Source organism: Arachis hypogaea, chromosome 3 (assembly GCF_003086295.3).
Source record: "Arachis hypogaea cultivar Tifrunner chromosome 3, arahy.Tifrunner.gnm2.J5K5, whole genome shotgun sequence".
Lineage (NCBI taxonomy): Eukaryota > Viridiplantae > Streptophyta > Magnoliopsida > Fabales > Fabaceae > Arachis > Arachis hypogaea.
In genome coordinates, this window is record NC_092038.1 from 22,613,250 (window position 1) to 22,685,338 (window position 72,089).

The 72,089-nt window shown below is 33.3% G+C and overlaps 2 protein-coding genes and 2 long non-coding RNA genes across 4 annotated transcripts; 3 read left to right on the plus strand and 1 right to left on the minus strand.

Moving 5' to 3' along the window:
* Nucleotides 1-12,940: 12,940 nt before the first annotated feature.
* Nucleotides 12,941-16,873, plus strand: LOC112789858 (OPA3-like protein). The gene is made up of 4 exons (XM_025831952.3): nt 12,941-13,415; nt 13,559-13,693; nt 15,790-15,876; nt 16,370-16,873. Exons 1-4 carry the CDS (start codon nt 13,284-13,286, stop codon nt 16,532-16,534), a joined length of 519 nt encoding a protein of 172 aa, XP_025687737.1. The 5' UTR covers nt 12,941-13,283; the 3' UTR covers nt 16,535-16,873.
* An 11,678-nt stretch (nt 16,874-28,551) lies between these two features.
* LOC112769888 (uncharacterized) lies at nt 28,552-30,840 on the plus strand. The gene is made up of 4 exons (XR_003186560.2): nt 28,552-28,727; nt 28,819-28,873; nt 28,962-29,090; nt 30,562-30,840. It is a non-coding gene; the product is annotated as an uncharacterized lncRNA (long non-coding RNA).
* Nucleotides 30,841-35,109: 4,269 nt separating this feature from the next.
* On the plus strand, nt 35,110-37,399 carry LOC112769895 (uncharacterized). The gene is made up of 4 exons (XR_003186561.3): nt 35,110-35,284; nt 35,376-35,430; nt 35,519-35,647; nt 37,119-37,399. It is a non-coding gene; the product is annotated as an uncharacterized lncRNA (long non-coding RNA).
* Nucleotides 37,400-65,483: 28,084 nt separating this feature from the next.
* On the minus strand, nt 65,484-67,157 carry LOC112789859 (UDP-glycosyltransferase 79B30). Its single transcript, XM_025831953.3, has one exon. It carries the CDS (start codon nt 67,047-67,049, stop codon nt 65,679-65,681), a length of 1,371 nt encoding a protein of 456 aa, XP_025687738.1. The 5' UTR covers nt 67,050-67,157; the 3' UTR covers nt 65,484-65,678.
* Between the last annotated feature and the right edge of the window lie 4,932 nt (nt 67,158-72,089).

Here is a 72,089-nt window from a genome sequence, read left to right on the forward strand (position 1 = left end):
TTTACAACCATATATATACAGCTCTGTCTCCCACCAATTCGAACCATCCTAGTTCGAACTAGGCTTTGTGTAATTCGAACCAGCCTGGTTCGAATTACTTTAATCAGCGTGTCTCTCTATAATTCGAACTGCCTCGGTTCGATTTACTTGCTTTTCAAGTTCGAGCCATATTGGTTCGATTTATTAACTTCTCTCTACTAGTAATTCGAACTGCCTTGGTTCGAATTACTTGCTTATGCAGTTCGAACCACTCTGGTTCGATTTATATTAATATAGGCTTTGGCTCATTCCTGAAACCACTTTGAGTTTGGCTGATATCTGTAATTTCGAGTGAGGCTTGGCTTATTATGGTTTTTTGCCCAAATATTAATTGTAATATTATAATATAATTATAATAAAGATATTTTTTTAAAATAAAATTATTTAGAGAAATATAAATTGGTTATTAATAACCGGTGTCATAATCATATAATTATCATATTATTATTATTATTATTATTATTATTATTATTATTATTATTATTATTATTATTAAAATGATTAAAAATATTTTCGATTGATATGTAGTTTAATAATGCATTAAATATTGATTTTATATAACTATAATAAAGATATTTTCCTAAATTAGTATAATTATGCATTATTACTTAAATTTTAATTATAGTATAATTATAATAAAAATATTTTTATAAAATAAACTTAGAAGAGAAAATAGTGTATTCATTTTGGCGGGAAAATGGATTCATGAGGAATCGACACCTCACTTCCATTAGCTAGGAGAAAACTATGTTTTAGTATATTAAGTAAATTATTATTATTATTATTATTATTATTATTATTATTATTATTATTATTATTATTAAAATGATTAAAAGTATTTTCAATTGATAATTGTTAAGTAGTTTAATAATGCATTAAATATTGATTTGATATAATTATAATAAAGATATATTTTTAAATTAGTATAATTATGTATTATTCATTAAATATTAATTATAATATAATTATAATAAAGATATTTTTTATAAAATAATTTAGAATAGAGAATAGAAAAGTTGATTATTTTGGAGAAAAACGGAGTCAAGAGAGATTGATACCTCACCTTCATTAGTTGGGAAAAATCTAATTTTAGTATATTAAGTAAATTTTGTAAAAGTAATTATATAACAATTTATAAGTTATTGATACACGATGTTGTAGAATATATTTTTAAATAATTTATCTTTCACAAGTTTTTACTGAATTTGATCTAAAACTACCCACATGTATATGTATATAGATATAGTAAGAATTTAAAATTTTCAGTAGATATAATAATTTTTCATTTCTGTTGTGTTTGTGTCGTTCGTCATAAAAAATATCGTGGCTATTATAGTCATATAAAAATAATTGTTTTAATGTAATGCAAATATATTTTATATGATATTTTTATTTTTATTTTTTCATTTTTTTTCATCTACTCGTCTTCACACATAAAAGATTTTTTTTTTTAAATTCTATGTTTTTTGATGTGTCTCATAACATCATGACAACAAAGTAAAAATTGCGACGTACCAATCAAAAAAGTATCTTACCTTCTTAATAGTTGACAGTCCGTTTTACATAAGAATAATAATAATCCATTATATATATCTAATTTTAAAGCAAAAAATTACCACATGGTATCTCCTTAGTGTATCTAAATTAGAAATGTTTCTCACCTTTTTATTCCAACTAATACCTTTTGGCTTTTTTATTTCAATTGCAAAATTTTAATTGCAAATCTATTATCTATCATCTATCATTTATCTATCATATATTATATTTCTAATTTTACAATTAAAATATCTCATATATAATTTTTTTCATTGCAATTAGAATCAAATTTTTCCCTTTAAAATTAAAGAATTTTCCTTTTCTGCTTACTAATTTTACAACCAAAATATGCCACATAGTAATTAAAATTAAACATTTTCTTCCAAAATTAAAGAATTCTTTCTTCCTCCTTACTAATTTTACAACCAAAATATGCTACATGTCCCTCCCTCATTGCAATTGAAATCAAATATTTCCATCCAAAATTAAAGAGTTCTCCTCTCCTCCCTCTTCTTTTCTCTATTTCTCTCATTCCCTCAACCACTCTATCTATTTTATATATCATTATCACTATCAATGACTAATTACTAATTTGATAATCAAAATATGCAATATAACATTCTTTAATTGTATTAAAATTAAAATTAAAATTGAAATATACCTATATTATGTATCATATATACTATCTAATTTAATAATCAGATGTGTCACATGACACTCTCTTATTAAAATTGAAAAAAATATTTTTTTAAAATTAATAAACTCCCTTCCTAAATCTCTCATCTACCTCTCTCAATTTTTCTATTTCTCTCTACTATTTTTGTCATCAGATATTTTTTTACAATTAAAATAAAATTTTTCTTTTAAAATTAACAAACTCTCACTCTCACTTTCATTCTTCATCTTTATCTTTCTCTCTCTTTTCTCTCATTCTCTATTTTTTTTATCTTTCTCTTCTACAGAAAACAAAATTTATAAAATAATATAATTTAAATAAAAATAATATTATTATTGTTATTATATACATAGTATTTTAGTGTTTTATTTAGTTTTAAATTTTCACCACTTATGTTTCTAATCTATATTTTTATTTCTCTTCTTTCAAATATTTATTACATATAATTTGGAGAGAAGACTAATATTATAATTAAAAGTTAGAATCAAGATTCAATTGTTTTAAAAAAATTAATTTTGAGTTAATTTTATAAATATTAGTATAATTTTATATACTAATATCTAATTATATTTTTATATACACAGAGAGAAAAATATTATTTTTAAATAGTAAGTATAAAAAATAATTATTTTTATTTGTACAATAGACTTAACAGTTAACACCTAATTAAATGTAAAGTATACATATTAAATTATTTTAAATTTTAGATAACAAATGTTAAAATTAATTATTAATAAAAAATTATATTTTTTCATATAAAAATAATAATTAAAAATCTTATTATTTAATTTTTTATGTACAGATATATTGGTCTTCTTAGCCAGAGACTTTTGTTAACCTGCGACCTTTTTTTGTAAAAATAATTTGGTTTTATAAATTTTTTGTGCCATGCATAATCTATACTGTCAGAATAAAGTAGACCATAATTTTAAAAAATTTATATTCTTGTAATATTATTACGGATATAATAATAATAATAATAATAATAATAATAATAATAATAATAATAATAATAAGATTTAAATAGATATAATAATAATAATAATAATAATAATAATAATAATAATAATAATAATAATAATAATAATAATAATAATGTAACGATATTAATAATAATTAATGAAAAGTCATCAAAAAATAATAATTAATGAAAAAACATAATACCAAAAAGTAATTAATAATAATAATAAAATAGTTTAGCAATATTGATATTAATAAATAATTGTAAAGCATTAATAAAGTAAATAAATGAAGACATTGAAATGGTAGTAATCTCCACTGGATCGAAATGAGATAATATTAATAATAGTAATAATATTTATCAAGTAAATGGAATTGTGATAATTAATTTGTATTGGATTGAAAAAATAAAGAACAGATAATAAATATAATATATCTATCTTAAATTTTAGTATTACTAACTCTTTTTTTTCTTTCTCTCTCCTCTCTCTTTTTTTCTTCTTTTGTCATCACTTATTTTTTTTCTTTTATTTTTTTATCTCTTCTCACTCTCTTAATTTCTCCGCACTTTCCACTCTCCCCATCACACACACATATATATAAAATGAAGAAGAAAAAGACATAAGCAACACGGTGTGTTATTATTGATCTATTATCTTTTTTTCTATTTTTTAAAACTTTATTTATATTAAAATTATTATATGAATTATTTTTTAAGCAATAGAAGAAGGATGTAGTGGATGTCAAAAGGGTGAAAAATCGGATCATATCTATTAAACTTGTGGTGGAAGGAGATACTTTTTATGTGATTAGCGCTTGTGTACCGCAAATGGATTCGGACGAACAACACAAGATAAAATTTTGGGAAGATCTAGAGAGTTTGATCTAAAACATATCTTCGGGAAATAAGATTTTTTTAAGAGGAGATTTAAATGGTCATGTTGGAAGAGAAGTGACAAGGTGTGAAAGTATTCACGGAGGCCATAATTTCGAGGTGGTCAATACCAATGGTAAAATTATTTTGGACTTTTTCTCAACTTTTGACCTTCTCATCGCAAATATATGTTTTAAAAAGAGAGACGAACATCTTATAGACATAGGAGTGGCATGACAAACTCTCAAATTAACTTTTTCTTGTTGAGGAGAGTCGACCAAAAATTTTGCATTAATTATAAAATTATTCCAGAAGAGAGTTTAACAACATAACATAGGATGCTCGTCATAAATTTTTGCATTGAGTAAAAGTTGAGAAAAATATATCATACAAAGAACCCAAGGATGAGGTGGTGGCGGATGAAAGGTGAGGAACAAGGAAGTTTCCTAAAACAGGTAGGAGAAGAGGCCAAGTGGGAAAGGGATGGAAGCACGGAGAAGATGCAGAGGGAGATGGCAGAAGTTATTAGAAGAACAACAAAAGAAAGTTTTGGTGAATCTAGAGGGATAGGATCAAGAGACAAGGAAATTTGATGGTGGAATGCTAGTGGACAAAAAAAGATAAAAGTAAAAAGAGAGTGTTTTAAAGAGTGGTCTTTGTGCCACAATGCAGATAATTGGAAAAAATATATGGCGGCTAAAAGAGAGACAAAAGTGATTGTAAGTGAAGTAAGAACAAGAGCATATGAGGGTCTCTATCAGTCTTTATACACAATGGAAGGAGAAAAATGTATATATAGAATTGCAAAGAGCCGTAAAAGAAGAACGAGAGACTTGGATCAGGTTTAGTGCATAAAGGATAAAGACGGAGAGGTTTTAACTCAAGATAAGAAGATTAATGAAAGGTGGAAGCACTACTTCTACGAATTATTTATTGAAGGACAAAAGACTCTTCCGAGCCTTGGTTAGTTATGCACGAGAAAAAAAGATCAAAACTTTGACTATTATCGAAGGATTCGAGACTTCGAGGTAAAAGAAACTCTAAAGTGGATGAAAAATGACAGGGCAGTAGGACCCGATAATATTCTGATTGAAATTTGGAAGAGTCTTGGAGAGAAAGACATCAGTTGGTTAACCAAGCTTTTTAATGAGATTTTAAGGTCAAACAAGATGTCAGATGAGTGGAGAAAGAGCATATTGGTACCTATCTACAAGAATAAGGGGGATATATAAAGTTGCAAAAACTATAGAGAGATTAAACTCATAAGTCATACCATGAAGTTATAAGAAAGGGTGATAGAACGGAGGCTGAGACAAGAGATACAAGTAACAGAGAACTAATTTGATTTTATTTCAGGCAGATCCACCATTGGAGCTATATACCTGTTAAGAAGGATGATGGAGAAGTATCATAGTAATAAAAGGAATCTACATATGGTGTTTATTGATTTGGAAAAAGCGTATGATAGGGTGTCAAGGGAGGTCTTATGGAAGGTTTTGGAAAGAAAGAGAGTAAAGATCACATATATCCATGTAATTAAAGACATGTATGATGGGGCCTACAACTAGTGTAAAGATTTAAGGTGGTGTGACAGAGGAATTTTCTATTGGTATAGGATTACACCAGGGATCATCCTTAAGTCTATACCTTTTTCACATTAGTCTTAGAAGTACTCACAAAGCATATCCAAGACCCTGTGCTATGATGCATGCTTTTTGCCAATGATATCGTCCTTATGGAAGAGTCAAGAAAATGCCTAAATAAGAAGTTAGATTTATGAAGAGAAGCTCTAGTATGGCCTGCGCATAAGTTGTAGTAAGACAGAATATATAAAATGTAAGTTTGGCTGCCGAAGAAAAAACCCTAATATAAAGGTGAAGATTGGAGAAAATATCCTATGAAAAGTTAAAAGTTTTAAATATTTTGGGTGCATCATACAGGATAATGGAAAGATTGAACAGGATGTAAATTATAGGATCGAAGTAGGTTGGTCAAAATGGCGGAGTGCATCTGGTTTTATATGTGACAAAAAAGTGTCTTTAAGACTTAAAGGTAAATTCTATCGCACTGCTATCAGACTGACTATGTTTTATGGTACAGAGTGTTGGGTGGCCAAAGGGGAGCACGGACATAAGTTAAGTGTGGTAGAGATGAAGATATTGAGATGGAAGAGTGGTCATACGCGATTGGATATAGAATAAGGATCAAAGATATAAGTGAGAGAATTGGAGTAGCACCTATTGTAGAAAAGATAGTAGAATCGTGTCTCAAGTGATTTGGACATATGAGAAGAAGACCGACAGAGCACTCGGTCAGGAGGGTGGATGAAATGGAAGATGGACAAGGAGTGAAAGACAGAAGAAGACCTTAAAAGACCATCCATGAGGTAGTCAAATAAGATCTACATACAAAAGTTTTTCTGTAGACATGATACATGATAGAGTTTAATAACATCGTTTGATCCATGTATCCGACTCCACCTAATGGGACAAGGCTTTGTTGCTATTGTATAGTTGCTAAAAATAATTTCAACTGTATATTATAATTAGTAAAAATTAATATCTATATTATTATCTTATTTTTATATAAAAAGAAAAGAAAAGAAAATATATTATGTTAAATATTTATTGAAAAAAAAGTTACATTTTTCTCCATCTTTTATGAATTTTGTCTTTAAAATTTACTGACTTGTTTGATAAAATATTTTATCTCATTTTTTAATTTTTATGTTTCTTCTTCTTTTATTAACTCTTTTCATACCACTTTTAAAATTTTTTTTCTTAAATTTTTAACAAATCTATCAATAATTTCTATCAGTATAGTTTCACATGTCAAAGCATTTTTTATTTGCATTGTATCATATTTTATGACATGTAATTGATCAAAATAATACTTTCTGACTTAGAAAATATGGAAGACATTGTGAAAATTTGAAAGATTTAGAGAAAGTGCAATTTGGTAAGTAACGGATCCAATCCTCTTAAAAATTTAGAATAGACCAATGAACTTAGGATTTAATTTTTTAGATTTTAGGATTCTACCAATACTAGTAGTAGGAGTGACTTTAAGAAAAACATTATCTCTTTCTTTAAACTTTAAAAGCCTTCTTCTTTTATTAGTATAACTTTTTTGTCTACTTTGAACTGCGAGCATCTTTTTTTATTAACCTAATCTTTTGTAGTTTGTTGTACAATATTAGGTTTTAATAAACTTTTTTACCAACCTCAACCAACACAAAGGTGATCGACATTTTCTATTATATAGAAATTTAAAAGGAGACATTCCAATGTTAAAATGATAGTTTTGCTGTAGGCAAACTCTATCAAAGGAAGTTGAACATCTCAACTTCTTTGTAACTCAAGTATACAAGTACTAAATATGTCTTCTAAAATTTAGATTGTCTTTTCAGTCTGACCATTTGTATATGGGTAATAAGCTGTATTAAAATGAAATTTAGTACCTAAGACATCCTGTAAAGCCACCCAAAGCTTAAATTTCAATCTAGGATCTCTGTCAAATACAATATTCCTCAGTACTCTATGTAACCTTACAATCTTTTGCATATAAAATTGAGCTGATCTATACAGTGGCCAGCTTATTGGTAGAATATGTGTAGATTTGATCAACCTATCTTCTATTACTAATGTAACATTGTAGCCTGAAGATGTTTAAGGTAATCCTATAACAAAGTCTATAGATATATTATCCCGTTTCTATTCTGAAATCTCTAGAGGGTGAAATAATTCTACAGACTTTTGGTGTTGTATCTTAACCCTTTAAAAAGTGAGACACTTAAAGACAAACCCAGCTATTTTTTTTTAATTTTCATTCCTTTCGATTATAATGTTCTACAATAACAATATCATATTGTTGAATACTATTGCTGTGATGTTCTCCTTCTCATTCTCTTATAAATTTTCAAAGCACATCAATTGGAGAAATCAGTACAAAAACAAAGAATAACAACAAATAAGCTAAATATTCATAATCATAAATGATATAAAACAAGAGTTATTATTATTATCCACTTACATTGAGAATTTCACCAACATTGAAACCAGAAACTTTGACAGACTCAATATAAAAGGACTTGTTCGAAATTTTCAATACAAAAAAATTTGAAACACCCTTTTTAGCATACTTCAAAATTCAAAGAAGTGTATAAATTTAAACAAAAAATGTATAAAAAAAATGTAATTTGTGCTACTGAAAGATGAGAAATGATAAAAATAATTTTATCATACCACCATCAACAATTCAGAATTAGAAAACATCAGCAACTAAAATTAACAACTCAGAATCAGAAAAAGCAGCATAAACAACTCAAAATTAACATAAACAAATCAGAATTAGAAAAAATTCTAGCATTAACAATGTTTATCAACAACGCAGAATTAAAAAAATCAATGATAAGCAACTCAAAAATCAGAATAAATAAATACTCCACAGCCAAGTAGAGAGAGACATCACTTTAAGAGAGAGAGAGAGAGAGAGAGAGAGAGAGAGAGAGAGTTGGGCACCAATAAATCGAGAAGAGATGATGGAGAAGCCTTTCACAGTGGCCTTGCCAACAGTTCCGAGCAAGCACTTGACGTCGAGGAAAAGAGGATCGAGAAGCAAGCAGACCATCCACGAGCGACGACGGCACCCAAGTCTTCTCTGCCGGCGTGACAATACTGTCTATCGAAAGAGAAGAGCTCGGCGATAGGATGTTGCTGGGTTCCTACCGTCGTTAGAATTTGGATTTACCCAGTGTGTGTGTGTGTGTGTGTGAGAGAGCGAGAGCGAGAGAGAGAGAGAGAGAGAGAGAGAGAGAGAGAGAGAGAGAGAGAGAGAGAGAGAGAGAGAGAGAGAGAGAGAGAGAGAGAGAGAGAGGCATGGGTGGGTGAAGGCCTGAGGGGTTTTGAACTTCTGAATTTTTTTTAACATATGTATACACACCACTGAACCGGAAAAAAATCAGACAGTTCTAATAGTTCACCAATTAACTACCAGTTTGATCGATTTTTAAGCCAATTTTTTGTTGGACGTTTCTTCACATCAACCGAATTGGATAGATGGCCGATTTTCAGTTAATCCAGTAGAATTGACTGATTTTCAGTTAATCCAATATAATTGGCTGGTCCAGTTCGATTTTCAAAACAATGGTTGCACTCACTTTTTGAATGAGAATTATGGAAAGCCATACATGTTTTAAAAAGGGGAGGCGGAGGCCATACATTTTTTAAGGGGGAGCCACTCTTTTATTTTTTATTATTTTTGTAAAAGAATTTTTTGGAGGCCACTGCCTCCCCTCCATGATAGGTAATTTCATCCTTGCATTTATTCATAGATATTATAGAATTAATTTTTTTTAATTGTGAACTATTAAGATGTTAATTTCAAATGTGAAACAGATTAATTTGAAATGTAAAAATCAAATTCTCTAATTTTTAAAAAATACAAAAATTAAATCTTTTAATTTTTATGATATAAAAGTTGGACTCTCTAATTTTTAAAATTAAACCCTTTAATTTCTGTTTAAAAAAGTAAAAAAATTACAATTAAAAAATATAAAAAATTACAAGATTGAAATATATCACCTATCTCACTTTCATGAAAAAAATTAGACATCACTTTAAGACTCATTTTTTAATATAGAGAATATGTTGGTGTTTTGAATAAAAATAGGCATTTTTAGTATATTTGTATGTTGGTGGACATGTCAGATATGTAGCATCAACACGCGGGGGACGTGCTGACGCAGCACGTGGAGGGGGTGTTGTTGATGTGGCAATGTGTGATTCGAAGCGCCCACCCTGTGTTGCTGTAGGCATAGTAGATAGAATCTCGATTTAACTCTTAAAATTTTTTGATATTACGATTTTAAATGAGTTTATCAATTTTATGAAATTTTTACTAAATCTGACGATTTTATGATTTAAATCTTGTTAAGATTTTACATTTTACGTTCTTAATTTACTTTTTCGATTTTACGTAAAATCTTGATTCTCTTTACCTTGGCTGCAGGCTCCTCGAAAACACACAGAAACCTTGCAACGCTTGTGGATTCAGAGGCAACATGTCCACCGTATCTTTGTAGGGCACTACCACGCATCTGAGCTAGGATTGGCAATGGGTAGGGTAAACCCTACCCTAACCCTATCCGCGAGTTGAAAATTTCATTAAAACTCTACCTTATCCTATCTGCAGGTTGAGAATCTTTCAACCCTAACGCTACCCACACCTTAAAGTTCTAAACCCTACCCTACGCGCAAAAATATCATTTTTTTCAAAACAAATATAAAATTCAATCATTCCAAATTTCATACATATTAAAAAATAAAAAATAAAAAAACTAATGCTCTAAATTATTAAATTAACTAACTAGTTTAGTGGTTACTCACTTATTATAAGTCATTACATGAGTGAAGTTGTGAGTTTAACTCTCACCTCCTTCAATATATACTTAATTTTTATAAAATATATGTTATATATGAGGTGCGGGTAGGGTAGGGTAGGGTAGGGTACGTTATAAACCCGTACCCTACCCTACCCGTAGACATACCCGGACCGATCTCTACCCTACCTACAGCGGGTCGGTTAGCTTACCCTACCCGAACGGATTGGACTGAGTTGGGTACCCACGGGTAGAGTACGTATTGCCAACTCTAGTCTGAGCTCGCCACATCACCACGTTCCCTACGTCTTGCCGGGAAACTGTTACGCCGCTGATGTGCTCTATCACCACGCCTTCCTCGTGTTGAACCTGCACCTACAAACCGGCAAAACACCATCATCCCCAATATTAGGGGTGTTCAAATCCAAACCGATCCAAATTAAACCGCTCATTCAATCCAACCCAAACCAAAAACCGATTAAAACCGCACTAATTCGGATTTGATTGGATTCTATTTTTTGCAAACCGCTGGATTGGATCGGATTTCGGATCTATTTTTCATAACTGATCCAATCCAATCCAAACCGTGCAATGTGCTATAATATTATTATTTTATTATTATATCTATAATTATACTTATCATATGTTCAATTTGTTATACATTTTTCTATTATTCATGTATTATTATTATTTAATAAATATTTTATGTTCAAAATATTATTTATTTATTTATTTATTTTAACTAACCTATAATTTTATTTCTATTGTTATGTTATCATTGGCTTTTTAAGATATTGTTAAGATTTGTTATGTCATTGCTAGTTATTTAAAATTTGATGTTGAAACTTGTTATATGTATTTAATTTTTGGGAAAAAGACATATAGGTCCTGACTTTTTAAATTTTTGACAAATACATTCCTGACAAAATTTAAATACAAAAAAGTCCCAGACTTTAACAAACGGAGGACAATTTAGTCCTTCCGTCTATTTGCCTCTCATATACCAAACGGAACTAGCTAACGTGGCTGAAACGACATCCAGGTGTCCGTTACGGTGCCACGCTGGAAGGAAAAATAAAGTTCGAAAGACAAATAAGTTCTTGACGTCATTTTACAAATAAAGTTCGAAGGACAAATAGGTCCTTGAAATTTTTTTTTTTCAAAATTAATAAACTCCTTTCCTAAATTCTCTCATTTACCTCTCTCCATTTTTATATTTCTCTCTACTATTTTTACTCTATATATAATTATATTTTATATTAGTAATTTGACAAATCAAAATATGTCATTTGATAACTTTTTACAATTAAAATATTTTAAATGTAAAAGTATACACATTAAATTATTTTAAATTTTAGATAACGAACGTTAAAATTAATTATTAATAAAAAATTAGACTTTTTCATATAAAAATAATAATTAAAAATCTTATTATTTAATTTTTTATCTACGGATATCTTGGTCTTCTTAATCATAAATTTTTGTCAACTTACGACTTTTTTGTAAAAGTAGTTTGATTTTATAAATCTTTTGTGTCATGCATAATTTATACTGTTAGAACAAAGTGAACTATAATTTAAAAAAAATTATTCTCGTAATTTTATTATAGATAAAAATACTAGTTCTAATATAATACACAAATGCATTAATGCTAACTTAATACATGAATGATGCACAAATGAACTAATGCTAACTTGATGCATAAATGAACTGATGATAACTAATGCCACTGATATGATGAAAAATGAACTAATGCAATTTAAAAAATTCTAATATAATACACAAATACACTAAAACTGAACTAATGCAATTTAAGAAAAAAATAGAAACAAAACAAGTCCAATTTTTGTAATTTTAATACAAATAATTTAAATTGCAGAATACAACAAGTTAACTAGATTTCAAAATACAAGCATAATTTTATAAACTAAATTCTCATAATAGAAACATAATAGAAGCATAACGAAAATTTTTTTTTCAAAGACCTATTTGTCCTTCGAACTTTATTTGCAAAATGACGTCAATGACTTATTTGTCCTTCGAACTTTATTCCCCTTCCAGCGTGGCACCGTAACGGACACCTGGACACCGTTTCAGCCACGTCAGCCAGTTCCGTTTGGTGTATGAGAGGCAAATAGACGGAATGACTAAATTGTCTTCCGTTTGTTAAAGTTAGGAACTTTTTTGTATTTAAATTTTGTAAGAGATGTATTTGTCAAAAGTTTAGAAAGTTAGGACCTATCTGTCTTTTTTCCTTAATTTTTTATTTAAAAAATCGCAAATCAAAACCAATCCAAACTGTTTGTAATCGGATTAGATCAGATCGAATTTTCAAAAAAAGTTCATCCAATCCAAACCGCACCGCACATAAATTAAGCATTCGAATCAGATAACTTTTTTTCTTAAAACAGAATTAAACCGCACCGCGAACACCTACCCAATATTAATAAAAAACACCAATGACGGTTCCATATGAAAAATAAATTCTGAAACTACAAAATAATAAAATAAAAAGAAGAAGGAAAAAAGTCGCAGAAAAAAAGAAAAGTCTTTTGCGGAACGCACCGTTGTCCATTCCATGTTCTTGTTGTGCAAGAAAAGATACGAAGATGCTTCCCTCATTACCCACACAATTGCTTCAATCTTCCAATTACCATAACCCACTCTTCATATTCCCAGCTTCTATTGTTGAAATTAATTAATGTTATTTTCATTTATTATTATTACTACTATTACTTTGGGGTTAGTTTTGAATTCAGTGTATTCCGAAAAAGGAAAGAATCGAGGGTAGTGAGTGAGTGAGTGAGAGAGAGAGAGTCATGGTGGTGCTGCCAGTGGTGAAGCTCGGAACTCTTCTTTTAAAAACAGCGTGCAAACCCATTGCCACCAGGCTCAAGAAAGAAGCTAGCTACCACCCTCGGTTCCGTAACCTCATCATCAACATTGCCCAGGTCATCATCGTTCTCTTCCTTTCCCCATTTTCGCATCACTCGCTTTGATGTGGCCGTGTTCCAGTGAATTCGGCGTTAGAACGCATTATTAGTATGATATACTATTGATGATTGTGTTTTCTGTTTTTTGTGTATTATTTCAGGTGAATCATAGGTTTACGACAACAGTGCAGAGGCGCATTTATGGTCATTCAACTGATGTTGCGATCCGGCCACTGGATGAGGAGAAAGCCGTGCAAGCCGCAGCCGATCTTCTTGGCGAGATCTTCGTCTTCTCTGTAATATGATCTTTACTTTTTCTTTGTTCATTGAAATGCCCACTACCTGTTTGTGTTTTTTACTCTGTTGATTTTGTGCTATTTGGTGCAAGTTTTGATTTATGGTTATGATTGTTGTAGTTCATGTTCAGTTCCTTTTAGAATCATTGCATGATCTAGGAATGTTATCTATGTATCAATGAGGGTTGAGGGATTGAGGATTTGAGGGTTTTCCGTCTTTTTCTTTTTGTCAGATACAAAAGTCAACACTATGCTAGCTGAATTTTTTGGTTATGATGTTTGTTTAAAAGACACACTTATCTCCTCTCAAGTCTTGTTTGACTCTCTGCTGAAAAGTCACCACTCATTAATCTCTTATTATTTTCTTTCTTTTCTTTTCTTAGAATTGACATTCACCTTTTTGTGATCGTTAGCTTTGATTGATTTTGTAGGGACTAGAAAGAGGGCTACTGTGAGGCATTAGCTATATTATAGACCGTTTATAGCCAGGTTCCTGTCAAAGTATGGATGGTTTATTTGTAAACATTTATCTGAACACTTGTTGCAGAGGGAACCATAATGATAAGTTCTTTTGCGCATGAACACAGAGTAGTAAAAGTGTAAAACAGGGAGGGGTTAGTTGACTGAACCAGTACTGAGAATAAGCTTAATAATTCTGAGATGAGAATGTTTTAATGAGTGGACACATAAGATAGGATTAGCAAAGAAATTTGGGTAGCATTAGTTGTGGAAAGGATGGTGAAATAATTATTAATTCGTTTGGACACGTGGTTAGAAGTGAATAGAGATCATGAAAAATTATAGACTAAACTATTAAAAAGGATCTAGATTCAAAGTGTCTTGTACTCTTGTCTATATATGTGGTTTAAGAAGATTTAAGCATTATCAATAACTGGGAATATGTCTCTTCCTTATATAACTCTTCTATCCATGATTTTATGTTCTGTGGGATTCCACTTTTGGGACACTTTTCGTAACCTAATTGGTAGAATTCTCTGTAGTGATTCTTCTACATCTCTTTGATAATGTTCTTTTGTCCTTTAACCTGATAAAAGATTGCAGTCTCTTATTCCTTTGATATGTTTAGTTGCAAGTCTTACTTTTAGTTCCAAACTTATTCCTCAAATCTAAATCTTCTCACCTAGATAAACACATATGGCCATATCTGGAAAGTCCAAAGCTCCCTTTAAACTCAAATATTTTATTTGGACAAACGTCCTTAATAGAAAGTAATATCAAGACATTTACAAGTTTGAGGGACATATAAGGCTATTTCCTGTGATGTATGTGTTATGTGTGGGGTAAACTTGGAGTTAGTATCATATTTGTTTTTACGTTGTCTTGTGGCTAATCTCTATAGAATGCTTTCTTTGGTATCTTTTGGCAAGTGTTGGGTGTGCCTTGCAGCATTAGATTAGTTCTTGTTGACTAGATTAGTTGTTTTGGGAGATGGAAGGAGGCTGAACCTGTGTGGCAATGTGCTATCTGGTTGGACTATGATTTCCACACTTAGATTTTTGACAAGCGAGTTCTTTGAGATAGGGTTAGACGGGTGCATCTACACCAAAGCTAATGATCTTTTTAAAGGGATTTTCTCTCTCCAATAAGTGAAGAGATTGGAAATCTACACTTTATTGACAGTTTTTCTATTGTTTGTTTCTGCACTTATAAGGAGCATCTCGGGTCCTCCCGTCTAGGAAAAAGGAAGAGAAAATAATGTAAAGCACAGCATAAGACTTTTGTACAAGTTCAGGATGAAAGGAAGTTTTATGTCAACCAAAGTTGTGGGGATTCAAGAAATGATGTGTAGGCTTTATAATTTATGAACCTGGAGTTATCTGCTTGGGTGTTACATTATGCTTAGCATGTCTCTCTGTTTTGATGACATATCTGAACTTGATTGGGTGCTTAATCCGATTCTACGATTTTATTATTATAAACAGTTTCTTCTTATTAATGGGAAGAAGTGCTTCCTATAATTTTTAGAATTGCTTGGTCTTCTCTCTGTTTCTTTGCACCCCATGTTTTCTGCCTAGTTTAATGGTTTTCCATGTAGAGTTATTGCACATCATGCATTTTAATTCTCTTCTATTTAGGTTGCTGGAGCTGCTGTAATCTTTGAGGTGCAAAGAAGCTCTAGATCAGAAGCCAGAAAGGAAGAATTACGTAGACAGGAGATAGAGGTTGTCTTTTAAACTTTCCTCTCACTTGTAATTTATCCATTCAAAGAAGCAATAAAAAGCTGGTTTCTTGCAATCCATTTATTCTTGGGTAAATTACACTGGGCTATGAGATTCAATGTAATTACATTCAATCCCTCCTCTTCTTTTTAATTTTTTTTTCTCCCTGGTGATTGTCTAAAGTAAGGATTTCACTTTAGAGGAAGAAGTGAAGGGTTTTACCCATGGATCCATAAAATGAAAATGATTTCCATTTTTAATTTTAGTAACCCAGTGGTAAAATCCCTTACTTTTTTACATTCTAAAGTAAAGTCTTCAGAAGATTCAGATTTGACAAGTAAAAAGGGTGAGTATAATTACACTGACACTTAGGAGAGGTCAATGACCGATGTTGTGAATTAATCTGGATGCATCTTCACCCAGTTTGGTAGATGCAGTTGTAGGGGCCAGAAACATTTTAATCTCAAAGGTTGTGCTCTGGTTTTGTTACTTTCAGGCAATAAAAACAAAGAATGAAGAGTTGGCTAGAGAAGTTGAACAACTTGGACACAAGCTTGAAGAGCTAGAACATCTTGCTAGAGGACGAGGTCTTTCGGGAATTCTGCACTTCAGGAACACTCAATCCGGTGCCAGTCCAGACAAAAAACCAAAATCCGATTGATTGTTGCTAATTTGCCAAATGCCAATAGATCTTGATGAAGTATTACTTGAATTCATTAGAGCCATTGCTCTTGAAAATTGTGTAGTTGATATTGAAAATTCGAAAATATGGAGCTTCCAAACACTGAAGAAAGACAAGGATATAAAGCAATTTTTTTAGCACAACACATTCTTACTCTTCATACAATTACAGGCGAATTCTTTAGTTTTATTTATATGTAATTTGTGTAATAATTGCGTGTCATTCTGTGAAACAAATCAGATACAAGTTATCTTCACGCTTCCTTATGTAGAGCCAATTGGTGCATATAAACATTATTGTAATAAATGTCTTCCCATATCTTGATTTTTCATTGACATTGAGATCGTGTCAACATTAGGACATAAGTTTTTATGTATAAAATGTGAGATTCAAGCTAGTTTGTCCAACATTTTATTCAATGAGGTAAAATTTATCGACAAAATGGACGACAGAAAAGGAGTTCAAATACCATAATTCAATTTCCAATCAGGGGAAAGGCATTGCATGTCAACACTTGTTAGGTCTCGTACTCTTATATTTCTCATCATAAAAGCAGCTTCCTCTAAAAACTACATTCTTTGTAAAGGATCAAATTTAAATTGCGGAAATTTCCTTCACACTGTATAATCTAAAAATGGAACGTTTTCCATTTGAGTTGTAAATTAAATACTACGTTGAAGCTCTCCTCTGTATGAACTCTTGATTTATTACTCAATTTGATCCATGAAATTTAAAATTTGATTCAATTTTACTCTTAAAATTTTAATGGACTCAAATTGGATCCTGAAATTTATAATTGTAACTCACATTAACTCTTGGGTTAATTTCCGTTAATGAAATGTTCATTTGATACATTAACTTATTAACTTATTGTGATTTGGATTCCTCACCTAGGTTCCATATGATTGAAATTTATTAGAGCTCCAATACCTTGATTGTTGCTCCCAAAGCAACAAAATTTCCAAATTGAACTTATTATTGTCATCTTCGTGAGGATGTTGGAGAGTCAATTAAGCTTTTAGAAGTCTAGTATTAGGTCCAGTTTGGGTAAACAGTTTAATTAAACTCCTTTTGACAAAATAGTTTAAACAATAAATGACTATATTAAAAATAGCTTATAAATAAGTTATTTCGTATTTAGATTTTTAGCTCTAAAAGTGCTTATTTTATAAAAATGTAATAAAAAGTAATAGTATTATGAAAAAAGTCATTTTTTTAATTTCTCTATAAGCTCTTAAATAGCTTCTTAGAAAGCTGCAATTTGATTTTGAAAATTGCACTAGACATTAATACTACAACTTTTCATAAGTCAAAAGTTTAAAAAAATTACTTTTGAAACTTTTCAAACGGACCCTAAATCTTAGTCATATAAAATCTAGGCGAGGAGTTCAAATCTTAGTAAATTAACGTGCAAAATCAACACGCCATTTACAGACATCAGCTCAGAGACTAACGTGAGCTACTATTGTAAATTTTGGAGCCGAATTGAGTCAATTGTAATTAGATTTGATTTCTCTAAAGTTGTTCTTTTACTTTAGGGAAAAATAAATAAATAAATAGTAAATAAATGCATTAAAAGAAAATCAAAACGTTAAAAAAAATGCGCCACTTTAAAAAGATAATTTCTGCAAAATTAAATGCATACAACAATAAAATCTGATCATAATATATTTTGTTTAATCTTATTATATTTGTTGTTCTACATCAATACAATGATAATAATAAATATAGACTACTTAAATTAGGATTAACAAGTCAAACATTTAAACTACAATTAGTATATATTCCCGTGTCTTATACGGGATAATACATAAAATTATATAAAATTTTATATTAAAATTTAAAAAAAATATACATAGTAATTATTATTATAAATATTTTACAACTTAAAATTATTAAAAATAATTAATATTTATTTTAATCAATTTAAATTTATTAAACGGTCATTTCATTTGTCCGCTTAAACAAGTATTTAGAGTTCAAATCTCGCCTTGTGTATATCACAATCCATTAATTAGCGACAGACCCTTAATAAATAGAGTATCAATATGTGGTAGATTGATTCTCGACTTGTCAAGTTAGGAAATCCATAGAAAAAAAATTGTATTTGTCTTTAAAATAGATTAATTTTTCATTAATAGAAATACTTATGAATTTTTGTCTTTGTTAAAATTTACTTCGGACAATTTTATTTATTGCTATCGTATTCATTCTTGAAATCAAAACAATATGATCAACATTGTTACTTGTTAAAACTTCACATTTTATGAAATAATTTTTAAATTTTCAAATTCATATACTTATGTCATTACAAAAGTTATTAGATCGATTAATATTTTTTGGTAATATGGTGTATCGAAACACCATCGTTGAGTATTAGTTAGTGTGAAAAGAAACCGATAATAACTTTTGTTATTCAATATATAATTTATTCTATTAAAAAATAAATTAATATTTTCTAAACTTGTAAATACATTTTCTTCTAATTTTTTACACCATTTTATTTGACAATATTTATCATTAAAAAATAGTAAATGACCATACTATCTTACAATATATATGATGTACAAAGTAATTTCTTATCTTAAAATTAATTTTGGTTAGTGAGATAAAATTTAAAATATTTTTTTATTTTCTTACTCAAATTTAAATTTAAATTTAGAATTGATTAACAACTCATCATTTTTTTAATTTCAATAAAAAATAAATTGGTTAAATGCAAAATATTTATCATTTAATAATTTCAATCATTTAAATTTTAATTACTAAAAATTAAATTAAAAATTAATTATAAACTTAATAATCGATAATATATATATATATATATATATATATATATATATATATATATATATATATATATATATATATATATATATATTAGTACGTAAATAATAATATCGAATGTATTGATTATTTATTTTTTTTGGGACAGAATTAATGTATAATATATTGAAGATTAATTTATTATCCAAAATTTTTTTTATAAACTTTGTAATATGTGAAAATAGTAATCTTATTTTTTATTATTATTTAAGAAATTCTTCATAATTTTTTAATTATGTAATTAATTTAATTAATAATCTTTATTATTACTTTTATACTAAAAAAATGTCAATTTATACTATTTACATATTTTTTCACTACTAATAAATAAATAAATATTTGCACTATTATACTTATTGTTCTAGATGATAACTTAAGTTATTTATTTTGTATGTTAAAATTATTAAATGTTAAGATGAAAAATTAAAATTGTTCAATAAATTATATAAATAGTCATTACAGAAAAGAAAAAAATTATATATCACATATAATCCTTGATATATATAGTGTCATGTATATATTAAAATTTTCTATTTTAATTATGTGAGTGATTATTGTTATTTTCACTTTTCCGTTACATGAGAAAATAATACTTAAAACTAAAAAAGAGATAATTATTTTTTTTAATTTGAATTAAAAAAATGTCTTGCAAATATATCTAACTTTTACGTATACTAAGTGTTATAATATTAAATAGTATAGTATTTGCTATAACAATGATTCAAAATATTAATTTAAGATATATTTGGGTCTAGTAAGACCTCAAATGCAAGCAAAATCAACTAAAATCTATTGTTTGGTCCTAAATCTGACTTAGGTTCATTACCTTAAAGGCCCAATACAGATAAATTCCATGCGTCCCCTCTTAAATCGGCTCAGATTGGATCTCCGTTGCTAGTTAGATATGGTAATAAGGACTCAGGGGAGCGTGAAAAACCCACTTCCCATCCCTCATTCCTATTTAAAAAAAATATCCCCGTTCTTTCTCCGTCATTGCAAGTTCCTATTTAATTACCCCTCAGAGAACGTAGATCTCTTCGGGTATCTACGAATATTCTTTAAAAATTTTTTAAAAAATTAACACAAAAAGACATAATATAATAAATCATAAAATAATCAATTCAATATAATTCAACACAATTTATAACATATTCGTTATGAAAAATAACATTTCAAAAGGAAAAAATATAAAAAAATCCAATATAATAACATAACATAATTTTTTAGGATGATACTGAGCGACGTAGTGACGGACTTCATGAGAGGTAGAGAAAGTGAGTTAGAGAGAGAGAGGATCAAGGCTGAGAATGAGTCTGGAAGAAGAAGGAAAAATTTGAATTGGAGGCAGAAATTAGGGTTACTAAATTCAAGAAATGGATTTACGTATATATAAATTAGGATAAATTAATAATTTTATATTCGCGTATGTTTAATAAGCTTCATGGGGCTGGTACTTATGTCTGTGCCTCTATTAGGAGTGGCAAACGGAAAAGTCCGCCCTATCTCGCCAAAAGTCCGCCTCGTCTAGTAAGACGGTCCTGAAATTTCCCCCCGCCTGCCTAATGGTAGGTTGGCAAGATCTCCTTTTTTTTAATAAACCATTAAATATTAAACAATATATATAATTTCACAACAATTTCAATAAATTTATAATTTCTAAAAATATAAAAAAATTATAATTTTTAAATTCACGCACATTAACGTCTTTATAATTATAAATATGTAATAAATATAATTATAAATCAATTTTTTTGAAACAAAATAATAAAACCAGCATTGTCCAAAGAAAAAAAATATTATCCAAAATATATAATTAAACATCTTCAAGTTTATAATCAATCAAACATAAATTATAATCCAAAATATAACTTAAAACTTCTTCAATTATCATCTTCATCCTCTTGTAGATCAATAACATCATAGAAATTTATACAAAAATGGCTCTATCAAAATAAAAACTTAGCCCAGCGGGAATGTAACACCCTAACTACCAAAGCTCACGCTTCCGGCTGCGCAACTCTGATAGCTCGGACATTACGACGACACTTATACTATTTAATATTAAAATATGAGCCTGTTTAAAAGTTTAAACTGCAAAACCGCTCCCGAAAATTACTTTCGTTCGATAACGTACATCCATAGATACCATACAACTTACAAAAACTCATAAAGAGTACATCCATATATATACATACATATATATAAGTAATATTACAAGCATAATCCAATACAATTCCTATTCCTCTTACAGATTATATCAAGATAAAGGCGAGGGTACAATAAACCATAACTAAAACAATACAGAGCATCACAAGAACAATTAAATAAGCTCTTCGTAATTTCTGCGCCCATATCCTGAAAGGGGAAAAATGTAGGGGGTGAGAACATCATCCTCGAAAGGGTTCTCAGTAGAGGGTTTTTGGGAATTACTGTAATAGGATACGTGAAGATAAACCGAACCAGTGATTAATAACTGTCTTATGCCTCTTTTCAAAAACAACAGTTTATAATAAAAGTAAAGTCGGAAATTTTTTCTGAAAGAGGAATCGTTCAATTCTCAAAAACATCAAAAGCCTTTCAAAAAGGTTTATCTATGCTAAACCAAAATAGCCTTTCATATTTTATTCCAAACCAGAAACACAAAACCGAAATCAACCATCGGTCCATCTCATTCAACCACGGCCCTAGGCCCAAACAATCCAACCACAACCAATCCACCACAATCCAACAGAGTTCCAGATGCAAACACAAGTAGGAAGAGGCAAACACAAACAAACAGTTATTGCAAGTAGAACAATTAGCAGTTAATCACAGAGGCAAACCAAGTATAATATGCACACCCAAACAATGTCACATAGATGCATATGATGCATGCCTGTCCCTAGTGGCTGATGATATCATCTGTCGGTTATCAAGCCAACCCGACGTGTCCGGTAGCTAACCCGGGCACAGTCTCTCTGTTGCGCATTATTATCATTAGAGGGTATCTGTGCCCTGTCGCCATTAGAGGGTATCTGCGCCCTATCGCCATTAGAGGGTATCTGCGCCCTGTTGCCATTAGAGGGTATCAGTGCCCTGTCACCCTTACAACCAGAGAGAAAACACAAGTATACTCGCTTACAACTTTCATCTCAGCCATTCGGCTTAAATTCACAAATCATTCAATTGTTACATGCATTTATATTCAATCATGGATCACCATCCATCTCAGCCATCCGGCTCACGGTTCAATCCAGAACCAGCCAATTTATCAATAAATACAGCCTTTCGGCTTAAATTCATAATTCATAGCCAGCCATACGTCTTATAACTCATTCGATAATCAGCGATAAATCAATATCACCCACAGCCATTCCGGCTCAGAACAAAAACAGTACTTCCATCATTCAACATCATCAAATTCATAAACCCGGCATTTAAGCCATAACTCACTTTTCTCAAGCCATTTCACTTTGAAATCAAATTTCAACTCTTTTCAGCCTTGGCTTTAAAGATCTCATTTCTCAAATCATCTCAAGCTCATAAGCCAAATTTACTCAAAGTGAGTTCCCTTTTTAAAACAAAGCCACTCTCGGCATTCTCTCTCCAAAACTTCCAAAACCATGGCAAGTTAAGGATTTATTTCAAAGTATTCAAAACCACCCATCCAACAATGGAATTTTATAACAAAAGTTTCTCGGCAGAGTCCCAAGTCTTTAGGGAAGGTCAACTTACATCAATTCTTTAAAATTCATTGAAACTCTTAAAATCATAGATTCTCGGTTCAAGTAAATAAAACTGAATTTATTATGAAACCGACCATACAAAATCACAAGTTCTAACCCGGTCCAAAAATTAACTCATTTGAAATGGAACCGGTTCATTTGAATCAAACCACTTTCAGGTTTCTTTTTGGAACCTTTTTTTTTCTAACACTTCCAAAATGCCTCAAACTCAATTACTCAATCGAAAGTCTAGATTCCTTTAAAATCACTTAAAACTCCCCTTTTTGTATTGAAATCAACATTTGAGCATCATTCTTTCCTTCAGTGATTCAAACTGTAAAAATAGTTCATTTCTAAATGAGCCCAACTCAACGCATAAAGTTCATTAAATAAATTAAGCTTGAAAACATAATTATTCTCTTAATAAATCAAATAATACAATTTCTCAAATCCAACCCTTTTTAAAATAACTTTTCAAACAAGAGTAGGATTTTGTAGAAATTTCGGCAACACCTCCCCTAAAACTTGGACTTTTGCCACCCGGTTTGGGTCCCAACTAAACTGTTTCTCATTCCTTTTCAACAGCTCAAAACCAGAAACCAATTCAAAAGTAAGCTAAATCCAACAGTCGCCTCAGTGGCATATCTCAAGGAAACCATTTCAAAAATCAACTCAATATCAATCGATTTAACTCATTTCTAAAGCTTTAAAGAAACGGCTCAATAACAAATCATTTGCCCAAAACCAAATCAATTAAAGTAAACCAGGCTGAATTCGAAAGTGCATTCGACTTTTCACATCATCAAAATAATTAACTCGATTCAAATCAATCCTCAACGGATTAAACTCAGATATCAAAGTTTTAAAAGAATCAACTCCCAAAGCATTTCGTTTCACAAATCCACACAACAATCCATTCATCAAAATCAAATAATAATTACATTCATTTTGGACAATCAACATCACATAAGGCTTATACAATCACCAAATACATTGTCTCAGTATCCATGTGTAATAATTTCAATAATAAACTATAGTTTTTGGAGAGCGCCCCTACCTCAAAACGCAAATCCATAACCCAAACGCGTCACAAAGTCCTTTCTGCCTCAACTCGAAATCACCGGCAACCAAAACCTCGGCTCCAAGCCACTTTTGCAACAGTCTCAACAACTCTAATCGCAACATACAACAACCAAAACTCAATTGTATAGCAATTAATGCCACAAGCCTCAGTGTATGATAACAGAACAGTAACTAAAGGGCTTTCAAATCGAAACGCTTACCGAACCAAAGAAGGAACGACTGACCGACACAGCATCGGTTTTTGAACCAGTCCGATGGCAACCCGGCCGTTAGCCCCAAGCAGCAGCGGCGATCTGAACCACACGCAGCGACGATGAAGTTCCAGGAAACTCAACAGAAGGGAAACTCAACTTAAAAGCCTTACCGGCAGTGGAGCTCGGTGGCGGCAGCGGCGTTCCCGGCGGTTGAGCCTCGGCCAGAAGCTCCGGCGACCGTGGCGGCAGTTCCGACGGAGACGGTAGTGAGAGACAGAACTGGCGAGCCCTCCTTTTCCAGCGGCGGCGCTGCGGCAAGGAGCACAGCGGCGGCGTGTGAACCGGCGACGGCAGAAACGTGACGGCTCTCCCTCACGGCGCGTCTCCCTCTCACGCGACTGGCGACAGCGCAAGTTAGAGATAACGGCGCGGCGAACAGTGGCAGCGGCGGTGCCAAGCTCTCCTCCGGCGACGCCCTTCCCTCACTGTGCTCTCAGATCTCACTCTCACTTCTGTCAACGGCGGCGGCGACGAAGGAACGGCGATGACGTGAAGAACGGCACAGGGAGGATATAACAGGTGGCTGTGGAACGCAGCTCGTTGTGAGGTGCGGTGAGGACGATTGGTGGCGCGGCGACACGGCTCCCCACGCGCGGCGATCTGGCGACGCGACGTGATGGCAGCTCGCATGGAAGACAGCGACGCGACGGCGGTGGTGAAGCCCGACGCGTTGGTGCAGTTCTCCTTCCTCCCCTTGTCTTCTTTTCCTGACGCGACACAGACTCCCTCTCCCTCCGCTGCTTCTATTTTCGGTTTCTTTCATGGTAATGGGAAGCCATGAGTGTTGCAAGCTGTTGGGGAAAGGGGGAAGATCTGCTGCTGCTGCTGAGTGTGTTGGTTTTGAGGAAGGAGGAAAGCAATTGCGTTGCTGCTGCTAGGTTGGTGAGGAAGAACCCGGGTCATGGGTTAGGGTTTTTTGAGAAAATTAGAGCTAGGGGCATTATCGTAATTTCACATGAAATTGGGAATAGTATAGTAATTAAAACCCAATGTAAATCCAACACTAATTGTATATGGAAAATACTATTTGCTCATCAATTTTACAAACTATTTTCAATAAAATGCCCAAATCTAAAAATTAGAAATAATATAATTAATTTATCTATTTTCCAAAATAGCAACATTAACATTTAAAATATTAATTATTTAATCCAAATCATATAGAAATCCTTATTATTTCATAACTACCAACTTTATAATTTGAATATAGAAAATAATCCAATAATTATAAAATTGGATAATAATCACAACTCATCTCAAATCCAATAAATCAAAACTTGCCTTAATTACCTTTAATAAAATAATTTCTGAAATTAAGACTATAAATAACCATATGATTTGATACTTGATCATAATAAGACTTTTCAAAAGTTCTGGGTCTTACATTCTACCCACCTTATAAAAATTTTTGTCATCGAAAATTGATACAAAACAAAAGAAATTTCATAACAGTTCATTCTTGAACACATTTAGGGAATAAGCAAAAATATATCTCAAAATATAAACATATATTCGATTTTCAATTACTTTGATTGTCATATGTATAACGATGCAAGTGTAGAAGTGTGAGTGCAAAGCAAGCATTACAAGGTAGGCTCAATGCAAAAGGTGACATGGGTCAAACATGTGATAGTAAGGCAAGGCATTGAAGGTTATAAAACAGGATGAGGTTACAACGACGTGCTCACATCTGCACACTAATCTCATCTCAACCTCAAAGTTTCAACCTTCCAACTCCATCAAGCACTTTACAATCTCATAGCCAATCATAAGCCTAACAACCGCAAACCCGTTTGCAAGGAACAAAACACTAACAACTCATAACGTTGCACACCTACCGCTTCAACTTTCGTTTACACATATCATGTCTTAAAGAACTAACGCATCATGTTACTACATCTATAAGTCGCACGTGATATCAAAACAATTCTCGAGTCTACTCAGAAGGATACAAGATTCAGAAAGGAGAGACAATTGTCAAAGATACTACTCATAGGTTTGAAAGAGTGTATGCAATACCAGGTAAGCAAAGATGCTCAGGCAGCGAAGTTTGCTAGAAGTAAATCAATTGACAACTTCAAAGACAACCCTTGGATCAAAGAAATTCAATAGGACCAATAAGCAGAAAAATAAGCGCATTAGTTTGAAACCATTTCAAGCTGAGTCGAAGAAGTATGAGGCTTATAGAAAAGAATATCTCAGGCCCAAGACAAGGCTCACAGAACTCGAGTAATTAAAAGGCTTCCAAATACGCTGTTCACAAAAGAATCAAAAAGTTGCAGAAAAATCACTTCGCAATTCAGAAGAAAAGTTAAGTAACAAACATTCTCCAAGAGAATAACAAAAGCAATAACGTGGCTTTGCTGTAATACAATTTTTATGTTGAAATAGATCATGCAGAATTTTAAAAACAAGGTGCACACAAGTTTGGCTAAAGGCTAAAATATTTCCTCAAATAATTTAGAAGGATAATTAGGTGCACAACTTAATCAAAAGCCATCATGAAGCTCGGAAGAGAAATCAAATGCTTGTTCAAAAATTTCCAAAGTCCATATTCAAACAAGCGTGTATAAAAGTTTCAGCAAGGATGAAGGAGAAAGTTAAACTCTACTTGGAAGAGAAAATCCGAGGTAAAAGTTTGCTTATAAATTGGTAAGGAAACAAGTGGTGCATTACAAACAAACCGGTTTCCAATAAACAAGAAAGCTTTCAAAACTTCATTTAAAATAGCGCATGTCAACTTCAAAACAATTTTGTCAAAAATTGGACAATGGTTCCAATCTCAATCAAACAACAGAAAATAAATTCTGTTTAATATTTCTTCAAAGAGAATTCAAAACTTCCTTAAAAGCTCAAAACAAGACTCCAAAAGTGTTCTTGAAATCACCATCTCAGAAGAACATTCAAGAAGTTTAAGATGTACTAAAAAGAAGTCAAGCCATGCAGGAAAGGATTTTAAACCAAGATAGCTCAAACAAGATCCAGTATGCATGAGACATCAAACAAGCTTTCAATCGATCCAACAAAAAACAAAAGTCATAGAAAAAGATAACTCAATCATTAGTAATTTCTCAAAGGTAAATCTTTGACTAAAAACTCTTGTAAAGACAATGAGAGGATAAACGATGCTCTATTCTGAAACAAATCAAACTGACTCATATGAGAATGAGATTCACAAGATTGGAAAAACCATGATCAATGGTAATGCTCACAAGATGTAAGAGATTAGTTAAAAACAAAGTCAAGCATGACATTCATGGAGATAGAAGACTTAAGAGAGACTTTAGTCCGTTCATAAGAAGAAAGCCGCGAGTCCAACATTTTCAAAAGAACAATAATGGCACAAACAATGTGGCATGCTAGATCAAACTCCAGTCAAAATAAGTTAGGTAAAGTTTATCAAATGAACTCAACCAGGACAAAAGTGAAAAATCCTTCCTTTTCAGAATTTTGAAAAATACCCAAATACATAATCAAATGAAGATGTGCATTGGAACTATAGTAAAATTACTAGAAAGTCAAATTGTAATTCAAGGTAAATACAGTTCCATCAACCAGTAAAAGCACAGGCGAAGTATTAGAAATAAATAGTCGTTAAGCTGTATAAGAAATCTTCAAAGTCCATATATATAAATAAGTATATATCTATCCAACAGCAATTTTCATAAAAATCTCAAAATTAGCTGTAATCACTGTCAAAGAAGAGGAAAACTGAACCAACAAGTTCTCTAATAATAGACTCGGAATCCCGGAGTTAAAATGCACAGCGCATTAGGACAAGTTCAAAGCCATATCAAAGGATACATGAATCAAGAAGAACTCAAACAGAGAAAGGTAGATACAACAAGGATTTTAACCAAGCATATGCACTTAAGATCGAACAAATGTAAACCCCATTAAATTAGTAAATAACTAGTCAATAAATTAGTTTTTAATCAGGAGAATTATAAATGTGAATATTATATTAAATTAGGATAGAGCTCATCGAAACGAGAATTTTGACACTAATTTCGAAGAAAACGGTCCAAGATTGGACCGAACGGGCCAAACCGGTTGAACCAGACCCGAACCGGGCTATCGGTCCAACCGGACCAGCCCTTTTAAATGAACCCACGCATTGCATCTCCCTCATTTCAGCAACGTGACGCTGAAAGCTTGCGTCCAGGGAGAAGAAGAAAAGGGTCCGAACCCTCGTTCCAAGTTCAAGGCGCCGTAACTTTCCGATCCGAGCTCCGATCGCCGCACCGTTTGCGGCCACGCGTCCACCGCGTCGACCTCTACATTTCTACCGGAACAATTTCATAGGTAAGCCCTCAAATATTCTTAGCCACTCTTTTCCCCCAATTTTCGAGTTTTGAGAAGGGGTATTGAATTTCTTTGATTTTTGATGTTTTAGGATCCAATTAGCTTGAGAAAAATATTCACTCTTGCTTATGTGAAGTTTGGGTAAGGTGAGGATACGATAATTCTATTTTATTTTCTTTGAATTTGAGCTTTGAGTATTAAATTGGGTATATATGTGTTATGAATGTGTATTAGGTTGTGAATAAATAATTGGAGCTTGAAATTGTGAATATTGGAACTTGGAGGAAGCTGATTAGTTGAATTTTGAAGGGGTGCCTTGGTTTTAAATAATTTTCTTTGGTCATTACGTGGAAATCGGCCAAGGTATGGTTTAGGTTTCTTGCATTTAATATATAATGTTCTGTGAAAACTTAGGCTAGATGACCATAGGATAAGTTGGAATGCAGGTGTATGTTAAATATTTAGTAATTTGTCGATGAATATAATTGGTTGAAGTTTATTGGATAATTAGTTATTAATTTTGGATGGTGAATGTTGTTATGTTAATTTGGAGAGAATTATAGTTGAATGTTATTGTTGATGAACATGGTTGGTTTGGTGCTTGTTGATTAATTAATGATTCGGTGAATTATTGATTTGAGGTATTTTGTGTTAAAAGCCTAGGATTTGTGAACTATGACTCTTAGTTGAATTTTGGTTGTTGGATTTGAATATTGTATGAGTTTAATTGTTGATCTAAGGTAGATTTTTTTGTGGAGATTGTTATGATAATGAGGAAGGGTATGTTGAATTGAAAAGAAAGCAGGTTTGGACCCGAAAAGGGTGGCAAAGTCCGAGTTTTAGAGGAGATGCTACCGAAATTTTATAAAAAATTAGAGATTTTGTTTATATGATTATTTAAAAAGATTTAGATTCAAAGGTTATATGGTTTGATTTAGAGTTATTAAGAAAATGAGTATGTTTTAAGTTTGATTCATTTAGAAAAGAATGAGTTATGTTTTGAATTGGAACTATTGATGGACGTAATGGGAGGTGTGATAATGAAGGATAAGGATTGAATATGATTGATGTATGATGATGAATGAAATGCGATTGAGAATGATGTTGATGTTGATGAATTATAATTGAATTATTTATATGGCTTATGAATTTGAATAATCTGAGATACGAGATTCCCTGGATTAAGTGCCGTGGCTTGCCACCACGTGTACCAGGTTGAAAACTCGATACTCTGTTGACTCTACGACGTAAGTGTGTGACCGGGCACTATATAAATTCCCGGGAATGTTACCCCCATTGAGTATTATTGATTATTTGAGAAAACTATGCATAGACTCTTGGGGATGCACGTCGGGGGACAGTCTAAGTACAATTCAGACTTGTCGGGTTGGCTGGATAACCGACAGATGAGCCTCATCAGCCATAGGACAAGCATGCATCATATGCATATTACTTGAATTACTTGCTTGTGTATTAACTGGGTGTGCCTAAATGTACTTGCCATGTTAAATGTATATTTGTTATCTGCAGTACTTGTAACCTTCTTGTGCTTGCCTTTGTTTGTTTACTTGTCTGTGAAAATGCATGATGGAGTTGGAGGTAAGGAGGAATGGCAGAATGGGATTTAGATTTAAGGTTAAGTTAAGTTAGGTTTAAATATCCTTAGTAAACCACCTTTTATGGCTTCTATTTAATACTTTAAGCTCTATAATCTGAGTGTCGGCGTTCTAGGATTGCCTCTGGCATTACTAGGACCTTATATATTATGTGTGTGGCACCTTTACCATACTGAGAACCTCCGGTTCTCATTCCATACTATGTTATTGTTTTTCAGATGCAGGTCGAGAGGCATCTCGTTAGGCGTCTGGACTCTTGAAGCGGAGTGGTTACTGGGTTATTTTGTTATCCTATGATGTATATATATGTATTTAGCTTTCTCTCCACATAACTTATTCTTTTTGATCCTCCTAGAGGTGTATGGAGAGGCAGGATTTTGTTTATGTACATTTGGGTTTTGGACATGTATATATATGTATATATGTGTGTATATTCTCCGGCCAGTCTTGACTTCGCAGCTGAGTCAGGAGCTCGTTATTTTGTATCTTTGACTCTCTATTCCTGTTTTGGGTTACTTGACACTTGATAGCTGTAGCTTTCTTTGCACGCAAGTTAACACATTTCTCGAGCGTTGCGCTTTTATATTCGCGATTTTTTATTTCCTCTATTCTTCAAGGCTCCTAGCATATTATAATTCTTCTGCTATTATGTGTACTCATTTTATTTTAGAGGTCGTAATACCATACCACCTCTGTTTTACGACTTAAGCGTAAAGCTTAATGTGGTAGGGTGTTACATTATGGTATCAGAGCAGTTCGTTCCTATAGAGCCTGAAAGACGGACTGATTGTACTTCTGTGCATTCTCTGTATATGTGTTTATGTGCTATTAGGATATCTGATTGATATATATGGCATAAACGTTTGTGAGCATGCATTTGGAACTTAAAGCATTAGACCTGCGATATTGAGACTGATCAACTTAATATCACTTGTTTGGTGTGTATAAGGACCAGATGTCGACTCGCAGACGCGGTCGCGGGCGAGGTAGAGGTAGGATAGGCATCGTTACTCCTAGTCCGGTAGGGAATAATCCAGTAGACTTTATGGCTACTCTGGGAAATATGGCTGCAGCTATGCAGACAACAGCTGAGGCACTGGGTAATAAGATAAACCAGTGTAATCACGGGAATAATAATGATGATGATAGTCCTATGACACTTGCTACATTTCTGAAAGTTTACCCTCCGACCTTCAGGGGAACCTCAATCCCAGTGACGCAGATAATTGGATTCAAGCTATGGAACGGTCATTGCAGGCCTAACAGGCCCTTGAGAAGCAATGGGTTGAATTTGGAACTTATCAACTACAAGGTGAGGCTCAGTATTGGTGACAGGGGACACGATGTATCCTGCAGGCAGGTGACGCTGTGATAGTCGGGAGATTGGTTATTTAAGAACCATGTTTTGCTTTATTGTTCTGAGAAGTCAGTACAGTTTATGCCTGAATGGTCAGAAGCGTCGGATGTGGTGAATAGTTATTATTTGAATTCTATGATAGTAAAATGTTCTGGAACTGAATGTCAGGGTGTTATGTTATTAACTACAGGAGTATCAGGTGATGATCAGAGTTTAGAGTAGAATTCGGTTGTATGTGAATTTCCAGATGTGTTTCCAAATGATATTAATGAATTTCCACCTAATCGGGAGGTTGAGTTTGCAATTGAGCTGGTGCCTGGAGCCGGTCCAATTTCGATTACTCCTTATAGGATGTCACCTTTAGAAATGGCTGAACTAAAAGCTCAGCTGGAAGATTTGTTAGATAAGCATTTCATCCGACCAAGTGTTTCTCCGTGGGGAGCACCAATGTTACTAGTAAAGAAGAAGGATGAAAATATGCGGTTGTGTGTCGACTATCGGCAATTGAATAAGATCACTGTGAAGAATAAATATCCGTTGCCTAGAATCGATGATCTAATGGATAAGTTACAGGGTGCCGGTGTGTTTTCTAAGATTGATCTACGATCTAGTTATCATCAGATAAGGGTTAGAGACGAGGATATTCCGAAAATTGCTTTCAGAACCCGTTATGGTCATTATGAGTATACAGTGATGTCTTTCGGGTTAACTAATGTCCCGTAGTATTTATGGATTATATGAACAGGATTTTCCGACCATATTTGGACAAGTTTGTTATTGTCTTCATTGATGACATTCTTGTTTATTCTAAGACTGAAGAGAAGTATGCTGATCACTTGCGAACTGTGCTGCAAATTCTGAGAGACAGAAAGTCATATGCTAAGTTATCTAAATGTGAGTTCTGAAAGAGTGAAGTGAAGTTTCTCGGCCACGTGGTGAGTAAGCAGGGAATAGCTATGGATCCTGCTAAGGTGGAAGCAGTGATGAATTGGGAGCGACCAACTTCAGTGACAGAGATAAGGAGTTTCCTAGGTTTGGCGGGGTACTATCGCAGATTCATTAAGGGATTTTCACAACTCGCCTTACCTTTAACTAAATTGACTATGAATGATACGCTTTTTATCTGGACTCCTGAATGTGAAGAGAGTTTCCAAGCATTAAAGCATAGGTTAACTACTGCACCTATATTGGTATTACCTGAACCAAGTGAACCGTTTGAAGTGTATTGTGATGCATCTCTGAAAGGTTTGGGGTGCGTTCTGATGCAGCACCAAAATATTGTAGCATACGCCTCACGGCAATAAAGGCCGCATGAAATGAACTATCCGGCACATGATTTGGAACTTGCTGCTATTGTGTTTGTTTTAAAGATTTGGAGACATTATCTTTATGGCGTTAAGTTTCATGTTTTCTCAGACCATAAGAGTTTGAAATATGTTTTTGAGCAGAAAGAGTTGAGTATGCGTCAGAGGAGATGGATGGAACTTCTGAAAGATTATGATTTTGAATTGAATTATCATCCAGGAAAAGCGAACGTTGTGGCAGACGCCTTGAGTCGAAAGTCTTTATATGCAGCTTGGATGATGTTACGGGAAGAAGAATTACTAAGGGCATTTCAAGGTTTGAATTTGGGAATTAGAGAAGAATCTAGAATCCTATGTTTGAGTCAATTGCAGATTTCAAGTGATTTTAAATCAGAACTTCTGAAGGCCCATCGAGACGGTGAAGCGTTACGTAAGGTATTACCAGCAGTTGAACAGGGAAAACAATGGAGAGTGTCAGAAGGTCAGGATGGTTTGTGGAGGTTCAAGAACCGAATTATTGTGCCAGATATCGGAGACCTGCGACAGAGTATTTTGAAGGAAGCTCATAAGAGTGGATTCTCAATTCACCTAGGGAGTACTAAAATGTATCAGGATCTGAAAGCGATGTTCTGGTGGCCAGGGATGAAGAATGATGTGGCATTGCATGTATCTAAATGTTTAACATGTTAGAAGGTTAAGATTGAGCATCAGAGACCATCAGGAACCCTTCAGCCTTTGGAGATTCCACAATGGAAATGGGAGAGTATCGCAATGGATTTTGTGATAGGTTTGCCTAGAACCCAATCTGGTTGTGATGCTATTTGGGTGGTTATGGATCGACTGACAAAATCAGCTCACTTTCTTCCTATCCGAATAAGTTGTTCAATGGAAGAATTAGCTCGAATGTATATTAAAGAGATTGTCAGGTTGTATGGCGTGCCTTTTACCATTATATCTGACAGGGATCCTCGCTTTACATCAAGGTTCTGGGGAGCTTTTTAGCGTGCATTTGGAACTCAGCTAAGCTTGAGTACTGCGTATCACCCTCAGACAGATGGTCAGTCAGAAAGAACTATTCAGACCTTGGAGGATATGCTAAGGACTTGTGTTTTGGACCATCCTGCGAGCTGGGATCGGTATATGCCATTAATTGAATTTGCTTATAATAATAGCTATCATGCGAGCATCGGAATGGCTCCATATGAGGCTCTGTATGGCAGAAAATGTCAGTCTCCACTATGTTGGTATGAAACTGGAGAAAGGAGTTTATTAGGGCCTGAAATGATAGCTGAAACGACTGAGCAGATAAAGAAGATTCGTAGTCGAATGCTTATAACCCAAAGCCGCCAGAAGAGCTATGCTGATCAGAGGCGAAAGCCATTGGAATTCGAAGAAGGAGAACATGTCTTTCTGAAAGTTACACCAACCACTGGCGTGGGAAGAGCTATTAAGACTAAGAAGCTGAATCCCCGTTATATTGGACCCTTTGAGATTCTGAAGAGGATTAGGCCAGTGGCTTATAGAATTGCCTTACCGCCATATCTTTCGAATTTGCACGACGTGTTTCATGTGTCTCAGCTTAGGAAGTATACCCCTGATGCAAGTCATGTTCTAGAACCAGAACCAATCCAAGTGAGAGAAGATCTAACACTCCCAGTAATTCCGGTGAGGATTGATGACACCAGTGTTAAACGATTACGAGGAAGGGAAGTATCATTGGTAAAAGTAGCTTGGAGTCGAGCTGGTATCGAGGAACATACCTGGGAACTCGAATCAGATATGCGAAAGGACTATCTACATCTCTTTTCAGGTAACTAGATTTGAATTTTGAGGGCAAAATTCTTTATTAGGTGGGTAGAATGTAAACCCCATTAAATTAGTAAATAACTAGTCAATAAATTAGTTTTTAATCAGGAGAATTATAAATGTGAATATTATATTAAATTAGGATAGAGCTCATCGAAACGAGAATTTTGACACTAATTTCGAAGAAAACGGTCCAAGATTGGACCGAACGGGCCGAACCGGTTGAACCAGACCCGAACCGGGCTATCGGTCCAACCGGACCAGCCCTTTTAAATGAACCCACGCATTGCATCTCCCTCATTTCAGCAACGTGACGCTGAAAGCTTGCGTCCAGGGAGAAGAAGAAAAGGGTCCGAACCCTCGTTCCAAGTTCAAGGCGCCGTAACTTTCCGATCCGAGCTCCGATCGCCGCACCGTTTGCGGCCACGCGTCCACCGCGTCGACCTCTACATTTCTACCGGAACAATTTCATAGGTAAGCCCTCAAATATTCTTAGCCACTCTTTTCCCCCAATTTTCGAGTTTTGAGAAGGGGTATTGAATTTCTTTGATTTTTGATGTTTTAGGATCCAATTAGCTTGAGAAAAATATTCACTCTTGCTTATGTGAAGTTTGGGTAAGGTGAGGATACGATAATTCTATTTTATTTTCTTTGAATTTGAGCTTTGAGTATTAAATTGGGTATATATGTGTTATGAATGTGTATTAGGTTGTGAATAAATAATTGGAGCTTGAAATTGTAAATATTGGAACTTGGAGGAAGCTGATTAGTTGAATTTTGAAGGGGTGCCTTGGTTTTAAATAATTTTCTTTGGTCGTTACGTGGAAATCGGCCAAGGTATGGTTTAGGTTTCTTGCATTTAATATATAATGTTCTGTGAAAACTTAGGCTAGATGACCATAGGATAAGTTGGAATGCAGGTGTATGTTAAATATTTAGTAATTTGTCGATGAATATAATTGGTTGAAGTTTATTGGATAATTAGTTATTAATTTTGGATGGTGAATGTTGTTATGTTAATTTGGAGAGAATTATAGTTGAATGTTATTGTTGATGAACATGGTTGGTTTGGTGCTTGTTGATTAATTAATGATTCGGTGAATTATTGATTTGAGGTATTTTGTGTTAAAAGCCTAGGATTTGTGAACTATGACTCTTAGTTGAATTTTGGTTGTTGGATTTGAATATTGTATGAGTTTAATTGTTGATCTAAGGTAGATTTTTTTGTGGAGATTGTTATGATAATGAGGAAGGGTATGTTGAATTGAAAAGAAAGCAGGTTTGGACCCGAAAAGGGTGGCAAAGTCCGAGTTTTAGAGGAGATGCTACCGAAATTTTATAAAAAATTAGAGATTTTGTTTATATGATTATTTAAAAAGATTTAGATTCAAAGGTTATATGGTTTGATTTAGAGTTATTAAGAAAATGAGTATGTTTTAAGTTTGATTCATTTAGAAAAGAATGAGTTATGTTTTGAATTGGAACTATTGATGGACGTAATGGGAGGTGTGATAATGAAGGATAAGGATTGAATATGATTGATGTATGATGATGAATGAAATGCGATTGAGAATGATGTTGATGTTGATGAATTATAATTGAATTATTTATATGGATTATGAATTTGAATAATCTGAGATACGAGATTCCCTGGATTAAGTGCCGTGGCTTGCCACCACGTGTACCAGGTTGAAAACTCGATACTCTGTTGACTCTACGACGTAAGTGTGTGACCGGGCACTATATAAATTCCCGGGAATGTTACCCCCATTGAGTATTATTGATTATTTGAGAAAACTATGCATAGACTCTTGGGGATGCACGTCGGGGGACAGTCTAAGTACAATTCAGACTTGTCGGGTTGGCTGGATAACCGACAGATGAGCCTCATCAGCCATAGGACAAGCATGCATCATATGCATATTACTTGAATTACTTGCTTGTGTATTAACTGGGTGTGCCTAAATGTACTTGCCATGTTAAATGTATATTTGTTATCTGCAGTACTTGTAACCTTCTTGTGCTTGCCTTTGTTTGTTTACTTGTCTGTGAAAATGCATGATGGAGTTGGAGGTAAGGAGGAATGGCAGAATGGGATTTAGATTTAAGGTTAAGTTAAGTTAGGTTTAAATATCCTTAGTAAACCACCTTTTATGGCTTCTATTTAATACTTTAAGCTCTATAATCTGAGTGTCGGCGTTCTAGGATTGCCTCTGGCATTACTAGGACCTTATATATTATGTGTGTGGCACCTTTACCATACTGAGAACCTCCGGTTCTCATTCCATACTATGTTATTGTTTTTCAGATGCAGGTCGAGAGGCATCTCGTTAGGCGTCTGGACTCTTGAAGCGGAGTGGTTACTGGGTTATTTTGTTATCCTATGATGTATATATATGTATTTAGCTTTCTCTCCACATAACTTATTCTTTTTTATCCTCCTAGAGGTGTATGGAGAGGCAGGATTTTGTTTATGTACATTTGGGTTTTGGACATGTATATATATGTATATATGTGTGTATATTCTCCGGCCAGTCTTGACTTCGCAGCTGAGTCAGGAGCTCGTTATTTTGTATCTTTGACTCTCTATTCCTGTTTTGGGTTACTTGACACTTGATAGCTGTAGCTTTCTTTGCACGCAAGTTAACACATTTCTCGAGCGTTGCGCTTTTATATTCGCGATTTTTTATTTCCTCTATTCTTCAAGGCTCCTAGCATATTATAATTCTTCTGCTATTATGTGTACTCATTTTATTTTAGAGGTCGTAATACCATACCACCTCTGTTTTACGACTTAAGCGTAAAGCTTAATGTGGTAGGGTGTTACAACAAAAATACATATGAATAGAGGAATAGAGTGGAACATCAAACTACTTTTCAAGAGGAGTAGCAAACGAGAACTTCAAGTTAGGACCTGAAAAGAACAGGTCGACTCGAGCAAAATCCAAGATACATAACTGAATAGCCTCGAGAAATAGTTTCTAACGTTCCCAAAACCCGCGATTCGCTTTACTCAAAACTCGTATATCATCTATGATAACCCATTAGTGCTTTCATACACAAAATTCACTAGTTTTAAGCCGGCCAAACTTAATATCAGGAATTATGCAATGCAAAACTAACAGTGTTAATCAATAGGCCGTCATGCGCTTAAAGCTCTAATTCTCGTCATCCGACATGACAAATGCTCAGAGTATGCAATTGAAGCATAGTCGGTCCATTCCTTTGGCTCTACAGGAAGGACTGCTCTGATACCATAATGTAACACCCTAACTACCAAAGCTCACGCTTCCGGCTGCGCAACGCTGATAGCTCGGACATTACGACGACACTTATACTATTTAATATTAAAATATGAGCCTGTTTAAAAGTTTAAACTGCAAAACCGCTCCCGAAAATTACTTTCGTTCGATAACGTACATCCATAGATACCATACAACTTACAAAAACTCATAAAGAGTACATCCATATATATACATACATATATATAAGTAATATTACAAGCATAATCCAATACAATTCCTATCCCTCTTATAGATTATATCAAGATAAAGGCGAGGGTACAATAAACCATAACTAAAACAATACAGAGTATCACAAGAACAATTAAATAAGCTCTTCGTAACTTCTGCGCCCATATCCTGAAAGGGGAAAAATGTAGGGGGTGAGAACATCATCCTCGAAAGGGTTCCCAGTAGAGGGTTTTTGGGAATTACTGTAATAGGATACGTGAAGATAAACCGAACCAGTGATTAATAACTGTCTTATGCCTCTTTTCAAAAACAACAGTTTATAATAAAAGTAAAGTCGGAAATCTTTTCTGAAAGAGGAACCGTTCAATTCTCAAAGACATCAAAAGCCTTTCAAAAAGGTTTATCTATGCTGAACCAAAATAGCCTTTCATATTTTATTCCAAACCAGAAACACAAAACCGAAATCAACCATCGGTCCATCTCATTCAACCATGGCCCTAGGCCCAAACAATCCAACCACAACCAATCCACCACAATCCAACAGAGTTCCTGATGCAAACACAAGTAGGAAGAGGCAAACACAAACAAACAGTTATTGCAAGTAGAACAATTAGCAGTTAATCACATAGGCAAACCAAGTACAATATGCACACCCAAACAATGTCACATAGATGCATATGATGTATGCCTGTCCCTAGTGGCTGATGATATCATCTGTCGGTTATCAAGCCAACCCGACGTGTTCGGTAGCTAACTCGGGCACAGTCTCTCTGTTGCGCATTATTATCATTAGAGGGTATCTGCGCCTTGTCGCCATTAGAGGTATCTGTGCCCTGTCGCCATTAGAGTGTATCTGCGTCCTGTCGCCATTAGAGGGTATCGGTGCCCTGTCACCCTTACAACCAGAGAGAAAACACAAGTATACTCGCTTACAACTTTCATCTCAGCCATTCGGCTTAAATTCACAAATCATTCAATTGTTACATGCATTTATATTCAATCATGGATCACCATCCATCTCAGCCATCCGGCTTACGGTTCAATCCAGAACCAGCCAATTTATCAATAAATACAGCCCTTCGCCTTAAATTCATAATTCACAGCCAGCCATACGTCTTATAACTCATTCGATAATCAGCGATAAATCAATATCACCCACAGCCATTCGGCACTACGGCAAGGAGCACAGTGGCGGCGTGTGAACCGGCGACGGCAGAAACGTGACGGCTCTCCCTCACGGCGCGTCTCCCTCTCGCGCGACTGGCGACGGTGCAGGCTAGAGATGACGGCGCGGTGAACAGTGGCAGCGACGGTGCCAAGCTCTCCTCCGGTGACGCCCTTCCCTCACTGCGCTCTCGGATCTCACTCTCTCTTCTGTCAACGGCGGCGGCGACGAATAAACGGCGATGGCGTGAAGAACGGCACAGGGAGGATGCAACGGGTGGCTGTGGAACGCAGCTCGTTGTGAAGTGCGATGAGGACGATTGGCGGCGCGGCGACACGGCTCCCCATGCGCGGCGATCTGGCGACGCGACGTGATGGCAGCTCTCATGGAAGACAGCGACGCGACGGCGGTGGTGAAGCCCGACGCGTCGGTGCAGTTCTCCTCCCTCCCCTTGTCTTCTTCTCCTGACGTGACACAGACTCCCTCTCCCTCCGCTGCTTCTATTTTCGGTTTCTTTCATGGCAATGGGAAGCCATGAGTGTTGCAAGCTGTTGGGAAAAGGGGGAAGATCTGCTGCTGCTGCTGAGTGTGTTGGTTTGAGGAAGGAGAAAAGCAATTGCGTTGCTGCTGCTAGGTTGGTGAGGAGGAACCCGGGTCATGGGTTAGGGTTTTTTGAGAAAATTAGGGCTAGGGGCATTATCGTAATTTCACATGAAATTGGGAATAATATAGTAATTGAAACCCAATGTAAATCCAACACTAATTGTATATGAAAAATACTATTTGCTCATCAATTTTACAAACTATTTTCAATAAAATGCCCAAATCTAAAAATTAGAAATAATATAATTAATTTATCTGTTTTCCAAAATAGCAACATTAACATTTAAAATATTAATTATTTAATCCAAATCATATAGAAATCCTTATTATTTCATAACTACCAACTTTATAATTTGAATATAGAAAATAATTCAATAATTATAAAATTGGATAATAATCATAACTCATCTCAAATCCAATAAATCAAAACTTGCCTTAATTACCTTTAATAAAATAATTTCTGAAATTAAGACTATAAATAACCATATGATTTGATACTTGATCATAATAAGACTTTTCAAAAGTTCTGGGTCTTACAGGGAAAGCCTGTCCCGCCCCCGCCGAAATCCGCCAAATCCCGTGGATTAGGCGGTGTAGGGTAGGTGGGATTTTTAAGTTTGGTGGTCATAAATTTTCAGGCTAACACGCATTTTTTGGCAGTTTATGCGACCAGGTTTCGACCCGTTTGCCATCCTTAGTCCCAATCTATTTTCGTGTGGCAGGTCGTGAGGATTTCAGGAGTCTCCATCTAGCTCCAAAATGCGAGTAATCCATGCAAATACCCGTTTCGACTATTTTTGTGATCATCCTTATTGCTAGCATTCATTGGTTCGTGACGTGGAGCTATTCTAGCCACTCAATAAATTCTCAGATAATCAAAGTTTAGGTTATATCATTTTTATAAAGTTACATGTATCCTTATTATAACAATATTAATAAAAGATAAATGGATAAACACTAAACTATTGTTTGGATATAAGATTAAAAATAAGAGGAAAGAAAATGGAAAGAAAAGTATATTTTTTTGTGTGCTGTTTCAATGAAAAAAATGAATGAAAAAAATAGAGGAAAAAATTTATTTTGCTTGAATGGAAGGAAAAGTAAGAAGAGAAAAAATCATAATAGAGAAAAATTATATTAATGTTTTTATATATTATATAAATTATAATTCAAATGGTAATTCTGTATTTTTATCCATGTTTGCACTTTTGAATCAGTTTTCTTCGCAACTTTGAAGAGAAAAAATTTACGTGAGCTCCATATACACTTTTATGTTTTTCATTCAATTTCTTTGTTGAACCAAATAATGAAAAATTGATTTTTCCATCCATTTTTTTCCAGCATGTTATTTCTGTACAAATTCTTCTAATCTAAACAATACATAAATATGTCATCTATTCTATTATATATAACAATAACTAGTATCACATATTAGGCTAATTTACGTTGATAAACCAAAGTCACCCTAAAATTACCTAAATCCCTTAAACCCAATAACGTTACCTAGTTGTCTCCATTTATATTTCTATATAAATCGAATTTAATGAATTCTAATTAGGGTAATAAGTAATAAATCTAATTTATATTTAATAATTTACCTCTAATTTATGGTAACAATGTAAGATATGATGCCAAAAAAAAACTAAAGCGACATAAATTTTTTACTAACAAAAAAAATATTTTTTTAAAAATTTTTTAGACACGTATCTATCTTTTTAAGTTATACATTTTGATTTATATAAATTAATGATAATTAAATGTACAAAAAAATATTAATTAATAAAAAAATAAAATTTAAGATAAACATGTCTTGAACAAATTGAAACAAAATAAAGACTTTTAATTATGATCATTAATTATAATTCCATATATTTACTTTAAGATTTATACTTTGAAGACACAGTATATTAATATTTTGTATTTTTATTTTTTAATTTTATACTATCACAAACATTAGTTATTCTCCAATAAGGACAATACTTTTAAAAAAGATAAACATAACTAAATGATCTTAAAATTATATAATAATTTTCAACATAACAAAAAAAATATACAATTACCTAAAATATAATATTTGTGTAGTAACTGAAATTTAATTGTCAATATAAAGTAATATATAATATCATTTCGTAAATCATAATCAAATAAGTGTTTAATCAAAGAATTTAATATTTATATAATAATATGACAAAATAAATTAAAGTTTGAGTTTAATCATAGCAAGCGTTCAAGTTTAAATTTTTATAAATTAATTTATTTATGTTAAAGTGAATTGCGTAATAAAAAATTCATAAAAACTTCATATATTGAAGTAGACAACAATTTATTTATAAATACAAAAAGTGTATTGAATAAGTAAGAAATTATTTTATTTTAATTTGGTCCATAATTCACATGATTTGAATTTAGCTCAATATATATGATTTGATTTGATTTAATTATTAGTTGAAAAGATCTCAGTTGCCTGTTTTATTCATAGATTTGTTATTTTAATGACTAATAAATTAATCAAATTAATTAATTAGTACACACAATAAATTTGAGTTAATAAATTAAAAATACTAACGGAATATTAAAATAAATAAATTAAAAAATATTATCAAATCAAATTGATATAAATTACAATAAATTATATAATATTTAAATATTTAATCAAATTAATTAGTTGATATAGTTAATTTATCGTAATAACTTATAGTTAATGAGTTAAAAGAAATATTATTCTTTTTATATAATAAAATAAATCAATTTGAATGCGTAATATTATTCTTATTAAAATGATCTAATTATATTTATGCAACTTAAACTTTTAGAGAAAATTATTAATGATATCTTATTGGTCAAAAAACTTATTAATGACTCTAGTGTTTAGATAACTTGATGTGAATTTCTTTTTATTTTTTACATTAACTTTAGATAAAAAAATTACTTCTGACATATAATTGAAAACTTAAAATGCAATTAATAAATTTTTTTATCTATAATTATTAATGAGATGTAATTTAGATATAATGAAAAATAAATCATATAAATAGAAATTTTTCATAATAGATAGAGTTAAATTCAAGGATAACAATGTTTTTTAATTAATTTTTTTAGTTTATTCAATTACAATAATAATAATAATAATAATAATAATAATAATAATAATAATAATAATAATAATAATAATAATAATAATAATATATTTGTCTAACTTAATTTAACTTTCTCGTAGACAATTTTCAATCTATTTTATATTCATCTACATTAAAAAAAGAGAAGAAAGAAATGAAGGATATACAATCTTTAACACGGTACTCTTTTAGGTATTTAGAAATTTAGAACAAAAAAAGCCTTGAAAAAATAAATAGCCATCTAACTTTTCTTGCCCTCAATTCTGTAACCTCACTCCCAAAAACTCAGAAGAATAAAATATTGCTTGACTTGCTTTCGAATTCAGTAGAGAAGAACATGCAACTTCCATCTCGTCGCCGTTATTCTACCTGCCTAGTCATTACCGTTGTCTGTCTGCTCCGCCACCGTGTGCGTTGCTATGTGTCATCCAATTTAATGAATTTAATTAGAATAAACAATAAATTATTTATTTTATTTTAGACTTTATAAATGAAAAAATCAATTCCCTGATACAATGAATTATAATTAACGTAGTCTAATTAATTAAGTAATATAAATTATAATAAATTATATTAATATTTAAATATCCAATCAAATTAATTAGTTGATATAATTAAGTTATTGTAATAAATTTTATTGAATGAATTAAAATAATTAAATTGAAAAACACTCTGTGGAGTATGCTACGTCAGCTCCATCATTAAGTGTAGAAACCCAATTTTTATATAATAGAATAGATAGATAAATAGAATAAATAAGTAAGTAAGTATTTACACTATTATACTTCTTGTTCTACATAATGACTTAATATATTTGTTTTGTATGTTAAATAATATATATAAATAATATTTTGTATCTTATATTCATTAAATATTGATATTAAGAGGAGAAAATTATGTAATAAATTTTATAAATAGTAATTATAATAAATAAATAATTATTTATTATATATAATAATTCTTGGTATACACAGGATCATGTATATATTAGGATATCTATTTTAATTATGTGAGTAATTATTGTTATTTTTACTTTTTCATTATATTAGTAAATAATATTTAAAACTAAAAGAAAGAAAAATAACTAAAAAATTTTCTTAATTTGAATAAAAACTCTCTTATAAATATAGTAAAAATATAAGATGTCATGTAGAAAAAAAGTTAAAGCGACATAAATTTTTACTAAAAATAAAAATATTTTTTGTTTATTTTTTTAGACACATAACTATTTTATTCAAGGTAAAAATTTTAATTGATATAAACTAACGATAGTTAAGTATACAAAAAAAAGCAATCAATAAAAAAATAAAACTTAAAATAAGGCAAATATGTTCTGAAAAAAATTAGAATAAAATAAAAAGTTTAATTATAACCATTAATCATAATCATATATATTTATTTTAAGATTTATACTTCAAAAAATTAGAATATTAATATTTTATATTTTATATTTTTTTAATTTTAGACTATTATAAATATTTGTTGTTCTCTAATAATAGCAATCCTTTTAAAAGAATAAATATAATTAAATAATTTTAAAAATATATAATAATTTTTAAAATAACAAAAAATATACAATTACCTAAAATATATTATTTTGTGTAGCAATTGAAAACCAATATAAAAGTTATATATAATATCCTATCATAAACAAATAAGTGTTTAATTAAAGAATTTAATATTTATATAATATAAAAATAAATTAAAATTTGAGCTTAATCATAGTAAACACTCAATTTTAAATTTTTATAAATCAAATTTTATCATTTTTTTCTCGAAGTAATTTATACGATGAAAAATTCTTAACGCATTATTGATACTCAAATAATAGAAATAATATATTAATAATAAAAAATATTATTAAAAGTTAAATATACAGATAAAAAATTATAACTTGCAAAAATATCTCTAAAATTTGTTACATAAATATTAAAAGTCATGTATTTATATAAATTAAATTATATTAAATTGTAAGATATTTAGATATTTAATTAAATTTAAAAATAAATAGTATGTCAATTCAAATAATTTAGATTGGAGATAAAAAAGATACATAATCAAATTATATCATATAACATAACATTTCTATAAGTTTCTTTTTTAAGAGATTTAATACAAAAATATTTATCATCATTTGTTTAACGTAACAATTTAAATTTAGGTGAATTGTTCCAAAAAACACCTTTTTTCGAATTATTTATTGTTAATATCAGGTCAATTTCATAACATTCAATAATGATATAAATGATTATATTTGAACTACAAAGTTAACCTAAAATAAAATATAGAAATTGATGAGAATAAAATATTAAGACAAAAAAATGATTAGAAGCGTAAAAATAAAAAAAATCAAATTTAAATAGTCAAAAAGAATCTAATATATAAAGATGTGAATTGTAAAAATAGAGGAATACATATATAAAGAAGAATAGCATGCATGCATAAACGTTTTTTACTATATCATAAATTGCTCCAGCTATACAATAAATTCAGTGGCAGTTGGCAGCTCCAAAGGTTTGCATCGGTGTACCTCGAGCACATGGCCTGATTTCTTAAGGCGCAAGTATGCCGAGCATATTGTCATCTAATTCCATCAGCAACGGTAATGCTTAAATTGGGACATTTTCGAGTTATAAACAAACAATCAACGAAACATTATTCATCCATACCTTCTCATTTATCCATAAAAGAAATTTTATATAAAGAAAAAAAAGAAGAAAAAAAGAGTTGAAATAGCAAGAGCGATAAAAATGATGATTCTTATCATTTTATTTGGCTGTCTATATATAAAAGATGAGAAAATCATGATTATCTAACAAAATTAATGTGCATTTATTGCATTTAATTTAAATAAGAAAGAAATGATCATATTTTAGTTTAGTATTTAATTCACATGATTTGAATTTGACTCAATACATATAATTTAATTTGATTTAATTATTAGTTAAAAATATCTCAATTGCTTATTTTATTTATAAATTTATTATTTTAATTATTAATAATTTAATCAAATCAATTAATTAATATACATAATTTATACCTAATTTGATTTAATAAATTAAAAAATACTACCAGAATATTAAAAGAAATAAATTAGAAAATACTATAAAAACAAATTGATATAAATTATAATAATTATGTAATATTTAAATATCTAATTAAATCAATTAGTTGATAAAATTAATCTCATAATATATTATATTTAATGAGTTAAAAGAAATAAATCGAGAAACACTCTTAGAAGCATGAAGCATGTCACGTCAGCTCTATCATTAAGTGTAGAAATCTGATTTTTATATAATAGAATAGACGTTAATTCATATATAGTATATAAACAAATTTAATTAGAATAAATAACAATTTTTTATTTTATTTTAGACTTTATAAATGAAAAGAGTAATTCACTAATATAACGAATTATAATTAATGTAGTATAATTAATTAAATATAAATTATAATAAATATATTAAGAAAAAAATATTTAAATATCTAATCAAATCAATTAGTTGATATAATTAAGTCAGTGCAATAAATTGTATTGAATGAGTTAAAATAATTAAATCGGAAAACACTCTTCGAAGCATGCCACGTCAGCTTCATCATTAAGTGCAGACATCCGATTTTTATATAATAGAATAGATATTAGACAAGTCAAACATTTAAACTTAAACTACAATATTAGACATGAAACAAGCATCATAAACACATAAAATCACATAAAAATATAAATAAATTAATTTAATTTATCTCAATATAAATTTATTAGAAATCTATTAAACCAATATCACATCATTAGTTACACTAAACACCCTTTAATTTATTTTCAGTTACATTCTTATTTCCAGTATAAACAAAAAAATTGAGTATATTTATCTAAAAGAGATTAAGTACATTTAGATGAGTATTTTTTATATTAAAATAATAAAAAATATTTTTTGACCCATTTTAAATTAATTTATTTTCTTACCAAACTTTTTAAAAAAATGTTAAGAATTCAAAAAGGTTGAAAAATTACTGGTGGTCGCCATTAATCTCTTTCACGATAAAATTTTAAATGTGAGTTACAAAAGACAAAAATAAAGAAAAAGAAGCTAACGAAGACAGCAACAATATCATGGAAGAACATGATAATAAAACGTAAAAAGAGAATTAAATATCGTGAAAAAATAGAATCAGAAATAAAATTTCTCTTTTTTGTTGAAGAAAAAGAAAGAAAAAACAAAATAAAAAGAGAAAGAAAATGAAAAAAAAGAAGAAATCATGCGATCTTGAAAGCTGTTGCAGTTGTCGCACGATCTCCAAAAAATCCTATTAAAAAGTCTTTTTTTTTACTTATTTTAATGTATTTATTTACTATTTATTTATTTAAGATGATTAGAACTATTTATATCATCAATGATTCAAATTGCGTTATTTTTTTTTCTAAAAAAAATAAACAACTTTAGAAAAGTCAAATTTACTGTAATTTTAAATGTCAATTTAATTCCAACCTCAAATTTCAAAGACTAAATTAAATAAAATAGTAACTCAAACTTTCTTTCATTCATTTGATATGACTTTTCATTAGTCAATTACACATTTCCAAATTTTGGTATATTGTTTTGCATAGTTTTATTTTGTCATCATTTACACATTAAAATTCTTATATTAACCGAAAAAAATTTAACACACGAGTGGTAGGTAAAGTTTATCTATGCAAGTTTCACGTGTAAATTTATACATAAAACTCATTTTGTAAAATTTTAACTAGACTTTTATTCTCAACGAGAGATGCTCTGTGATATTTTGCTAATACATTTGCCAAGAGTGGAAACCCTTTTAAAATTAAAATATTGCCTAATCTTGTTCAACCACCTATCAATTATAGACTCTCTCCACTTGTGTTTTCCCATGCATAATTGACGATTGCAATGTGATTCTCTTTTATTTTAGTGACTTTGGCGATTAAACTAACCTTATTAATCCTATAATTAAGTTGAAGAATTTGCGTCGAATTAATATTTTTAGAAATTGGTAAAATCTTAATAAATTACAAAATTATTTGTACAAATTGATGAAAGACAGTCACTACTGAAAGTTACAAAATCTTGAAGAAGTTTCTCAAAATTTGACAAGTCAATAAAATTGGCTAAAAACGTATCGTATGACAATTCAAACTTTTGAAATTCAAGCAAATTAATTCAATATGAATTTTACTTCCTATAATTAGAAAGCAACTTCATCCCCAATATATATACTTAACAACTAAGTCATCAGAAAATCTTTGCCAGTAAACTTTTAAAAAAATATATTTTTTTTGAGTTATTTCTTTTTAAAAAATATTATAAAAAAATTTATATTTAGATATTTTATACAAAAAAATATTTTTTATCTATGGTTGAATATTTTGGTAGATCGATAAAATGTATAAATCGAAAGAAAGAGAATCGACTTAAAGGATGTGGTATACTTGAGTTAGTCGAAAAGATAAAGTGATTAATTTAGTTAGTCAAAATCGAAGGCGTTACTTATTTGGGTCCTATTGAGTGGGTTTAGGGTTTATCGAAAAAAGGTTATCGATCAGCGAAATAGGTTTAATCGATGAAGCTTGTCGAAACAGGATTAAACAATCGAAGTAATGATAAGGTTAATAATTAAGGCAATCGAAGACGATTATCCATCATTTAAGAGGTAGGAATTGTTACGCTCAGATTTCTCGCATATGAAACACGTGATGAAATTTGATTGGTTGAAAAAATCTATAAATAGATAAAGTTTGGAAGGAACACATGTTAAAATTTGGTTTCAAAAAACACTCTTGCACATTTACATTCTTAGAGACTTTCTGAGTCTGCAAAGAGTTTTCTTTTCTATAGTATTCCTTCCATATCTTTACATTTCTTTTATGTTTCTTGCAATTTACCTTTTCTAGAAATTTAATTTCCTTTGGCAAACCTTTTCTTCTTTTAACATTTCTGCACTGTATTTGAATTCAAAATCTTTCGACTCGGTTGAAGGCATTTTATTGCTTTTCTTTGATTTTAAAAGTCATTTACTTTACATCCTGAAAAATAGCCAAACGACGCGGATCCGCGTCAGCCACGCGTATGCGCGAGTACATTTGCGCCCCAAGCACAAAACCGGCACAACTCTGGCACAACTCTCGGAAAAATGGCTGGGCATTGGATGCATCACATCGATGCGCATGCGCATGCCATGCGCACGCGTGGATGGTGCCTTTTTGAAAAATGGCGTGTATGCGCCAAGTGCGCCTACGTGCGGAGGGTCATTCTGCTAAAAATTTTCTAAGTTAAAAGCTGCATAATTTACAAATTCAACCCCCAATCTTCCGACGGACATAACTTTCTCAGTTTAAATCGTTTTTCACCCGTTCTTCCAACGGCATGGACATCCCGGATCCAATTTCATTTCTAAACAAGTTTGGTATAAAACGGGGATCCGTAGTCCAAGTTATTTCCAGTCAGAGTTTGCCCAAAAATAATATTTTTATACAAAACCACAAGGTGCCATTTTCAAAACAAGCCATTTTCAAATCTTTTCAAAATCAACCAAAACATGCCAATTTCAACCCTTTTTGAAATCAATCAAAATGTACCAAAATCAACATTAAGCCTCCTCAAATCACACATCAACACTTCACCACAATTCACAAAATATCATCCCACCATTTTAACACTTCTCAATCAAATGGCTAAGATACAAACACATAAACATATCATACATACTTCCTCATCCCAATTTCCAATAATACCATTTCTAATTAACCATCATTACACATACTCAATATTATACTCACCATCAACATGGTGTCACCCACAATTCAACCTCAATTACTCATCAAGCATATATCACAACATGCATATTCCGCATACATCATACCATCGAGGCATCAATAACCATCATCACATATATGACCACATCATATATCTCAACCATTCAACAATATCAACAATTCAATGCCTATCTTAGGGCCTCTAGCCTAAGTATTTTCCACCACATTACATATTAGATACGAGAAATTGAGACCATACCTTAGCCGATTTTCCAAGCTCAACCAGAGCACTTCCAAACCACTTGTCCACAAGCCCTCTATGTCTCAACACCTCCAAGAATATATTTTTACCACAAAAAATCTCTTTTCAAACTTTTCAAGGTCTCAATCAAGCCCCAATATTCACATATACACAACCTAAGCCACAATCATCATATCCATACACAACATCTCAATACCCAAACATCATAGAACAACAAATTATACTAGGGTTAAGAATCTTACCACACCCAAGGTCCAAGGAGACAATATTAATCTTCTCTTTCAAAAGAGTTGGGTCCTATAACATCAAAGAGCCCAAAATCTCAACATTTTTGCTCATGAAACTCGAAAACAAGGCTGGAAATTCGAAGAGCAAAATGTGGCTTACCTCAGGATTGGTTGCATGGGTTTTGTAGAGCTCTCCGTGGTAAACATGTAGCCACAAACGGTGCGGCAATCGGAGCTCTAGATCAAAAGTTATGGTAGTTTGAAGATCAAGGGAGAGATAGAATTTGAGAGAGTGTTCTTCCCTCCATGGCCTCCATTTTCAGCGTGTGAGTGTCTCAAATGAGGAAAGAAAGTGCTGAAAACTAGAGTTTTGATTTAGTTATGTTGGGCCAAGGGCCCACTTTGGATTCGGTTGGCCTGGTTTGGCCCGTTCTGTCCAATCTTGGTCCGATTTCTATAAAATTGGTACCAAAATTCTCGTCTCAATCTCCTCTATCATATTAAGCCATAAAAATCACATTTTTGGCTTTCACAGCTCTGGCCCGAGAGCGGCGTCTGGCAGGTGGCCTCTCGTGCACCCAACCACCCCAGGGGATAGTAACCTCCCTGTCATCTGCGACAGGGGGTGGTGGTCGCACATCATCGTCTAGCCATGGGACCTCAGCTAGGGCCGCCATACTCGTGACCAATGTAGGAAATGGGAGTAGGCCACGAATATGCGCCCGCCACATACACTGTCGGATGAGTCTAGGGAAAGAGACCTCCTTCCCCTCCATAACACACCCAATCAGCAAAAGCATCTCCATAGGAATCTCAGAGAAGTGGGTGGTGGGTAGGACATAGCAAGCGAATATCATCTGCCAAGTCTTGGCCTCACGAGTCAGATGAGTAAATAGCATCCCTTTCGGCTTGGTATTGTTCGCATTCATAACCCATGTGGCATCTGGTAACCCAATAACACTCCTGAGTGCTTCATAATCAAAATTCATGTTGTGGATGGCTAACTCAGCCTACTGATGGGCACACAGCTCATCCGGGACATGCCGGCACTGTAGTGCCTCCTCAATCGCAGTCTCAGTAATCATAATCTCCCTACCCCGCACCTGAACCGAATCCAATGTCGGACGGAAGAAGTTGCAGTAAAATTCCTTCACCCAAGATACATTGATATCCCCCAAATCCTGGTCAACAAAGTGAATACCCAACTCAAGGATCTGACCGGTAATAGACCGTCTCACATCAGTAGGGAGGAGCAACTTTTTCTCAATGTTCAGCTTTGTAGTTCGATATTTAGAAAATCGAAGCTCACAGTAAAGGTTAGGGAATTTGTCAGGATTGGTAGAAGGTAACTGCTGATTCTCCTTGTCTACATCATTTAACGGATTCTTGGCATAATTCTTGTAGATGGAAGGAATGGAGGGGGTAGAGTGTTTTCTCTTCTTGGAGGTAGTGGCTATGGCTTTGCCCTTATCCGACATCCTGAAAATTATGATAGAATATATAAAACATTTAGCATGTAGCAAAGAAGGCATGTTCAGGAGACAAATGACAAAAACAATCATGATGTTGCAATGAATATGCAAAAGTGAACAAGTAAACCATAAGTGAACACATGAACCAAAAAACTGTAACCCACATTAGGACAACAATACTTATTCAAAAGGTAATAATGTCATCAAAGTGTAAAAGAATGGTTAAAGAATGTTAAAGAGGAGTGGAAGGTAATTGGTTAAAGAAGTTAGTGAGTTAGAAAAGTAGGTTAGGACGATGATGACATTTTTGCGCAATTAAAAAGGGAAAAGAATGTGGTTCATGTTCACAAAGGTTGTGCAAATGTGGGAAGTCAAAAGGAAATAGAAAGTTGCCCAAAATTGAAATAAAGATAAAAGTGAAACTAATTTCCGTGAAAATCGGGCAGCATTCCGACTTAAAATTGGACGTTCCCGGATAGCAAAGTAGCACAAGAAGCATAAAAACAACATCAATTAGGCAAAGAGGCAGTGGTATAGCATTCAGGCAACATGAAATGCACTAAAACAGTCCCAAACTCAGCATACAACATCCAAATAAGCAGATAGCAAATTATGCACGAACGGAGCACTTATAAGGCCTAGAATCCTCTATCCAGCCCTAGCTACCTAACAGCAAGTATTTCTATCTAACCTAGCATACAAAATCGGAATTCAAACTAACTACAAGCAATACAGTAACTAATAAAAACGAACAGTAAAAAGGAAAAATAGAAAAAGTAACAGAAATGGGGCAGGAACCTGGGAGCAGGGGAATCAGTAATGGAAGGGAGAATGGGGGAGAAATAAGGCCAGGAACTGCGCCGCCGTGAACGGTGGCCAGAAAGATGAGTGGCCGCGGTGATGGAGGTTCGGCCAAGAGAAAGAGGAGAGAGGGAATGAATGAGAGAGAGAGAGAAAGTGCGAGAGGAATGTGCGGGAAGGGGAGAGAGGGAGTGGGCCGCCGGCAGTGATGACGGGGTGGCGGCGGAGGGAACGGTCGCGGTGGTGGTGACGGTGGTTACAGGGGTGGTACGGAGGGAGAGAGGAGGAAGAAGAAGATGGAGGTTGGGGAAAGGGGGAAAGTGCGCTGCGGCGCAATGCTCTTCGCGTCTTAGGGTTATCCCTATTTTTAAATCGACGCGCGCGCGCCACTTGCGCGTCCGCGCCCATGGAGGAAACATGGGACCTACGCGTGCGCGTACAACACGCTTGAACGTGGATGAGCACATTAGGAAGGGACGCGTGCGCGTACAGCGCGCGCACGCGTGCATGGGGTTAGGCTAGGGGCTTAGAGTTGGCCCAACGCAGGCCTAACTCTCTGGAGAATGGCCTGGAAGTCGCGCAATCAGATCGGCGCGCACGCAGGATGTACGCGACCGCGCACAGTGAGCAAATTTGGAGGTTCACGCGTGAGCGTATGGTGCGCTCTAGCGTGGGTTGGCAGATTAGGTATGGGCGCGTGCGCGTACGGTGCGCGCACGCGTACATTAGATTGGGCCTGAGGCTTAGGAGGGGCTTGAGGCACGCCCAACTTTCGGGTCCGTGGCCTAGATTGGTGGCAGCACGCACGGGACGCGCGCGCGGCAAGTGCGCGTCCGCGTACATTGTCGATTTGTGATGAGGCGCGCTGGCGCAATGCGTGCGCTCGCGCAGATTGAGTTGGGCCTGGGGCCTAAAGCTAGCCCAGAAATGGCTCAACTCTCTGGGGTTTGGCTCAATCAATTACAGCAGCAGATCAGCGCGGACGCGGCAGGTGCGCGTCCGCGTGGGTAAGGTTGGGCTCAAGGCATAACGTTTGCCCAAAGGAGGCCCAACTCTCGGGAGTGTGGCTCATGGTGCATCCACACAGGGACGCGTGCGCGTACATGGTGCGCGCGCGTCCACCCCTTTTTTTTTTTAAACAAATTGCTGGGTGCTCCCCTTAGTGTTCACAACTCTTATTCACTCAACCATCATACAATTCACAAAAATGCAATTTTTGATATTATTCATCTATTACTAAATACAACATGCATGTGACTAAGCTAACAATTAAGTTGTACAAACAAATTTGTATGAAACATCTACCTACAATGGTAACTCAAATCACTTATTAAGTAAATGTAAAAGATTGGAAAGAGTTTACCATGGTGGGGTGTCTCCCACCTAGCACTTTTAGTTTAAGTCCTTAAGTTGGACATTTTGAGATGCTTGTTGTCATGGTGGCTTATGTTTGTATTCATCCTTAAATCTCCAAGGATCTTTGCTCCTCAATTGGTTGACAGAATTTCCAACCATTTTTATTAGGCTTGGGCAAAGTTCTACCCAAGATATGAGTTCCCCTATTTGGTCTTCACATAGCGAACCGGGATCCCATATCTTATTTTCGCATCCATCCGTTAGTTGAGTTCCATGATTTTGTTGGATGGTTGGTTGACATAAATGTGGTGGACACACAGAATTCTCTTTACTCCACCAATGCTTCCTTCTAGATCCATACGAGGTGATCTTTGTCCCAACATCATCCCTATACCTTGAGGCATTGACCTTGATAAGCTTAACACCAACTTTCCAACCACTACACAACTCATTTCCACTTTTAATTCCACAAAGAGTTCTAAGTTGACCATCATTTTCAATCAAACCATATTCAAGTGAGAAATTAAAGCTTAGGAATAGAGATTTTACCCACTTGAATGTTGTGTTGGATGGTAACTTGGGAAGGGAGGTTTCCCCACACTTAGACAATGCAAGGTCCACTTCCTTGTGCTCTTCGTTGATTGTCTCCACCTCTTCACAAGCTTCTTCAATTTCAACCTTTTTCCTTTTGTTACATGGCTTGGTGTTGACATATTGTTTAATGGGAGGTGATTCAACTTTGGATAGGAATTCATCGATGAATGAATTCATCTCTTGATCAACCTCTTCGTATTCTTCAATTTCAATATACACCATGCCATTTTCGTTATCCTTGGGATGTTGTGCACACTCTTTTATAGTTTCAACTTCATGTCCAATGGGAGAGGATTCCATTGTAGAGAGGAATTCATCCATGATTGAATCCATCTCTTGATAAGCTTCTTCCAAGTCTTCAACTATGGCATGCCTTGGAGGTTGCGCACCCTCCTCAACATCAATATCAAGCTTCTTGGAAGAGTTCTCCATGATGCCACATTCCCATGGACTTTCAACATCCCCTAGATCTTCAACCACTTCTTCCTTTTCTTCAATGATCATAGGCTCCTCCAATTGTTCCAACACAAAATAGCCTCCCTCATTTTCCACCGGGTTTTCCAATCTCTCCTTCATGCTATGATCTTCAATGGATTCTTCACATGTGGCCACGGAAGCACCTTGAGTGTTCAAACATTTGTAGGCTAAAGTATGCACTACCTTGGTCAAGTTAGTCACAAACTCTAAGGTGTCCCTTTGCATATCCGCTTGTCCTTGAAGTAGCAATGTGAGAGAGTCATCTATTGGGGCTTGAGGTGGATAGGAAGGTTCATTATTTTGGAGAGAGGGTTCATGGTAGGAAGGTGGTTCTTCTTGGTAAGGGTATGGGGATGGTAAGTATTGAGGTGGTTCATGGTAGTAATCTTGATAGGGTTGTGGTGGTTCTAAGGTTTCTTGCTCATAATGGTCATGAGAATATGGTATGGGTGATTGGTCATATGGTGGATATGGATCATAGGAAGGTGCTTGGTATGGAAAGGCTTGTGAGAATGGTTGAGGTTCATGTTGAGGATGAGATTCATAGGCATATGATGGTGGTTGTTGAGTGTCACAAGAAGAGTCATCATAGCCGTTAAATTGACATGCATTAGGATGGAAATTATACCTATATGTGTCTGGAGGTTGTTGCCAATAGGAGTGATCAATTCCTTGAGGCTCCTCCCATCTTTGATTGTTCCATCCATGGTACATGGTCCCATTAAAGTCCACATTCCCTACAACACAATTAGAACCAAACTCAAAGCCAAAGTGAGAGTTCATTATGAAAAGAGAAAAGAAAACTAACAAAATCTAGTAAACTAGCAAAAGACAAGCTATTCACAATATTTACATATATACAATAACCAATAACACAACACCATTGCAAATCCCCGGCAACGGCGCCATTTTGACGATTGGATTTTTGACGGTTTAGAATTTCACTAATGAAATCTCGTTGTAAAGTATAGTTTCTAAACCAAGCAATAATCCTTTCATACAAAAATTTGTTTGTCACAAGTACAAACCCCTAAAATTAATAACCGAAGTATTTAAACCTCGGGTCGTTCTCCCTAGGATTTACAATAAAGTGTCTTGTTATTGGTTGTGAGTTATATTTGGGGTTTTTAAGATTTTAGACAAGAAATATAAATGGCAAAGAAAATAAACTAACAACTAGCAAAGCTCTTGGCAAGATATGAGAACTAGAAGTCCTATCCTAGTTATCCTCCTCAATTGTGATGGCAAATTGTCCATTGCTCCCACTTAGTCAACCTCTAACCATGGAGGAAAGTCAAGTGGATGAATCAATTTGATTCCTCAAGTCCTAATCAACTCCTAAGGGAAAGACTAGCTTTAGAGGTATTTAAATCAATTAGCAACTTCTAATTATCAATCAACAAAAGGGATTAGATAACTCAAGAGTCACTAATTACTCAACCAAAGCCAAGAGGAACAAAAGCTACACTAAAACCCAACCAAGCATTTCATCAAACACTTGGAAGGCATAAAAGAAAAGCATAGTAAATTGATAACAAGAATAGAATATAACTACAATTATTGCAAAGAATTAACAACAACAATCAAGGAAATCACAATTATCATGAATTACCTCAAATTGCATTATTGGAAGAAAACAAAGGAACAACAATATATCCAAAACAAAATGAAGAATTACAATTATCAAAGCACATAACTAGAAAGGGAGAGATGAGAAGATTAAGAATTGATAAAAGAAAATTGAATCAGAGCATGAATTAAATCTAGATCTAAGAAGAAAGATTATCCTAAACCTAATCCTAATCCTAATTCTAGAGAGAAGAGAGAGCTTCTCTCTCTAGAAAACTACTCCTAAAACTAACTATCTATCTAATTATCCCCTAATTAGTCTATGGGTGTGAATGTGTGTGAATGTATATCAATCCCCTTCAATCCTTGGCTCTTATATGCATTTTGGCGCCAAAGTTGGTTGCTGAAAACCTCCCAAAATCGCCAGGCACGTGTTACATTAATAAGGTCATGTGCCACCATCGGCGCGTGAGCGCACGGTACGCGTCCGCGTCCTTGGCCTGTTTCGCAATGTGCGCGTGAGCGCCTTGTGCGCGTGCGCGTGCATGGCCTGGATCAACTCTTTGGCTTTTTGTGCTTCCCTCCACTTGTATGCTTCCTTCCTTGCTTCCTTTGATCCATGCCTAGCCTATTTCAACCTGAGATTACTAGCAAACACATCAAGGCATCTTATGGAATCAAAGAGAAACTAGAGTTCATCAAAATAAGGCTCAAAAAGCATGTTTTTACACTTAAGCACGAATATAGGAGAGATAACAAAACCATGCTAATTCATAGGCTAAATGTGACGAAAGGTTATCAAGACACTCTAAATTTAATACAAAACAAACCGTCAAATTGGGGTTTGTCAACCATACCTTAGCCGATTTCCCAAGCTCAACCGGAGCACTTTCAAACCACTTGTCCACAAGCCCTCTAGGTCTCAACACCTCCAAGAACATATTTTTACCACCAAAAATCCCTTTTCAAACTTTCTAAGGTCTCAATCAAGCCCCAATATTCACATATACACAACCTAAGCCACAATCATCATACCCATACACAACATCTCAATACCCAAACATCATAGAACAATAAATTATACTAGAGTTGAGAATCTTACCACAACCAAGGTCCAAGGAGACAAGATTAATCTTCTCCTTCAAGAAAGTTGGGTCCTATAACATCAAAGAGTCCAAACTCTCAATATTTTTGCTCATAAAACTCGAAAATAAGGATGGAAATTCGAAGAGCAAAATTTGGCTTACCTAAAGATTGGTTGTATGGTTTTTTTAGAGCTCTCCACGGTGAACACGTGGCCGCAAACGGTGCGGCAATCAGAGCTCTAGATCAAAAGTTATAGTGGTTTGAAGATCAATGGAGAGATAGAACTTAAGAGAGTGTTCTTCCCTCCATGGCCTCCAATTTCAGCGTGTGAGTGTCTCAAGTGAGGAGAGAGAGTGCTGAAAACTAGGGTTTTGGTTTAGTTATGTTGGGCCAAGGGCCCACTTTGGGTCCGGTTGGCCCGGTTTGGCCCGTTCGGTCCAATCTTGGTCCGATTTCTATAAAATTGGTACCAAAATTCTCGTCTCAATTTCCTCTATCATATTAAGCCATAAAAATCACATTTTTGGCTTTCTAGAATAAATTCTCATTTATGGGTTAATTAGCCATTAATTAACCGGGTTTTACAGTATTTTTAATTTCAAGTTGTTTAAATTCCTTTTACTTTTCAAGTTTTTCTTTATATTTTTGTCCAAAAACAAAATCTTTGGTGTACATTTTAAAACTCGTACTCACAAAAGAGGAGTAGATTTTGCTACCAGATATTAAATATCGAACCAACCACGATTTACTAAAAATATGCATAAACTTTTACAGAGTTAATGTGCATACGGAGGGTAGTATTCAGAACTTAGGATTTGGGTCTGGAGGAAATGTGACAGTTAACAATCTTCCTGTTGGAAATAATGAGTATAACTCATTTCATTCTCTCACCAGCTTGAGGAGCACCATATATATCCTCATGAACTTTGCCAAGAGGAATTATTTTTTCAGATTGACTCAAACAGCTCATGAGACTTCCTTCAATGCCTTTTTTATACAATTCATCACCTATCACCACAAAATTCATTGATTTTAATTTGATCTTCGAACAACTTGAATATTAGGATCCTTTAAATATTCTATAATTAATTTTCTCCAATCATCAACATCCCACTCATCGAGTGTATTGGCCGTCAATAGTCAAAGATTGCATTGAGTATGCTAAAGCATGTCAAGGATGTCAGAAGAATGGTGTAATACAACAAATTTCTGCTTTTGAGTTACATTTGATTATAAAACTTTGGTCATTTAGAGGTTGGACTTTGGATTTAATTGGAATGATTCATCCTCCATCGCCTAAAAATCACAAGTTTATCTTAGTGGTAATTGATTATTTTACAAAATAGGTTGAGGCTATTCCTTTAATAGATGTTGGCCAAAATGAAATTATCAATTTCATAGAGGAACATATAATCCATCGATTTGAAATTTCTCAAACTTTAAGTACTAATCAAAGTACTATGTTTACTGGCCAATGTATTAAAAATTTTGCAGTATCGAGGAGTATAACTATGGTAACTTTGTTCCCATAGTATGCGCAAGCAAATGGTCAAGTTGAGGCTGCAAATAAAATTTTAATTAATTTGATTAAGAAGCAAATTGGCCAATGACCTCATACTTGGCATGAAACTTTAAGTCAAGTGTTGTGGCTCATCGAAATTCACTAAGAGGTTCAATAAATACACCTCCTTATAAATTAGTTTATGGCCATGATGCAATTTTACCTTTAGAAATCAATCTTAATACTAGAAGAGTGATGAGACAAGATGAATTGCTAGTTGAAGATTACTGAAATGCAATGTTTGATGAATTAAATAACTTAGATAATAAGCACATTTTAGCACTCGATAATCTTATTCCTCAAAAAGAGAATATAGCTCGTATCTATAATCGACGAGTAAAAGAAAAAGTTTTTAGTATTAGTGAATTAGTTTTAAAAGTTATTTTGCCAATTAATAAGAAATCGAGAGTTTATGAAAAGTGATTCCCTAATTGGGAGGCGCATTTTCAAGTAATCAACTTGCATTCAGGAAATTCATATCAAATTAAGCATATTGATACTGGAATTGAAATCAAATCGATAAATGAAAAATACTTGAAATAGTATTAATGTTTTGAAGATAGTAATTAAGATCGAAGCTAAAAGTCTAAAGGCAAATTCAAAGTATTATGAATTCAAAAGAAACTGTTTAGTTACAAAAAACCTGGCATTTCAAGCCTTCAATTTTCATAGAGTTGCAAGAGTTGGTCTAGTTGTTCTTTTATCTTTGTGTGATCTTGTGCAAGTAATTGAAGCTCTTGAAGTTGCTCATTTTTTGTAGCATGATGTTAAGAAGTTTGATTATCCAGATTGCTCTGTTCTTTTGATAAAGAAATAACTTTTTTGTCGAGCAATATTTTTCTGCTTCGGAGCTTTTCAAGAGGATTTTGAAGAAGCGTTTTGTTGTGTCTGATTTCAACAAGTTCTTTTTTGAGTTCGTCTTCTCTCCTAATTAGTTGATCCAATTCAATCGAAACCGTAGTTAAGTGGGCTTCGTAAGTTGATATCTTTCTTATCTTGTCAGCTAAGGAGACTTCAACTTTGATGCTTTGATATTTGATTTCTTTTATTCCTTTTTGATGGAATTCAAGTTTATCCTGACATGAAAAAACTTTTTGGTATGATCAATGAAAGACACAAGTGGTTTGACATGATTAGAAGAATTCTGCGTGGAGATATTATAGCATAAAATTTAGTTAAGTGCAACATCTAGACCATCTTGCGATAACCATGCTTCGACGGGATTGGCAAGCAATATTTTTAGTTTTTGAAGAAGCTCAAATATATCAGGATTGATGGAAGTTTTTGTCAAACCTTGATTCTTTGTGTTTTCAAGTGGATTAGAAATTTGTGGGCTTTGATCCAGATGAATAAATTTTTTTTCAGAACTTGATAACCTAGTCTCTTTGCCTTTAGAGATTTTCAAGATGTCCCCAAGAAGTTCACTTAGGATATCATCATATTGATTGAGATCGATTGGTTCTTCTCTTTGGTTATTGATTTTTGCAATCCCAGTTTGAAGCAAATGAGAGATTGGATCTTGTGCAAAGGGTGTGAGCTCGACTTTGTTGGCTGAAGAAATCATAATGATATCATTTTCAGTTGGTGGTGGATCAATGACATTTTTAGTTTACAGCAAATTAAGATCATCATTTTTTGTCCTCTCTTTTTTAGCATTGATTGTTGGAGTTGAATTAGTACTTGAAGATATAAAGGATAGTTGATGGATGGTAGGTCCAATTTCAGTTTTTTTTTGGAGAAGGTATTACCTCCTACATATAAATTCTTTTAATAAGAGTGAACTATTTTAGTAATTATTTTTAAAACACAAAAATGAAGTGTAAATACCTTGATAGCTTCAGAATCTACTATATTGTAAGAGCTGGAGGAGATGCCTTCAGGATCAGCTTCGAAATCTTCAGTATTTGGTGAAGAATTCTTGGTACCTGAATCTTTTGGTGGAGAATCGATAGATTTGTTTGTGTGTTGTTGTTTGGCCTAAAAAGAGAAGGATTTGTTTAAATAACATTAATATTTAATATGTATAAAGTGTGTGGAAGTATTTAGATTTGTTATGATACCTCTACTAAATTTAAGGTTGTAGAATAAGCTTTTGAAGCTTTCAATTTCTTTTTTGGAGCTTTTGAAGACTCTACTTTTTGTTTCGAGATAGCTATAATGGCAGATTTTTCACCCATGATCGGGCAAACTCTTAGCATACCTTGGAGGATTTCTTTAAGACTACGGTTGTACTGTGAATAGTATTTTTGCCCGAAGCAAAGAAGGATTTTGTCACATAATGACTAGGAATAAAATTGATTGCTTCATATTCAGATCGACGACCCTTGTTATGCTTTAATTCTTGAGTTATAAGTAACATGAAATTGTAGATTTTCTCGCCAATTTGGCTTGACAATTTTGAATCAAAAGGAGCTAGTAAAGTTTAAGAGAATCCCATTTGTCGAGCCACAAAATGAGGAGCATGTAGAGTGACTCGATATTGATCTTTTTTGTACATGGGGATGCCAGTAGTAAAGACTTGGATGGCTGTGTAGTTACTCCAGTTTTTGTCAGTTGTACGTTGTATTTTTTCATTATTAGTCCTGGAGACCCTCAATGCTTGAAACCATGTTGGACCAAATTTGTGATCAACAAAAGGTGCAAAGTTAAGATCTTCATTCTGAAAAGAAGTTGCGTGGTAGAATTTGGTGAAAATTTCTTAGAAAAGATCTTCAATTTTAGGATCAAGAAAAAAGCTGAGAGTTGAATGTCTTTGATGGGTTGCTTGGCTAAGATTAGGATGCCATCAACTTCTATAAATTTTTCAAAAATTGTATTCAACCACAATTGGAGGAGCTAAAGTGGTCCTCCTACACTAAGAGGAGTTCGATTGTGGAGACTTGTGACCATGTGGCTGAGCTCATTGTATAAATTGCCTAAGAGTAATTTGGAGAGGCACAAAACTAATGAACTTTCATGGATCAAAGCAGAAAGAGGTTGATAAAGATGGCATTTAGCCAAAAGTATAAAAAAGCTACATGTTCATCATCAGAAATGAGATTGTCACCTTGTCCCATATTATTTTATGAATTCTCCATTGTCCTAATTGATTTTATATTTTATTGTTGGTTCCATGTTGAGGGTAATATTGATCCTTAAAGGAGGTAGTCCTGTGATAGCTGTCACATCGAATAGAGTCGGGCCAATCATCCTACATGGTAAATGCAGATTGTTGGTCGATTGACTCCATAAGTATAGAGTGACTCCAATCATCCAATGGTGAGTGGTGAGTTGGTATTGAGACAATTGAAGCAGATCATATATACCACGCCAAGTCCAGAAATTTTTTTTCTTTTGTTCGATTCTTTTGAACAGGGCCAGGTAGTTGACACTTTTGGATGAAGTTTTTGGATTATTTTAAAATCTTTTGGTATGATCATCAAAGGGAGCCATGTACATATTTCTTTTTATCAATAGTTTTTTATTAAGAAGAAAAGAAAAAAAAAGAATTTTATTAATTTCAGAAGGAGAAAGTAGAGGGCTCAAGAAACAACGTATTTGATTGTCAATAGCAAACGAAAAGAGAAACTTTTGTACATTAACAGCATCAACTGGGTCTTTGATGATAATATTGCGGTCTTGAGCTAAAATTTGAATATTCACACTCTTTCAGTATTTCTTTTCTTTTATTAGAAGGAGAAAGATTGCTACTAGTAGCCATGGCAAATCTAAAAAATCACAGTAATAACATGAGTACAGTAAAAAAGAAGAGTCCTTTCTAATAATATATATATATATATATATAATGAATGAAAATACCTTGAAGAAGAATTCTTAGAATAGTGCGAAGAATTTGAGAAAAGAAAGAGGTTTTTTGCTTGCATGAGAAATATAGGAAAAATATAGGGTTTATGAAATTGGAGTAGAATGGTATTCTGCCAGAAAGGAACGCGTGATGAAGCAGTTTTTAGAAAAAGTTGAAAAGATTAATGAAGTGAGATATTTATAGAGGAAAGCTGAAAAGATAAAGCTGGTAGAAAGTTGAACGTCCGGAATCAATGAGAAGCGTGTATTTAATGGATATAATGAGTGGAACAGTTTCCAAAATTGGTGTCAGTTATGGACTTCAATCATTTTTTGGATTTAAATTTTTTTGAATCGACAAACTTTTTATTTTTGATAAGTTGGAAGTTGTCAATTCAAGGGAGCAAATTATTGGTTGAATATTTTGGTAGATCGTTGAAGTGTATAGATCGAAAGAAAGAGAATCGACCTCAAAGGATGTGGTGTACTTGAGTTAGTCGAAAAGATAAAATCATTAATTTAGTTAGTCAAAATTAAAGGCGTTACTTGTTTGAATCCTATCGGTGGGTTTAGGGTTCATCGAAGGAAGGTTATCGATAAGCGAAATAGGTTTGATCGATGAAGCTTGTCGAAACAGGATTAAGCAATCGAACCAATAATAAGGTTAATAATCAAGACAATTGAAGACAATTATCCATCATTTAAGTGGGGGGAATGATTACGTTTAGATTTTTCGTATACGAAGCACGTGATGGAATTTGATTGGTTGAAAAGATCTATAAATAGATAAAGTTTAGAAGGAACAAGGGTTAGAATTCAGTTTCAGAAAACACTCTCGCACACTCACATTTCTAAAGACTTTTCTGAGTTTGCAAAGAGTTTTCTTTTCTATAGGATTTTCCATGTCTTTACATTTCTTTTAAGTTTCTTGCAAAAATTTATTACCTTTTTCGCAGTTTACTTTCCTTTGGCAAACCTTTTCTTTTCTTCTTTTAACATTTGTGCATTGTATTTGAATTCAAAGTTCTTCGACCATGTTAAAGATATTTTAATGTTTTTCTTTAATTTTAAAAGTCATTTACTTTACTTCCTATATTTTTAATTTTAAGTTGTTTAAATTTCTTTGCAAGTTTTTCTTTATCTTTTCGTCAAAGAACGAAATCTTTGGTGCACAATTGAAAATTAGTACTCATAAAAGAGGAATAAATTTCATCCCTTGTTATTAGATATCAAACCACTCACGATTTGCTAAAAATCTGTATAACAGTATGTTTAGATATAACAATATAGAAGTATTTTTTATTTATTTATTATCTGAAAGACATCTTTTTTAAGAAAAAAATCTTTTAAAAATAAATATAAATTATAACTTCTTAAAAAAAGATGTTTTTTTTTAGTGTTTTTACTTTTATTATTAAAAATTTATCAAACTTAGTAAAAAAAAATTATCAACTTAATGACATCTAAACAAACACTATAAAGACAAAGCATACTGTATTATTGTTCTTTAACGAAATTTATAAATTAATATGAAGTTAGAATACAGGTATGCCTCATTGTTAGAGTGATATTGTTCTTCTTAATATATTGTTATGTATATAGTTGAGGGAAAAAAATCGTACTAGATCGTTATATACTTATATTATAATGCATGAGCAAATTAATTGTTGGTTTCATTCTTACCGTCACTTACTCACTCTAATTGATCTTTGTATTTCCTTGCTTTGAGAGCTAATTAATTTGCACAAGTGACTATGACTAATGAGTCTGACGGATTCACAAACACAAGATTGGAAAGATAATTAAGTTCTGCCGTTCCATCCTCAGATGATTTAAACAAAGTGATGAAGGGTTAAAAACAAAACATATTAACCCCTGCATTTAAACAAAGATAATTAGGTCTCCTCTCTTCTCCCTCTACTATCTGCTCTCTTGTGCTTGTGCTTTCACTGCTTTGAATTTGCTTTCTTATCTTTTAATCTGCTTTGTTAAGTTTTGAATCTGCTCTGCTATAGCACATAATATTAACATATGATTCAGGCATTCAACTATGTTATTTTCTTAATTTACTATGTTATGCTCTGTTCTAACCTCCTTGAATTCTTCAATTTAGTTGTTGTATATTTTACTAGCTTCAACTTTACTGTAAAATATTGGTTTCACTGCAAAGTATGGATATCATTTACAAAAGTCAATTTTGTTCAAGAGTATAATTTTGAACCCAAGACTTGCTAAAGAAAAAAATGAGCATGTACTACTGGAATAAACTTTTCTTGGTAGCTTCACTGTTAATTATGATTATCAGTAATGACAAAAATTAAAAAGTAAAGTGCAGTAAGTTAACTCAAATACTAACTTTGTCAAAACCGGACTGTAATTATCATTAGAGAAAGTAATAGAAGCTAGAAGAATTTTAGGATAAAACGATAATCAGATACTAATCTGGTGTACATCAAATTCTCAATATTACACCTACATTATGGCACACATTCACAATACAACACATTAGAACCTCAAAATACATATTAAAATAAGAAAGATGAAAAAACCTTCAAAGTATCTCTTGAAGATTCTTACAAAAAGCATCAATATAAGTAGACTCTAAATCTTTATTAAGCAACACTTCTCTGATCTTAGCATGGTTACTTCTGACTATTCTGCTTGTCTCATTCTCATCATCCATTACAATACTAACTGCTTTGCACACACTTTCCTTAGTGTACAATCCATCGTCTTCCCCTTTCTCCACTTCCACACCAACTTGCAAATTCTTACTCATCATTCTTGCATTCAGAATCTGGTTACCAACATTTGGAAGCAACACCAACTGGCACTCATTGAGCAATGCCTCTGACAAAGAACCTGATCCGCAATGTGTAATGAAGCATCCAACAGAAGGGTGTTCCAATATCAATGGCTGCTGGATCCACCCTCCATACACAATCCCTCTTCCTTTAACCCTCTCTTCGAACCCTTCTGGTAGCGCGTCTCCAACTGAATCAAACCCGATTGGGGGTTTCAAAGCTGCAAGAAAAGGCATGCCAACTAGTTCAAGACCCAACAACAATTCTTGAAACAGGTTTGGCCTCAACCTGCACTCACTTCCAAGACAACAATAAACCACCGAGCCTTGTTTGAATTCTCCAAGCCAAGAAGCCCATTTCTCATCCAATGCAGAGTTTGGTTTCTCTAGTATCACTGGTCCTGTAGGAAGCACAGGCTTCTTGAACTGTTCCTCTATGAAATCGAGGTAAGGCCCTTCAATTTCCCTGCAAGTTCTGAACGCTATTGCATCGGCTTCACTCATGGAAATGAACATACGATCATAGAAAAGAACATTGCTCCCATACACCTGTTTCCGCTTGTTAGCGTACGCTCGCGCCTCATGGACGTGAAATGTGATAGATGAATGAGGGTACCCTGGAGGAGGTTTCATGAGATCGTTCATTGTTTGGTCCTTCCCTTTCTGGAATCTTGAAGGTACAACAGTGTACCCTACCATGGCAGAACTGACAATACAAAAGTGAATGGCCTTGATGCCTAAACGCCTTGCCAATGATGGCATCCAATGAGTGAAATCATAGAAAACAAGATCAGGTTTAAGCTGGGAAAGATAAGTTTCTATGTGGCATTGGGTTAAGTCCATTGCTGTCATGATGAGTGGGTGCAGAGGGTAAGGAACGTCTGAAGTGGTTTCTGCGTTCGGTGGAAGGCCGTCCACGTGGGGAACCGCGACGGCGACGAATTTGATGAGATCTGGATAAAGATTGAAATGGAGTAACTTGGATTGTGCTGTTTTGGGCGCAAAGAATGTGATTCTGTGGCCTCTTTTGGCTAACTTGTTACATAGGTGGAGGAATGGAGTTTGATGACCAAGGGCTAGCCATGGATACATGGCAATGCTCAAGGAACTTGTATCCATGTAGATAATTATTAAATCAATAATGAGGAAGAGATTATGATCTGGATCGATGGGAGGGAGAGTTTGTGATTATTTATACATAACTTACTCTGTATAATAAATAATGGAGATAGATATAACGGTTGCAACTATAAGTGCGTGATGATATTAATATTTAATGAAAGTTTGTGAAGAATGGTAAGTGATGCAGATTAAAGAATGGAAGGTACCATTGCGCCATCTCATCGCCCCCGTGCCGCTTTCCATTACTTTTTTTTCGTGACTACCGCTTTCCATTCCACAAAATTTAATATAATATCCAAAACAATCTTTAATAAAATTTTTAGCAAATAATTATTTTAACACCTACAAAATTTAGATTTTGACAAAATAATCTAAAAAATTGGTAAAGACAGAATGGGCTAATTTTTTTAGATACGAAAAAAGATTGTGTGTAATTCATAATAATAGATAATTGGTATGCTTTTTTTATATAAATTTAAATTTTTCTTTGAATTGGAGAAGTAGAGAAATTCGAGAGTTGGATTTTATAATGTACAAGTTAAAAAGTCTTATTTATATTAAAATAAATCTTTTTTTTTATCATAAAGTAAATTAGAGGGTCCAGTTTACACATTTAAATTTTTTAATACTATATATTTAAAAAAATTTAAAATAAAAAATCCAAATTTAATCCTTAAATTTGTGTGTTTAAAATAAAATTTTAAAAGTCACAAATTTAATCTTTAAATTTGTGTTCTCAACATAAAAAAACACATAAACTCTTCACATTATTTAAAAATATCATTGGAAGCTCAATAACAAAAATAAAAAGCGAACAGAATGATGTTCACAAAATATTTTTTCTTTGAGGAAATAATCCAAATAGTAGGCAATGATTAATTTGTTCAGTAAATTGTTAAATTTTTTTGAAATTCCTAATCTACCCGCGCTCTAACCCATGGCCAACATTAAAGACTTCAACAGTACAAGAGACTCACTTTCTTTTTCTTGGTGGTCTTCTTTTTTAAGCTCATATCCAACATATTTGAAAGAACTTTGCCACTCAAGTTTGAAATGGAAGCTAATGCTAAAGTTTTCATCTTTTCACGAATTTTGAGAATCTCATTTGCGTGATCTTAATCATATCCTGTTACATGATATATCTCCATGTAACTTCACATGCAGCCCATGTACATTATTACAGCCCTTAGCTAATAAAATTAGTTAGAAAGTTTGTTAGATTGTTAGCTAACTAATTAGGTCCCATGCAGTATGTGTGTGTTAGTTTCTGCTATATAAGCAAGTGCTGTTAGCTTAGTCAAAGTGTCATTTTTCATTATAAAGATCAAGTTAATATCAATTCTATTTTTCTCTCTACTCTCTCACCTTTCACGGTGTGCTCTCTTCACCTCCACTCACCATTTTCATATGGTGCGGTGGTGAGCGTGGACCAAAGAGGTTAAGCACACTTCAGAGCTTGAGATTGAAGAAGGAAGTTTGGTCCTTTAGATCCTTGGAAGTCAATAGAAACAAGATCTGAAGCAAAAAATGATGGATCCAGCTCTAACGAACTCGAATTCGCGATCTCCATTAGAGAACCTCGATTTCGCAGGGGATCTCAACGTTCTTGAACCAACTTTCAGCAATTCAAGCACACATCAACAAAGGCAGCTCTGGATCGAGTCAAGATCATCCTTCGAGCTACTTTTTCCTCCATCCTTCTAAAAATCCAGGTATTCCTATCACCGTTGTTGTTCTGAATGGAAGAAACTACAATAGCTGGAGTAGAGTTATGCTTCTTGCATTAAAATCCAAGAATAAACTAAGATTCATTTATGCGAGTGTGAGTAAGCCAGATAAGTCTGATCTGATCTTTAATGCCTGGGAGAGATACAACACCTACATCTCAAGAAGCAAACTTCAATACTCTTACCGTGGAAAGCTGGGCCACACGATAGATATATGTTGCAAAAAGCATGGACTACCTCTACATCTCAAGCAAAGGAGAACAATGTATTTGTGAACATGATTGCTTGCATCATCTACTGAGGAAGAAAAAGAGAATCTCATATTCCCTTGTAGCAGGGAAGGAAGCAATTTGACAAGTCTTGATTTCACTCCTAAGCAAAGAGCAGTATTGCTAGCACTAATCAACATGGATGAGTAAATTCTGAATCAAACAATTCTAGCCACACTATAAAGCCTTTGCCAACTCCTCACCTTGATAGACTGGTTCATGTCATACATTTTAAATCTCATATTCTTGCATTAAATGTTTTTTCAACAAAATTTTTAAATTGGGTTTAGACATGGGAGCGACAAATCACGTGTCTTATGCACTAAATGAATGGAAGAGCTGAGGAGTGTGGTGGACTCTACACTTTAGCTCACAAACCACATCAGCCTAATTTTGTACAATCTGCAAATCTCATGGCAGCAACCCAAATAAAACCTAATGACATGAATGTCTGGCACTCTAGGTTAGGCATTTACCTACTGAAAGATTGAATGTTAATGAAATTATATTTTTCCTTTATAGATTGCAATAATTTAGTTGATCCATGTGACACATGCTACTTGGCAAAGCAAAGGAAATCACCTTTTATGAGAAGCAACACCATTTCACAAACTATTTTTGAGCTAATCCACATTGATATGTTGGGGGCCTTTGCCCACTTCCTCAATTTTTGGTCACAAGTACCTTTTAACCATTGTGGATGACAAATCAAGATTTACCTAGATTCATTTCATGAAAAATAAGTCAGACGCTAGCCAACTTGTCAATAAGTTTGTTCAATATGCAAAAACTCAATTTAACAAACAAGTAAAAGCCATAAGAACTGCAATGATCCAGAATTTCTAATGGCTTCTTAGTTTGCTGAAAGTGGGATTATGCACCAAGTTTCATGTGTTGAAACCCTCAACAAAATGGAATTGTTGAGAGGAAACATTAATACATCTTGGTAGTGCCTACAAGTCTTCTTTTTCTATCAAGTATGTCAAAATATTTCTAAAATTTTATTGTTTTGCATGTTGTTCATATAATAATAGAATTTCTAGCACATTCTTGAAGAACAAATCCCCATATAAGATACTTTATGACACTCTATTTGATCTCTCGAACCTTAAAAATTTTGGTTGTCTAGCTTATGCTAGTACTCTCAATGCCAATCGATCAAAACTGGACCCAAGGTCTAGGAAGGTTGTGTTCTTGGGATTTAGGAAGCCTGTGAAGGGATTTGTATTCTTAGATTTATAAAGCAGACAAATTTTCATATCAAGAAATGTGAAATGATGAGTTTTATTTTCCTTTTCTAAAGCAACATGCAATACTTGAAGGTTTTGAACAGCATTACAATAAAACCATAAGCCAGAATCCTTTTTCATATGATTATATGGCTATCATGAATATCATGGAGAAAATAATCAGCCTTCGAACTTTCAAATTGAAACTACACAAGTTAGTCATAATGAGTCTCACATTAATAGTGATGTACAAATAAATGATGACACTGCACAAAACAATATACGTGATGATATTGCACATAATGACATAAATAGCACACATACACAAAGAGTGGCAACTCCTGCACCCTTAACTCAAACACACACAAACCAATCCCATGCACCCATATGCCCTGCACCAAGATGGTCTAATAGAATTAGACAACCTCCATCCAATCTTAAAGACTATAAGTGCTTGAGTCTCACCACCAACAACAATAGCTCAACTATCAATCACTTCAGCAGGTATTATTTATCTAAATTCTTATCATATGAAAACCTTTTTGAAAAGCATAGAGCATTTTCTCTTGCATTAATCACCAACACTAAACCCAAGCATTATGATGAGGCAATTACTCAAACTTGTTTGCAAGAGGATATCAAATCTGAACTCAATTCTCTTGAGGAAAAAAAGACTTGGAAATTGACTTCACTACCTCCAGGAAAGAAATCCATAGGATGTAAGTGGGTGTTTAAAATTAAACACAATCCTGATGACACCATAGTACGTCACAAAGCTCGTGGCTAAATCTTATACTCAAGTTCTAGGCATAAACTACAAAGATACATTCAGCATGGTTCTAAAGCTCACATAGGAGTTGTTCTTTCAATGGCAGCAACAACGAACTAGTTTCTAAAACAGATTGATGTCAATACTTCTTTCTTTCACAGTGATTTAGATGAAGAAGTATATATGCAAGCTCCTCAAGGGTTGAATGTAAAAGGTGATCAAGTGTGCAAGCTCAAGAAATCCTTGTATAGTCTTAAACAGGCAAATAGGCAGTGGAACAAAAATTGAAGTCAATGCTCATTAAACTTGGGTATAAACAACGCAAATCAGACTACAGTCTCTTGACAAAGAGATCAACTCGGGTGTCTACTGCAGTATTAGTATATGTGGACAATCTTGTAATTGCTGGAAGTGCCCTTTCAGAAATCAATACAGTCAAGAAAGTGTTGGATTATCGATTTAGAATCAAGGATATTGGGGACTTGAAGTTCTTTCTTAGATTAGAAGTGACACGTTCAGAGAAAGGCATTGCTCTTTATCAGAGGAAGTAAGTGTTAGATATGTTCCGAGATTATGAGCTTGAAGAGTGCAAGCTTGTGAGCACGCCTATGGATTATAGTGCAAAACTAGGCAAGGAGGGAGGTTCACCACTTACAGATATGGCCCCTTATAGAAAGTTGGTTGGAAAACTTATTTACTTAACTAATACATGCCCGGACATTAGCTATGCCATTACTAAGCTCAGTCAATATCTTTAGGTAGCGTTTGTTTGCGAGACAGAGACTAAGAGACAGAGACAGAAAGACAGAGACCAAAAGATAGAGACAAAAATAAGTATCAGTATTGTGTTTGGTGTAAAAGTGTACAAGACTGATTTATATCTCAGTATCCTGTTTGGTTTAAAATAAAAATAGAGACTAAAAATTTAAAATTACAAAAATACCCCTTAATTTTAATTAACAGCCCTAACTCCCAAATCCAATTTCATTTTTCTCAGCAAGCAACAACCTCCTTTATCATCTCCTCTACCCTTTCTCCTCTCC

Coding starts and splice junctions, on each gene's coding strand:
- LOC112789858 (XM_025831952.3), top strand. CDS start 13,284: ATGGTGGTGCTGCCAGTGGTGAAGCTCGGAACTCTTCTTTTAAAAACA. Junction 13,416..13,558: donor TCATCATCAACATTGCCCAG/GTCATCATCGTT, acceptor GTATTATTTCAG/GTGAATCATAGGTTTACGAC. Junction 15,877..16,369: donor TACGTAGACAGGAGATAGAG/GTTGTCTTTTAA, acceptor TGTTACTTTCAG/GCAATAAAAACAAAGAATGA.
- LOC112789859 (XM_025831953.3), bottom strand. CDS start 67,049: ATGGATACAAGTTCCTTGAGCATTGCCATGTATCCATGGCTAGCCCTT.